This window comes from Gymnoscopelus microlampas (genome assembly GCF_963454915.1).
Source record: "Gymnoscopelus microlampas genome assembly, chromosome: 18".
NCBI classification, from domain to species: Eukaryota; Metazoa; Chordata; class Actinopteri; order Myctophiformes; family Myctophidae; genus Gymnoscopelus; species Gymnoscopelus microlampas.
Genome location: NC_139955.1, coordinates 6,559,625 through 6,631,713, shown reverse-complemented (window position 1 = coordinate 6,631,713; position 72,089 = coordinate 6,559,625). Strand labels below are relative to the sequence as shown.

Here is a 72,089-nt window from a genome sequence, read left to right as displayed (position 1 = left end):
TTGCCGCACTGTCTGCCACGCAGGTCGTTAACACAAACGGACACGCAATGAAGCATTATATGGAATATAGGCCTGGCATGGCATGATGTGTTCTCCGTTGGACGGAGTTCAAGGCAGTTGTTTCTGTGCACAGAGGAATGTCGAACAGCTCTCGCACGCCAGTGCATTTTACAGCACCAGATCCTGGCCCTGGGCCTGCTTGCCACCACAACAGAGAGAGGAGCTACAGTTATGTCCCCCCTAATGGGTTTGTGCATTGAGTTTACATGGAGTATGTGTGTTCCCATGCATATGATGGGTGTTCCCTACATGTCCCGATAGGCCAGGGGTCACTATGCTAACTGAGTGCTACCAACAGCTTTTAGATGTTCAAGCTGTGCTGTGCTGTGCTGTGCTGTGCTGCGCAGAGGAGGATAATGCTGTCCGGCAGGAACCAGCTAACTCCATTTTTCCGCTTTTGCATTTTTTTCCATAAATCAGTGCTATTGAACATCCTTTACGTCTGTGTGTTGGTAAAAAAAAATGAACCAATGGAAAGTATTAAAACGTGCTTCTGAGAAAACCAGCTAACTCCATTGGATCCTCAATCTTTAGCTGTAGTTAGCTGGTTTAGCTGACTCCAGGCTCCACCCCCTTTTGACCTCCAACCTCATTGATAGCTTGGAGGTCCATTCAGATGTTCTTCTTATCAATGATGAACAAAACCTCATAACTCCATTTTAGTTTAGTTTTTTTTCATTTCCTGAAAAATGAACATTTTGGAGTTCGCTGGTTCCTGCCGGACAGCAGAGATATTGATCATGTGAGGATATTAATTATTTGTGTCAGAGTTCTTCCCTTTGTTTTCAGACAGAATCGCATACAGCAAAGGGAGATTACGGTTCAAAAAAGAAGAAAATCCTTGGCACTCTTCAAATAAAAAGAAAAAGCTTTAATGAAAGGCTAGTTAATCTCTGAACGGATTAGAATCAAGCCTACATCGGCCTTCCTCAGGGCAAGCAGGATTACGGTTTGTTTACGTCTTCTTTTGTATTTCATTTATGCTTGATAAATTGTTCCCATGCTCCCTATGTGTTGACAAAAAACCCAACTGTGACAGACCACCATGCCAGACACTGGCAGAGAGAAAGGTCTCAACTTTGTACAAACTAATGATTTGTTATTATTTATTAATTTGCACAATGTATATTGTACTTCCTCTCTATTATGTTTATCATTGTGTATTGAATCAATTTTATACAAAGAGGAGCAGTCTAACAGGCAGAGTGGAACGGGAGCAGCGTCCAGTGTCCAGTGTCCACACAGAGCACATGGGAAAAGATACTGAAAGGTTAGAGGTCAGACCCAAGAGGATGGATGTCCCAATACTGAACCTGGACATAAAGACCTTCTGACTCCATCTTTACGATGTGATTATAAGACATTTCCGTTCAGGACACATACACAGCCAAGTTTCTACACGGCTACCATCAGAATGTTGAACAAGGCATGAACACGTGTTTGTTTAACCATGTGAAATATGTGTTGTTTGTTTATTCTTTTTTTTTTTTACATTTCCATACTGCACAAACTGGTCTTTGAAACAGCACCTTAAGAAACATTGTACCTGCACGCTGCTACTGTTTTTTCACCTGCTAATGATTCAAAATAACACCGGCAGGGAGTTCTGCCGCGCCTCAGCCTAACGAAAGGCAGGTCTGGTGTGTCACAGGAGCAGGACACAACAGCATAAACGTAGTAAACGCACTGGAGCAGCTCAACAATAAGCCTTTCTTTGGGTGCTAAGTATACAAATACAATACATTCTTGTATTTGATAGCACCGTAATAAAAGACAGGCTTATTCCCAAGCTGCTCCAGTGTGTTTTCTTCGTTTATGTTATCAGGTACATATCTTCCTTATACGCTATCTGTATATGTACAGTATATACATATATATATATATATATATATATATATATATATAGTCTCCAGAGAAGTTTCCAGAGAACATTGTGACCCTAAACACAGTCGAGTGTTTGAGAAATCCGTTACTGGTCGTCTTTGACTTGTTTTGAAGTTACCACTTTAAAAATGTTTAGAATTTGAACACTCCATATTCTATTTATACCAATGCTAGTCTACGGCTGGCCACAAATCTGTCACTGTGCCCTTCTGAGGCAAATGGTCACTCAGCACCAATGGTATAAACAGGGTTGTGTGTCACTCTGGAACACTTCTGCCAGCAATGATTAATGACTCAAAACAACTTCATTTGTTGGCTCTTCTGATCTAAGTGCTGTAATGTTGAACTCGCAAATTGATCACGAATGCCAACAACAATTGAAAGATAAAACAAACGCAAACCTCCAGAGAATAAAAACTCAACACTAATATCTGTCATGCTTCACACAAATATAGAGTGATGCCAACAGCTCTTCTATTTACGGTTTGATGATAATGAAAGCTCATTATGAACACAACGAGACAGGCAGAAGCATCTGTTGTTATGATGAAGTTTATTATAGCAAAAGTAGCAGATCCAAAAGCTCAAAACGCGTCGATTTGCGCCGTGTTTCGAGCTTGTAGATCTACTACTTTTGCTACTTTTGTGTGACGCTGTAGTATGATCAAGTAGGGCGTTAATTTACGAAAAAACACAAAAAGTGTTAATACAGAGTATTTTCATATTGTGGTATTGATATCTTTATTTCAGTAAAATATGTGAGTACTTCTTCCACCCATGCAGAGAACAATTTGGAGCAGAAAGTGACACTCCTCAGTTCACCAGCTGAAGCACAGCAGTCAGCGCCTCTACAGACATGAAAACATAGACATTTTGCACGGAATTGACTAAACTGGCTCTATGTTACGGCAATTAAACAGAAATAGAGTCTTACATTATTCAGTGATGCAGACAGACGGCAACATGTACACGCAGCCTTATGGCAGTGGTTCTCAAACCTTTTCATGTCAAGGACCCCCAAATGAATATGCATCTGGCGGTGGACCCCCAACTATGTATATAGGTTTAAAGATGCAGGTTTAAATGTAACATTTCTCTTCTTCCCCCGGATTTGAACCCGGTTTCCTGCGCAAGTGCTGACATTTTTTACTATTGAGCTAATAGAGCCTGCCTGCTTGCTCAGGGGATACATTTAATATTGACCATCAGGTCAAAATTTGTGTCAGATCCTGTGTCTAAGTGAGACATGACCTTTTTACACAATCTAAATGTCTCAATAGAAGAGCAGGGAGACAAAATACAACCACCCCAATGGTATAAGTTATATTGTATTAACATACTCTACCACAGTGGTTCCCAAACCTTTTAGCTCAAGACCCAAAAGAGAAATTAGACGTTTGCCCGGGACGCAATCTAGTAAATAGCTCAAAATGTGTCGCTTTGCCCCGCGTTGTGAGCTTGTGGATCTGCTATTTTCACTACTTCTTAAACTTATTGTCTCCGCCAGGCCGAAAGGCATGGCGAGAGAGTATGTTTTACCCTCCGTCCGTCCGTCCGTGTGTGTGTGTGTGTGTGTGTGTGTGTGTGTGTGTGTGTCTGTGTGTGTGTCCTGTCCGTGTGTTAGCAGCCAATCTCTGGCACCGTTGGCCCGGTCGCTGCGAAACTGTGCTCGCACACTCCCTGGATGCCAATTCAGAACCTCTGCCTCAAATTTTTCACATGGAGGCCATTTTTTTTACATTACTCCTACAGATTTTATCCAAACGTCATGCAAATCGGTACACAGTATCTCTATAGTCATGTGATCAACACGTATCTGTCCGATTTCCCATATTCCATCCTCATTGGCTAAGGTTCGCTTCGAAAATTTGCAGGATTGGTCCGTTTTGAACAAAATGCCTCAAATCATGAACGCAGCTTGCGATTTCCGTGACATTTCACAATCACATTCCCACTAGGCCAAGGAAGAAATGCCACCATTTTTCACAATGGCCTGTTATAGCGCCACCAGCAGGTCTAATTTAGCAAAACACATTTTTGGAACAAAATTCCTCAAATCATGAATGCAGTGTCCGATTGCCGTGAACGACCTAAGACTAAATGGCACCCTTTTCACATTGGCCTAGTGCCACCAGGAGGCCACAATAAAGTACCTGACCTGGCGGAGACCTGTGCTCCGAGGAGCACTTTTTCTAGTTTTTACATGTATTTATGGAAATTGTTCGATTTTATTTATGAAATGCTTTTGAAAAATGTTGGAATTGTCTTTAATTGATGAACAGTTGTGACTTTTTTTTGTTTAAACGTTTTGAAAATCTTTTGAAATATGTTTTTATGCAGGAAACAAAAAAAGTCACAACTGTTCATCACAACCCATAAAAACTGGTCCGCGACCCAAACACAGGTCAGACAGTGATCGCCTCACTGCTCCTGTACTAAAAGACGTGAGCATATTAGCCCTGTCCTTGCCTCACTTCACTGGCTCCCTGTTCATTTTAGAATCGATTTGAAGGTGATTTTATTTCCTTATAAATCACTAAATGGGCTGGTTTAAATGTAACATTTCTCTTCTTCCCCCGGATTTGAACCCGGTTTCCTGCGCAAGTGCTGACATTTTTTACTATTGAGCTAATAGAGCCTGCCTGCTTGCTCAGGGGATACATTTAATATTGACCATCAGGTCAAAATTTGTGTCAGATCCTGTGTCTAAGTGAGACATGACCTTTTTACACAATCTAAATGTCTCAATAGAAGAGCAGGGAGACAAAATACAACCACCCCAATGGTATAAGTTATATTGTGTTAACATACTCTACCACAGTGGTTCCCAAACCTTTTAGCTCAAGACCCAAAAGAGAAATTAGACGTTTGCCCGGGACGCAAACTAGTAAATAGCTCAAAATGTGTCGATTTGCCCCGCGTTGTGAGCTTGTGGATCTGCTATTTTCACTACTTCTTAAACTTATTGTCTCCGCCAGGCCGAAAGGCATGGCGAGAGAGTATGTTTTACCCTCCGTCCGTCCGTCCGTCCGTCCGTGTGCCATACCTCTCTGCGCTCGTGGAAACTTATATCCCAGCTAGGGATCTGAGGCCTGCTGACAAGCTGTTGCTGGTCACTCATAAGACTCATAAAAAGAGCAGGGGTGACCGTGGGAAGGAAGTAAGAAGAGGCCCAATTTCTTTCCAATATGGCTGCTGTGCATAGCCCATCAGATCTTCCCAGTCAATTGGGGTTTTCAAAGCCCTACTAAAAACCCATCTGGCTTTTAACTAAATTTGAGTTCACCTAATTTGTTTTTAACTTTGCACCTTTTGCTACGTGTTAATGCATTTTTCAGTTGATGTTTTTCTTTTGTTTTGATGCTTTGAATTGTTTTTGTTGAATTGTTTTGATGCTTTTCTTTTGCTTTGATGCTTTTAATTGTTTTTGTTTTGACCCTGTGCAGCGCTTTGGTCAGCTCGGCTGTTGTAGACGTGCTATGTAAATAAAGTTTGATTTGATTTGATTTTGATGAGCAGGTTGGTGCCTTGCATGGTTTCCTTTGCCTTTGAATCCATATAAAAGGGTTTACTTTTTTGAAAATAGCCGATCTACAAGTTCACAACACAACATGTAGATCGGCTAAATGAGAACATGAAACTGGCAACTATTTTCACTATTTCTTCCCTCAATTTAAGGGATTTTTTGTTTTTGCTTTCAACTTAAAACTTTTTTTGGGGAGTGCAATGTTTTTGAAAATCTTTTGAAATAATAATATAAAAGATAATAATTAAAAACAAAATGTATGAAGAAAAAAATAAAGGGCATTTACTCACGACCCATACAAATTGGTCCGCGACCCACATATGGGTCCCGAGTCCCGACCCACTGTTTGGCAAACAGTGCTCTAAATGGTAAATTGGTAAACAGATTGGACAAAATTGAATTGTATTCATTAAAAAAGTTACATAGTGCTGCTTTAAATCTGTTAAACAGATTTTTATGCTATATTAACACATTTTGGGGGACCCACTGGAACCCCCTCAGGGACCCCTGGGTCCCCGGACCCCACTTTGAGAACCATTGCCTCATTAGAATGATGTAATTGTAATGGGTGGTGCAGAGGGTGTTGCAGCATATAGTATGAATTAAATCATAGAGGGTGCCACTATAAAGTCACAGAGCTAACTCCATTGTGCTCATCCAATAATCTTTTATGAGATGGTGGGCCCACAACAATTCTGTTGTCCCTTACTACTGCTATGGGGTAACCATAAAACATTTGCTTTTCTTCTTCATTAAAAATATTTCACCCACATAACCATATGATCTACTTTTAATTAGTTCTAATTTGAGGGTCACATACATAAGGGGAGGGACTTCCCAGCATGCCTCAGGGCACACACACGATTGAGTTTATTGTTCTATTGTAATTCAATTAACTTATTGTTTAATATAGGAGCGTTTTATGGGGTGTCTGTATTGCGTTATGTTATCCTTTATTCTATGTGTTTAACCATGAGGGATAAGTTTGCAAGTCACACCCGCTCTATTTGAGCTCCTTTTCATTTTCACTGGGCTAATAATTGGTGCCAAACTGTGATAGCGTTAAAAACTAAAGTGTTCCGAAAGATGGTGTCCTGACTTCTTCCAAAAGATGACAAATCCTCTGGTCATTATCCATCATCGGTACTTGAGTACTGGATTCTTGCTTTTTAAAATACTTAGGTATTCCAAAGTATAAATTGATCTGCTATTTTCACTATTAATGATATACAGTATAATATGTCAGGATACCAATCTTATCCAATCAGGAGAAAGAACTCATACAGGATACAGTAAATTACAAACACACAAGTGAAATTGGAAGTGATGATGACACAAAGGAATTGGAACTGGAACACTATCAAATTGAAGCTGATGAATGGGTTATTTCTCAGAAAATCTGTCTGAAATTGTCAACCCACCTGAAAATGTATTTTCTGTTTATCAAAGAGCCGGAGAGATGGGGAAACCCCTGAACAAACACTCTATACTAATAGCCATGATTAACATCACAATATAGAGCTTTAACATTTTAACAAATACGTGCGTACTGGTGTTTGAGTACTTTGTCCACGTCTGTCGATCATTCTATAGGCTCTATGCACAGCAGCCATATTATCACTTCCTTCACAGGTGTTAACAATGATACTAATGAAGGCTCCGTTCCATTTAGTCTAGCACAGTGGTTTCCACGATCCCCATAACTCTGAGAGTGTACAAAATGGAACCATTTGGTTCCATTTGTACACTCTCAGAGTTACACACCTGTAAGGGGCCATTTGGAAGAGGGTGTAACAGAGTGTTTCCAGTGGGCCAACATGCACAATACCAGCACCCTGACTCTGTTTGACCAGAATGGAACAGAGCCTTCATTAGTATCATTGGTAACACCTGTGAAAGTCTTCATAATATGGCTGCTGTGAATAGAGCCTATGACATCAAATGTGATGATGATGCTCAGAGGACTGCTGGCTTCTCAGACCAAAGCAGACAGGGAGACCTGCCCCGCCCCAGTGGCCCATAACATCATGTGACAGGCAATAAATCAATGTCATTCTCTCCTCTTTACTAATGACATATTCCCCTCCAGTGACACTTTGGTTTGGATGGATTTATGTCCTCATGACTCACAGTGTTATTAATACGCCTCCCCAAGCTCACCCAGCCAGTAGCTGGTAGGGAGGAGGTGGTGTATGAGCAATAGGGGAGGGAGATGGTGGGGGGGGAGTTGTAAAATACTGCCTGGCAGTGATGGAACAGAACTAAGTACATTTACTCAAGTGCTGTACTTTACTTGAGTAATTCCATGTTTCAATACTTCTACTCAACAACATCTCAGAGGCAAATATTAAAGGCGACTTTGCACTCCACAACATTTATATGACAGCTTTAGTTACTTGTTACTTTGCAGACATAAATTATTATCACAAAACATACATTAACCACTTAAGCCCTATTTTATTTATTGGCTATTCGAAAATTGTTTGTTTTGTTTGAAATTTCTTGATTTGCAAACTAAAAAGTAATATACAATTATACAATATAATTGTATTTTACTAATAAAAAATATACAATTTATAGAATTTGTGAAGATCGAAATCTTCAATCATTTTTGTTTTGTTTTGACTATGCAATGGTAGAATTACATTGTATTATGTTTTAATTGTATTGTGAAGTGTGAATGTTTGGACCCCAGGAAGAAAAAAAAAATGTATACATGTTTTATCCTGCGATTTTTGTAACCCATTTTTTTCACCCGGTGCCAATTTCCTAAGTGATCCTGGGCGCTACACCAGCCCTACACCAGCGCTGCACCAGTCCCCCACAGCCTGGGGAGGCCAGGGCCGAGCTCATGCTTCCTTCAGTGCATGAGAGCCAACTGACCTTCTTGTCACCTGACAGGGGGGAGTTTCCCTGGTAGGACGTAGCGCGTGGAAGGAACACGTTATTCCAACCAGTTCCCTTCCCCTCCATCAGGCGCCCCGGCTTTCATGAGGGAGGCGGTATAGTGACCAGGATTACTACATGTTTTTGTGAGGGTATTAACTACCCTGGGAGAACATGCAAACTCCACACAGAGTAGGCCCTTTCGCCAACCCCACCTAGGGTATGGGCGCTGATGACACGGAGGAGAAGACACGCCCGCAGCGTCCCCGGCGTGAATCAAACCCAGGACTTTCTTGCTGTGGTGAGGACTAATGGGGATCCGTAACAAACAATAAACAATATTGCTACTTTTGCAATATAAGTAAAAAAAATAAATCAGAGTAATTGTTCCATCACTGATCCTTGAGAGATCAAACATGGATGTGAAATCGTCAAATGAAAGTCATGCATTATGAGCCTGGCTGGATGATTTTATAGAGCTGCAAGGATCAAAGGACCGTGTTTGTCCTTGCCACTTATATTAGATGACATGCAATATGATGGTGTAGCACATATAGTAATTTCACATATTCATTCTGCAGACATTCATCTTGCGTATAATTTAAATCCACTCAGGTGTTGTCAAAATCGGCTGGTCCCAAACAAGATCTACCTTTCATAAATGTGTTTTTAATTGGTCTGGGCTGTTACACATTTTAAACTATTTTAGATACATTATTGTGTGTTATATGTGGTACCACCAGTAAAGCAAAGACCCACTTTCCTTTTATCCATCCGTGTCAAAACAGTAGCTGTGGTCTGTCCTAGACGCTCTACCCTGATGGATCTGCAGAAGTGGCAAAAGAAAGGCACCCCGGGGCAAGACAGTAAGAGCGAGATCCCAAAGACGAGAATTACAAGGCCCTTTAGGGGAAAGAATGTGTGTGCATATATATGAGAGAGCGAGAGCGAGAGCGAGAGCGAGAGCGAGAGCGAGAGAGAGAGAGAGACACACACACACACACACACACACACACACACACACACACACACACACACACACACACACACACACACACACACACACACACACACACACACACACACACACACACACACACAGAGGTTTTGAGAGAGAGAGAGAGAGAGAGAGAGAGAGAGAGAGAGAGAGAGGGGGCAATAAGTGCAAAGTGAAAGGTGGGGGGGTTGGACGGATGACTCCACCATTACTTTGTGGCTCTGGGCTATGTCAGAGCCAACACTGTCACCGTCCCTCCAGCTCCTCTAGCCTCTCCTCTGTGGCTCACCTTGTGGTTGACCTTGCACTCTTTGCCTACTGGCTGTGGGCTTGCCTCTGTATCTGGTCACAACTGACAGTGAGTAGTAATATGAAGACCTGGTGGTCCCCAGGACCAAGCACCGGACCTGGGGCGATATAGGGCTTTTACTGTTGCGGCCCCATCCCTGTGGAACGCACTCCCCAAAGAAGCCCCCACGGCCCACCCTCCCATCCTTCAAAACCGCTCTCAAAACCCACCGGCAGGGTTGCCAGATCTGCTTATTATAATTTCCCCGCAAGATTTTATTTGAAAATAGCCCATCGACAAGCTCACAAGCTCACAAGCTCACAACGCGTCGCAATGAGCTTGTAGATCTGCTATTTTCAAATAGCTGCTGTATATGTTAAAGTGCTGTCAGTGCTCATGTGGCCCATCGTCGCTTCTTTTGGGCTGGTTTTCCTAGACCTGGTTGCTTGTTTCCCTCACAGAATCTGGCAACACTGCCCACCGCTTCAATATTGCTTTCTGCTTACCCCCTTGTTTTAGTGTTCTACAGTTTTTTAGGGTTACTTTTAGACATAGTTTTTTCTTTCCTGGTTTTTCTTTTCTTTTCTCCCTCCCCATGTAATGCAACTTTGAGTACTTAGCAAAGCGCTACATGAATGTGAGATATTATTTATTATTAATATTACATCAACGTTGGCTCTGGGGACCACCAGCTGTTTAAATTGACCCTCATGGGTCTAGTGCAGTGGTTCTCAAACTTTTTCATGTCAAGGACCCACAAATTGACACTTATTAGCCCGCGGACCCCCATTTGAAAAGATAAGCCAGGGACCCCCATAAGAGAAGATTTTTACGGCTCTAGCAGTGATTCTCAATCATTGTAATTTAAGGACCCCCAGTTTGACATGCATTAGGCTACAGACCCCCATTTAATGGCATTTCTATCTCTGGGACTCCAATTTATATTGTAAAATCAATGTTAATTTAACTCTGAGAGTGTACAAATGGAACCAAATGGACCCGTTAGGGTCCATTTGGTTCCATTTGTACACTCAGAGTTACAGACACATAAGGGTCCATTTGGTTCCTATAAATCATTTAGCTGGGGACCCCCTGGTATCCCCTCAAGTACCCCTGGGGGTCCCCGGACCCCACTTTGAGAACCAATGGTCTCTAGTGTTCCATTTGTAACACTGTCAGAGCCAAATTAAACACTGAGGATTTTACAGTGTAGATTGGGGTCCCAGAGATTTTTTCCTTTTTTACAAATTGTCAAGCGTGGGACTGTGGCCTAATATATTGAACCGTTCATATTATTTAGTGGGTCTCGAGCTAAATCGTTTGGGAACCATTGCTCTGTAGAGTGCAAACAAACATCAACTGACTGTCTGAGGGTTTTTTGTCAAGAAAGCGTCTTAGCTGTTAGTTCCACGGAGCAGAAACCGAAGCAGCCCAAAGGACGCCTCAAGCTGATCATGAAAAAGGATTCTGTCTAAAGAAGCCCTCACACAGTAAGCAGAGTATAAGCTCAGAGGTAAAAAAAAAAATTCAACACTTTGATTTTAACGTCGGATATTCAAAAATAGCAGATGTACAAGCTCGCAGCGGCACAAGCTTGTACATCTGCTATTTTTGAACAATTTTGAAAAATCTTTACATTTTTTAACACAAACATTTTCAGCTGGGGTGTCCGCGGCCATATATACATCAATTTGGGGGTCCTTGGCACGAAAATGTTTTGAGAACTACTGGTTTGGAAGGCATTTTGTAGAATCGGCCTCGGGTCTTAATGGGTTAATGTCCACCGGCGGTACATCACACCAGGAAACACGTCACTGACGCTGACATCTGTGCTCGTGGTTCTGCTTTGCTTGGATGGAAGTGACGCTGGAAGCCTGTCAGACCTCATCGGGGCTGGTGTGACGTGCGCGTAGGCACACACTCGCACTGTCACCAAATTGCATCTCGGGCTCCTGATGTGTATCCCGTCCCTCGGGCGACTTGATGAGAAAAGATAGAAACGCAACAAAAAAACTCCTCATCTATTTATATCGCTCCAAATTCAAACCTTTTTTATGTCAAGGAACCCCCAAATGAATATGTACCGAATGTCAAGGAACCCCATTCCTGAAAATGTGTTGTGCCAGGGACCCCCCCTGTTGTCAATATGTTTAAAAAATTATCCACATTTTGAAACAATGTTCAAGATTATAGCCGATTTATAAGCTCACAACCATAGACTGTAAAAAAATATGATGTCACCCACTGGTTTCTACAGACCCGTTTTGAAGCCACCTTTTCTGCAAATTCAAATCCACCATCTTTGAATTTCCGGTCCGGGAAAGCAACCGGAAATGCTTTGGCAGGGCAGCGAGTGCAGGTCTTCAGCCAGTAGAAGCCCTAGAACCATACCCTACTTTATCATCTACCTATATGAAAAATGTCAAGAGGGTCAACCGACGGCGGACGGGCGGACGATGGACGCCACAAACGTAACATACGGACCTCCGAGGCGCACCGTTGTTCCGAGCATGTAAACAGATTTGCAAAGCGTCAACGTCATTTCCTTGGGCGGTACTTCCGCCAAATTCCGGTACTTCCGTTTAGACACTCCACCGGCTAGGTCTTGCCCAGCGTGATAAGGACCTGAGACAGAATCTGGCCCTTTGTGCTTCCTAAGTCTGATGAACTGATAATCACAACTCACCCGACAGGAAAAGAAAACTAAAACAAAAACAAACTTTACACAGGGTGTCATGTCACAGCTCAATTCACTGGAAACTATGTGAGAATATGATGCTGCAAAACCATGAAAGCAGGTCACTTGTTCTCCCATCAAACAAAAGCCAGCTCTGACGTAGCTCCATGCCTGCAACTTAAACCACAAGAAATACTGCTTTTTCACAATCTGCCCTGTGTGTTTTTGTGCAACAGCTGGCTTGAGAGAAGGGCCCTAAGGGGGGCAACAGCATCACAGCAAATTAAAATGGCCTTCATTTACATGCTAAGATGAGAGAAAAGTTTGCACACTTCTTATTGAATTGTCCAAAAACAAAGGTTTTGTAAGGTGTGCGAGCCAAACAAAAGACCCAAGAAGACAGAAGGAATGCTTGCACACAGACATTTCAATGGGAATGTTTTGTGCAATGGCTTGAGAGGAAGGCCTTGTAGGGGGTGACAGTGTAGCTAATACCCGGCAATTGAACCCTGGTCTCCCGCGTTGAAAGCCAACATCTTAACCACTAGTCTAAAACGTAATTCCCCCTTGGTCGGGGGAGATATTAGGTTTTTGGTCATCAGGCAGGTCGGCTCTGAGCCACAGTAAATTAAAATGGCCAACAATTAATTACAAAAACGTACTAAAGGCATTAGGACAATGCCATGCACCTACAAATGAGTTGTTGGCTGAGATGGGTTGCAGTAAAATGCAAGCCATCTCATGTGTGTTGCAGTAAAATGCACTTGTTTAATTAGCACACACATACACACGCGCGCGCGCACGCACCCACGCTCACCCACACACATATATACAGTTTGTCACTGAAGACTTTGGCCTGGCATCTATAAATCCTTGGTAACTAAGCCTGGCATTGCAGGTGTGAATGTCGGCAACGATAGCGACAGAACAAGGAAACGGCAAAGGTATCATGACGTCAATGCATTTGTGTGTCAACAGGTTATCATCTTACTCATTACATGTTATTTGTACACGGCACGTCCCTCTTTCTTGTGTGTGAGAGAGTTCACAACATGGGAAAATACATTAAAACAAATTGGTGTGCTGCTCAAATATGAAGATATTTTATTACTTTTTAATTCATGTATTCGTGGGATTTTCTTTTAGCAGTTGTCACACTTTCTTTTAGCAGAGGTCAGGAAAAAAATCACCAAGTACTCGACCAGAGTCAACTATATTGCACTGTATCATTGTAATGTTTGTACCATTGACACTGTATCTGGCTGCCCGTTCACTCACACACACGCACACACAAATTATAACTTTTTATATAATTAATTATTAATACATTTCCTTTCTTTTAGTACCAATTAGTGAGAGTGCAGAGCTCTAAAGATGTCGGTTCAAAAAACACTTTGATCCAGTTGGGTGTAAGGAGGGATTTCTAGACAATGCTTGTGGAGATTTGAGACTCCTGTCTTGTTTCTCATAGCGTTAAGAAACAATGAAGCCCCTTTCCCACTGGACAAAACCCCCACTAACATCTAACAACTAACATCTTGCTTCTCACTGTCTTTAGTGGGAACGGTTACAATCAGTGGTGGACAGTGTCAGTAACAAAGTACATTTACTTGAGTTGTACTTAATATTTTTGTTTTGAGTATCTCTACTTCACTTGAGTAAAAGCTTTATTTCAAAAGTAGTGAAAACAGCTGATCTACAAGGTCACACAGCATCACGATCGGTGCAACACATTGTGAACATGTAGGATTTTTCACGTTTTTTGAAGTTTCTGGAAAATCTTAGCATTTTTGGGGAAAATGTCTATATCTCAATACAGCAATACAGTTCATATTAAAAAGAAAAAGTATTTCTTAATTTGTACTTTTGTACATTTATTTTTGTAAAAAAAACAAGTACTCCGGTAGCCTACTTTAGCTTAAGTACAAATGTGACAGAGCAACTCATAATTGAGTAATATTTCATCAGGAGTACTAAAGTACTGCTGAAGATGTGTTCAGTGTCCAAAGATTTGTCTCTATATAGCCTGTCTACTCTGGTTGCACTGTGACAATGTAATGTATGTAGATATCTCTTATTTAAATGTTTTCTTTTTTCTTTCCTGGAAAACAACTAAATGATGGAGCTTGCGTGAAAACAGATTTCACCCACTGATTTACACCTGCAAAATGTGACAAATAAGTCTGATTCCGTTTCTGTAATCAGAATCCTTTATTATAAATCCCTTCCCCCCATTGCCCTGTGCCTTTTCCTACTGTACTTGTGCACAACGGCAAAACATTGTCATCACATGTCACAGAGAGAGAGAGAGAGAGAGAGAGAGAGAGAGAGAGAGAGAGAGAGAGAGGGAGGGAGGTAGACAATGTATGTGTATTAGAGAGAGACGAAGAAAAACAGTTGGGACGATGTACAACTGGTAATCACATGGCCGCGCTACTCTTTCATGGCACTAGGTTAGCGGTTCACAATCTTTTCTGGATCAGGGCCCACTTGAAAATCTTGAAAGTGTTCGCGGCCCACCCATCTGACCACTTAACTGACCAATATCGTCCCGGCCTACCGGTCGGGAATCACTGCTCTATAGGTAGAAATTTAGGGGGCTGCCCTTTAGTCCGACGGCCCATTATTTCAATGTTCCAACAGTCCACAAAATGTTAGGTAGTGTGGTGTTAGGCTTAGGCTTAGTTATAATGCGTGCCGTCGGACCAACAGTACTTTGGAACAATGGGCCATCCAACTAATGGCTTGGCACAGAAATGTAACTGCATAAATGTATGCGTTTATTATTTGGGCAGGTCTACAGGTAGAGAGTTGCACTCTACTGAGCGTACCTTTCTAGTTACAGCTTTGCAGACAGAAAGTGACTCACAAAAAGGCACAGGGTGAATCGTCACATACAAACACACACAAAGTATAAAACGTTTCAGATGGCTACATTTCTCCACTTGGCAACATCTTCGAACACGTGTCACACGTTTAGCTCGGCTATATTGTTATTAGTCGGAGCTGGTGACGGCTGGCTCTTCAGGCCCTCCGTGGCACACCGCGACGTCTCCACGATGAGCAAACGAGGGATGCACAGGGCCAAGAGGAGAGTCTTGTACTCCTTGCGGAAGTTCTGGTTGAGGAGTCCGTATATGACCGCGTTGAGGCAACTGTTGAAGTACGCCATGAAGTAGCTCGTGACAAAGAGCCACTCGGGTATGTTGGGCGCCACCTGAACAGGGTTGATGGCCACCGCCAGGCCGATTAGGTTCAGCGGAGCCCAGCACACGGCGAACAACACAAACACTATGAACATGGTGAGAAAGTTGCGTAGGTCGCTAATTTTCACTTTGGTCCTTTGCTCCGGCTTGACCCGATGCTTGACCTGAATGACCAGCACCCATATCCTCAGGTAGCAGTAGGACACCACCAGCAGCGGGATGCAGAAGTGGATGACCACCACAGAGATGGTGTAGTAGGAGCTGACCGTCTGGGCGAAGGTGCAGGAGTAGATGCGCGGGTCGTACTGCAGCGAGCCCACAAAGAAGTTGGGCACGGTGGCGATGGCCGTCATCAGCCAGGTGAGCCCCAGGTAGCAGCAGGTGTTCCTCTGGCTGTACAGGCGGTCGTAGTGCAGGCTGTGGCAGATGTAGCAGTAGCGGTTTATGGCGATGGCCGTGATGTTGAATATGGAGCCAATCACGCTGAGGCCCATGATGAAGCCGCTGGCCTGGCAGTGCAGGTCGCCCATGGTCCAGTCGTTGTTGAAGATGGCCATGAGGACCAGAGGGTAAGGGTACACCGCCACCACCAAATCTGCCAGCGAGAGGCTCACCACAAAGATGTTTCCTGAAAACGACAAAGATATCAGATAATAATAGTGATAAAATAATAAATATCTATAAATGCGTGAAATCTGCGCGCATGTTATTGAAACTGTCCTTTGCGTATGCCTGATCAATTTCAAGTTTATGGAATGCACAGAAGTCTATAGCTCCTTGTAAACTATTTACAGTTTACATTAACCACGTGACCGGTGTGGAATCTGAACACTGGTGACACACACTGTCTTTAGCGGAAGGCCTCACGATGTACAGAAAGTGCGTTCGAGCTAGAGTAGAACATAGTGACAGGTACAATTAATGACTGACTCAGGATCACTTACAAACATCTGGAGTTCATCCAAAACCCCTGTACCATTCCTCTGTTTACACACACACACAAGCGATGTACTGTAGCACACACACCTGGCTCCGTGCACATCCAACACACACGAAGGCAACGTATGCAAGTGCATAGACACACATGTGAAGTCTAGATATAAATACTGTGAGGACAAAGAAACCTGGCTCTTGCACTTGCTCCCGGCCCTTCCACCGACCACATGTAGCAGCAAGGCCTCCTGTACCTCTGTGCTGTTTTATACAATAAACCACTTAAGGAACTTGTAATTGTCTGGACCTTCCAACTATGTTTCACACTTGTACAATATACTACACCGGCACAGTTTCTGTTATGTTCTGTCTGCATGGACAGTTGTGGGGATGACTGACTCATCCTCTGTGCATCAATTACCTCCAATGCACAACAGGTGCGTAATCAAACCTGTGTCCAATTAGTCTGACTCAGGCCAAGTGTGCTTTCCATTGGGGTCATTTGAGTGCAAAATGTGTGTGTGCAAACTGAGAGTTCCACGGACGGAGAGTGGTTGGCAACTGAGAATGCCCTGTCACCCCAGGAGGTTGGCATTCTGCGGACCTGAGGGAGTGGGTGGGGACATAAGGGGAGAGGAGAAAAAATACCCTTTTCTTCTTTCAGCTCCTGCTTTACCTCTATAAATGGATGTGGGTACATGAAAAGTGCTGGAACACCAGCCATAGAGGTGGCGAGTGGCAACGATTAGTTACCTTTTAAGGACGTGTGGACAGCCTGTCTGTAAATACGGCTCACTTTCCTAAATGGCGGTGATCTTATTTTGGAATCGGAGTCAGCTATTTGACTTCTGGCTAGCTATTCTCTAAAACAGTGGTTCTCAAACGTTTTCGTGTCAAGGACCCCCAAATTAATATGTAATTGACCGCGGACCCCCAATCTGAAAAGGGACCACCAGAAGAGAAGATTCTCAAGATTAGAAAAAAAAAGTTCAAAAATAGCAGATGTACAAGCTCAGCCTGTATACCTTTATCCGTATAAAATATGGCTTAAGTGGTTAAAATGATTGTGAGGCTGTATTAACACATTTTAGCTGGGGACCACCTGGAACTCCCCCAAGGACCCCTGAGGGTCCCCAGACCCCACTTTGAGAACCACTGCACTATAACAGCAGTCAATTAATGAACAGATACTAATTGTCAAGTCGGTAAACTGTATGATTATTTATTAGCACTGTTCATTTCTATTTAAAAAAAAATCTATTTTAAAATGTCCTGCTGCCCTCAGGTAAAAGTGCATTACAATATATCAAAACTGAACATGAGTGATTTCAGTGTCTGATGATGTCCAGATAACTTCCTGCCTTCCGATGGCAGTGAATGACACTGGATCCTCTCACAAGACATGAATCATACCAATAACTTTTGACGTTGTTACAATGTAACTGCACTGGGTTGGGGAGAGTAAAACTATAAATCCATTTCATAGAGTTCTGGCCCAGGCATACAATAAAAAGGTGGAAGTTGATGCAATGCAAAAGAATATACATCCAGTGTTTACTGAGTTTACTGTGTTTACTGAGAATTGTGACCCATGGCATCTACTGTTTCATGGTAGCATTGATAGATTATCTATACAGAAATAAGTAATAATGAAAACATTTTTTCATTTTACAGTTTATATATTTATATGTGCTTTTCAAAACAGAGTTACAAAGTGCTTTACAATATCAAGATAAAATACAGCCATAAGGCACAAACAACATAGTCAATAAAGATTCAAATGGTAAAATAAAAAACATTTAAAAAGCAAACAATAAAAGCAACATTTTGAGAAAGACAATGTGCAAGGAAATAAATGAGGATAAAAGATGCAAGAAAATCTAAGAAAATCTCTGCATGATTTTTTTAATTGACACAACTTCCTCAAGTGAAGATGTAAAAAGCCAAAGCATAAAAGGAAGCCAGGAGGACCAGCTGTGGTAGCTGGATCAACCAGGGGTGGAAAGTAACTAAGTACATGTACTCAAGTAATGTAAAAATGTGAGGTTTTCTTTTATTCATTTTCATACATTTTACTCCACTGCAATTATTTAAAAACATTAGTTAGAAGTTACTTTGTATTTGTATTGTATTTAAATTATTAAAAATACAAAACATATATAAAACGTAGGGTAGGCTAAGTGATATTCTTTTTGTTAAAATAAGTGTTAAATAGCTCAATATTCTGATAGTAATCATTGCTATGAGTGTTTGTTCACTAACACGAGTTTCCATGTCTCTCCAGCTCATTATTAAACAGAAAATGCATGTTCAGGTTGGGATACCAATTTGATCCAATAAGGAGAGAGAAATCACATAGGATACAGATTAAACGAGTGAAATTGGAAGTGACGACACAAAGAAATGAGCAAAAAGAATTGGAACTGGAACACTACACAACTGAAGCTAATGAATAGGTACTCTCTTCTGATTAGCTGAAATTGAGACCCCTGTTACTGAACAAACACTCTATAGCAATGATTACTATCAGAATATACTGCTTGAACTTTTATTTATTTGTATATTTTTTGGGGGCTTTTTCTGCCTTGTCCACAGTGAAGAGAGACAGGAAACGGAGAGAGAATCGGGGAGTGACGTGAAGCAAAGGTCCGTCGGGATCGGGAATTGAACTCCGGACTCGCTGTCAGGCATTAGAGTAGCGGTGTCAAACTCATTTCGGGGTAAGGGCCACATTGGCAGACACGCATGTGTGCTCGCACATGTTCACAGCTGTCACTTGGCTTTGTTTTCTCAGTCACTGCTAGCCTATATCACGTTACAAATTGTGTTTGTCAAGTGATTAAGGAATGTACCACATATGCTCTAATGATTAGAGCATATGTGGTACATTCCTTAATCACTTGACTATAATAGTCAAAAAAACGTTCTCATTTTCCCATACTGTACATCTGCTGGCCTAGGTCCCTCTGTTTTTATGGAGGGTTTTCCCCAGAGAGGGGAGAGAGGAACATCATAGGACCTCATGGGCTCTGTGCCTATGCATAGGATCCCACTCTAACAGACCTCTGATCCGATGGGGAGACACGTGTCCTATAGGGTGACAGACACGGAGACCCCCAGATACCATGGGTACCTATAGGCCACCTGGGGTAGGAAGCTCAAATCCCTACACCATTGGCACCATTATAGGTAAATAAACAGGCTTTCCAATTGCCAACAGAGAAATAATCTGCCAAGCACACATTTCCGAACCACATTTCTACATTGTGGTATTGCTAATTTACGTCAAAGATCAGAGTACTTCTTCCACCACTGGGGTCAACTAGCAGATATGAGGGATGTGATTGTTATCAGTCCATCTGTTATAAACATGAGATAAACACATGGCCATTTGGCTCAGTAAGCACTAAGCAGCACTATGTTTGATGATATGAGTCCCCAGAGCATATTTGATCTTAAGCCAGACCAAAATGTATGTTGGGAAAATAAAAGGAGACCCCTCGAGGGGGACGAAATTCACGCTCGCTAGTCACTACTGTATGTCATAGGTTGAGAGGAAATCTTAATGTTATGCACACTGAAGGCGTCCCAGGTCATGGTTATGCTGCGTTTACACAGCTACAAAGCTACAGGCTACAATTAATTTTCAAAGGAAGCTACTGAGATGAAGATGTAGTGAAGAGTCAGTGAAAGAAACAAGTATCGAAAAATACAAATACCGGTACTCAAGTAAAGTGCAGAAACTAAAAAAATATACTTAAGTACAGTACTCAAGTAAATGTACTTTCGTGACTGTCCACCGACCACTGCACATAACTCTTCAAGCCGGTGTAATTGATAGAAAAAGAATGGTGAATCTGCTAAGAAACAGGAAGCACTCAGCCAATTCTGGATTAAATTTAGCATCCATTCCTTGTCAGCCATGGCCTGTCCCCCAAAAAATTGACCAGATAATACTTTTAACACACTAAATATAGCTTTATTCAATGTCAAGCCTTTGGCAGGAAAAAACAATCACTTTAATCAATGATTTCGTCCTGCTTGTCTTGATATTCTGCCAACAGGCTTTTTCAAAAATGTTTCAAATTGCATGGCCTCAGATCTTCTACAAAGTGTCAACACATCATCTCTTCACTCAGGTTGTTTCCCCACACAGGACCTGAACACTGCAGTCATCAAGCCACTCTTGAAAAAAAGAACAATCTAGCCATGTCACTAATTAACAAATGTAGGCCCATATCAAGTTATTGGCACTAAACAATGGCTTAGATATCGCACAGTCAGGATTTTGACCACAATTTAATAGGCTCTATGCACAGCAGCCATAGTGGGAATGAATTGGGCGCCTTCGTTACTTCCTTCACAGGTGTTACCAATAATACTGATTAAGGCTCCGTTCCATTTAGTGTAGCACAGTAGTTGTCTTATTTTCAAGGACCCCATAACTCTGAGAGTGTACAAATGGAACCAAATGGACCCTTACGGGCCATTTGTACACTCTCAGAGTTACACACCCACCATAAGGGGCCATTTGGGAACCAAAATGGAGTGTTTCTAGTGAGCCAACATGCACGATATCAGCACCCTGACCAGAATGGAACAGAGCCTTCATTAGTATCATTGGTAACATCTGTGAAGGAAGTAAGAAGAGGCCCAATTTCTTTCCAATATGGCTGCTGTGCATAGAGCCTATTTACAATGTAGGCATTTAGCAGACACTTAATCTAAAACGATAGGTCAACACAAGGTTATACATCAAATGCATAGAAATAGTAATCTAGGATCATAGGTAAACCAAGAACCTATCATCAGTCTAACAGTAGAATATAAAAAAAAAACGATAATCTGTACATTGAAACTATACTATGCCAGGTCAGCAATGTCCTGGCATCAGTCTACATAACATGCTATCTAAATTACATTTTAGCCTTTGCATAAGTCTGTAAGGTGGTCATCGAGGCTAGGGCAAGTGCTACGGGCTAAAGTGGAATCTGAAGAGGCGAGTCTTCAGATTACACCTGTTTACACTGATTACAGATTACACTGACTGAGACTGCTTTTGTTAATGTCTTCAGTGACATCCACTTATCTCAGACAGTGGCAAAATGTCAGTCTTAGTATTGTTAGATTTCAGTGCTGCATTCAAGGTTTACAGGTACAAGAAGCGACCAGCCTCGACACACAACATACAGTATTACTAGACTGACTAGAAAACTGGGTGGGACTTTTTGACACAGTATTAAACTTGTTTAAATCATACTTAAAGCACAGGAACTACCTTGTGTCTATTGGTAATTAAACATCTGAGCGGACAAAAAAATGGAATGGACAGAATAGAGCCCTGTAAGGCTCCATTATGGGGCTTATTCAATAATGCATAATAGTACATGATGCCACTGGCTCAGATTTTGGAAAACAATACTAAACATTGAACAAATCAATGATTGGATGCATTAAACCTTATACACTTCGGCGTACAATAAATAACAAAAAATGCAGATATGGTAGATCTGATATCTCTTTAAAGAAACATATCTATAATACATTGGAACATTTTGAAAGTTTGCCCAAAATAGGGATGCCAGAGCTAATGTGTTTAAATACAAATGTACTCCAGGAGCGGACATGGATGAAAGGCACAGTTTCAAGACACCTTACTAACGCACGCCTTGTCCATAATCTGCTGAGAGCACAGTTAAAGAACAATTAAGAACAATATCCTATAAATACGTGAAATATCTGTCCGCATGCGCGCGTGTCTGTCGTTCACGTATCTAAAGAACCGTACAACCAACTGACTTCAAACTCGGCGAGTGATCGGCGGTTGTCCAGAACCGCCAATCCAACCACTATATATATTTCCATATATGGGCATACTGTATATTAGGGGTGTCACGATTCACTTACCTCACGATTCGATTCAAAATCGATTCCTAGGGTGCCGATTCGATTAAAATTGCGATTCTGCGATTAATTGATATTCGATTAGATTCTGCGATTTATTGCGATTTATTGCGATTTTCTAGGGTGCCGATTCGATTAAAATTGCGATTCTGCGATTAATTGATATTCGATTCTGCGATTTATTGCGATTTTCGCCATGAAAAGTTGAATCATACACTTCAATGCAGCCAGATCATGTCAGGCAGTCTTTCTGACATTGATTTCAGACAAATTGCCAGTGAAAAAGGTACTAACTTATAAAAAAAATCTAAAAAAAAAAAAAAAAAAAAAAAAAAAAGTTTTTTTTTTTTTTTTTTTTTCAAAAAATCGATTTTAATATTTTGATTCGATTTTTAAAATCGTGGCATTAAGAATCGCGATTTATTCATGAATCGATTTTTTTTGACAGGCCTACTGTATATGGAGATCTGTTTGTCCAGAACCAAGCCTCCAGAACCCAGAGGGATAAGTGAAGCATGGCTCTCCTGGTGGCCGACTCTGGAAGTGCAGCTTACCACGACTGGGGCCAGATACATGAATGAGCGAAAGCGGTTTCGACCAACGGACTCGACTCACAAGCTTGTGCACGAGCTTGTGCACGGAGGTGACACTACTGCGCATGCGAGACGACACAAAACCACGCGGGTGAGCCCCACGGCGTCACCTTCAACAAACACGGAAGAAGGGGTAAAAAGGGAGTATGAGCTGGGTGAGAATGGATGGGGATTTCCGGTTATCACTCTATTTCTTTTATAACCCTATGTCCAGAACTTAAAGAAATGCTATAATTCTTTGCAATGGGTACATCTTCAGCATCAGAGTGTATTTGTGAAGCCCACAGTATCTGGCCATGTGCCGTGCATAATTGTCATTGTGCTTTACTTTCACCCTGACATGATACATCTGTATACTATATTGTCGCTGTCGGGCAGAAACCTAGTATGTCCAACACTGTTGAGCATTAATTTACAAAAAAAACTAAAAGTTGAAATATGGATGTAATAAGGTTTCTCCCCAATAGCAAAGATATACTGACTGTATGTGCTGCACATCATGCAGCGGTGTACAGTTCTCTATGGCTGACACATCTCACTCCCTTCATCAACACAATGAGGTGTTAATGATCATTCTGTTCAGTGAAGTATGCCTCTTTGTGTAATAAAAGTACTTTTATTAAAACAATACTCCATTACCTCTCTCTATTTCATTAATCAACTTGACCACCTGCCTACCTGCTGCTGCAAGTAACGTCTCGACTGATGCGTTAAAAAGATCGGCGCTTGACACATAAAACTGCTGAAAATACACAGAACAGAGGGGGATTCTACATCTGGATCCTAGAATAGATATTTGCGAATCAAATGGAATGCTCTGGTAGCTCTCTCATGTTCAGGGTTTGATGTGTAAAAACAAAAACAAAACACGGAAGAGATTTTCTTAACCACTCAAGTCTTATATACTTCTTCGTGCAACAAATAGCAAAAATAGCCAATCTACAAGCTCATAGCGCATCACAATGCGATGCGTTGTGAGCCATGGCTATTTTCATTATTTTTAAGTCGAAGAAAGAAAATTTGGACAAATTTGCCCAAAATAGGGATGTCAGGGTTAACGTGTTTAACATCTATTTGTAATTAAATTGATATTTATGTTCGAAAATATCACAGTTTAACAAACATATCAGACAGTCTACAAATGCATGTATTTAATTCAGTCTGACCAGAAACACATTGCCTACCCACTAGCCAGGGGGGGGGGGGGGGGGGTACATCAAAAGCAGATCAAGCCCTGGAACACTCACATGTTGACCCTGAGCAGGTTACAGGGTTCGGATTGGTTGCTGCTGGTCATGCGGCCCCTAATCAGAACTGTAATAAAAACGTTGGTTGCTCTGATGCAATTGGCATTTACTGATCACATGCTCTGACCCAGAAGAATACATCTAGTGAACTCTGCTAACAGATGATCCTCTCTGTGAAAGCCTATCTAGACTAGGGAGCTGAGAGGTCGTCATATGATGTTACAGCAGGTTTGAACAGAGTGAGAAAATGTTCAAATTTGTATAATTCGCTACAGGGTCATCAGTAGCTGTTTTCCACTCCAAGAACTATGTTAAAATTATAAATTCTGAGGGGGGGGGCTTGAAATGATAAATAATTGAGAAAATAGCAGATCTTCAACGTGCGTTGCAAGCTTGTAGATCAGAAATTCTATTTTATGACATACCTCTCCCTTCAGGGAGGTTCTAATTATAATGGAAACAACAAAAAAACACCACAGAACTTCACAGGTTCCATTGTATGGGCCATATGGGCCATAGCTAGCAGAAAATGATCTTGCAGCCAGTCATTATAATTATTTCAACTGCATCTCTACTGATTAACAATTAAAAAGAAAACGTAAGAAATGTTCACTGAAAATAGCTGTATTTGATTTGATTTGATTTGATTAAAGACAGGTGCCGTGATTTTCAGTGATCCCCCCCCTAAAACATAATCATCAGGTATTATGGTTATACTAGGAGGAAGATTTTTTTCAAAAAAGTGTACAGAAATTGTTAAAATTATGTTTTTATGTAGACACGCCTCCAGTTCATTAACACATGGGGTGCCAGAAGGATAGGCCAAATGGATCACCGGGAAAAAAAACATGGCTCGCATCTGCGATGCGCGACCCCCCCCCCCCCCCCCATTGTAACTCGCGAGTGAAATGTTATGGTTCCAGGCTGTAGCCAGGGTCGTCGCGCTACATGAATGGATGCTTTTTTTACGTGGATTTGCTTGTCGTGGAGTCTAGAGCTTTAAACAGCAAAGTGCAGTCAATAGGGAGAAAAACAACGTAAGTTGTTAAGAAAAAATCACACCCTGTGTGAAGGTAGCGGCGCCTTTGATACATTTTTTCATCGATATGTGTTTATAATGTGTTTATTATACTATAAACACATTATAAACACATATCGATGAAAAAATGTATCAAAAGGCGCTGCGTACGCACCTGACCAATCAGAACGTTGACGCACACGGACAAAGTCAGGTATAGAGCAGGATCCGCGGCTAGCGCCGCTAAAAATCACACCCTGTGTGAAGTGAGTGGTGCCTTTGATGAGCCCCGTATTGACCCCCGTATTGATGTTGTCATCAATGTTTGTGGACAGACATACATACATACATATGGACACACGGACAAAGCCAGATATAGGAGTGGTTGCCTTCGGCACCACTCAAAAATGCTGGCACCCAATGTGTTAAGTATACCTGGTTCTCACCTTCTCCACCACCTTAGCACCACCCACCTGTCCTAGTCCCTCCTCCTCCTCACGCCCACACCTGTTGTGTTATGATAATGAGGGGGAGGGTATATTTTTACTGTCACTAAAGCGCTGTTTTTCTATTGGCACGTTTGACCCTCAAGGTTTCAGCCTCCAGGTAGAAACTCAAAATAATCAGAGAAGACATAAAACACCATAAATACACCACCAGGGGGGCTTAATGAAGTTCTATCAACCTCATAGACACATGAAAAACAGAAAAGTGCAAAACCATGGCACCACCTCTTTAAGAATTTAAAAGCACAACAAGTCAAAGTATTATTATTAGACATCAGTGGTAGATTGTATTAGTAACTAAGTACATTTACTCAAGGACATTTTCAACCTGTCTTCATATAATTGGTCCTCCCTAATGCTCATTATATGGTACCATTCTTGTCTTGGTCTGTCTCTCAGGGGAGGGCTGTGGGCAGTTCACAAACCTGCCAACCTCATCTGTAGGCTGGTTTGGTCAATAAAACAAATATTTTGTATTAATGCGAGAACAATTTCTTCTAATATATCTGCAGTTTATGTTAGCTTGGATTGCTCATCTATGATGTCACTGGTAGGCGGGTTTCTGAACTGTCCATTGCCACAGTCCAAGTAGCCAAAATGTTACCATATTATAATGAGCATTAGTGAGGACCAATTATATGAAGACAGGTTGAAAATGGACGAAGTCGTCCTTTAAGTGCAATTAGGTACTTTTACTTTACTCGAGTAATTCAATTCCTTGATATTTTAAATACTTCTACTCCACTACATCTAGAGGCACTTTTAATATGCAGCAGGTTGCTCCCAGGAGATCCCAGGAAAAAGGAGCTTCTTGTTACTTTACCTTTAACACGAGGAGCACTGCAAGACATGCTGCTTGCTCTTGTGTTGCAATTGTGTCGCTTCCAACAATATCAGTTTGACAGTTCTTATATTCTGGGGCCTTTTTGTGAATTATATCAAATATATGATTAAGTTTCAGTTGTTTAACTCGATCTTCATCCGGTAATAATCCAATTTCCTTCATTTCTACCAGTACTGTATGTGTGTCCTGGGAGGACATCTGATAACATTATTCTGCGCTACCTGCGTTTGGTTTTTCAACTTTAGGGAAAGCTGGCCCATTATTGGTGGCACTGAATTAATAAGGCAACCATAAAGGTTTCTTAAAAGATTTTACCAGTGGATTGGATTTTACCTTCCTTTTTGTTTAGTTTTTTTTGTGTTTTTTGTTTTGTTTACCTCATGTGGACTATGTCACTAGCACATAATACGTTCCAGTATGTACCTCGCGTACTGAACCTGCTGCTATCTGTTTTAACCTGCACCTTGTGTCTAACCTCATGTACGTACAGTGTACGTACCTGCTACTTGTTGCACCTTATGTCTAACCTCATGTACTGTACATACCGCTACTTTTTATGCATATGTATACTGTAAATGTATATATTATAATTTTCGTTTGACCTGCTTCGTTGCTATGTTTTCTCCTTGCTCTCCTTTTCTCTCTGACCAACCTTTTCCTGAAAACTAAGAATGATGAATTTTAAAAAAAAAAGGATTCTATTTCAGCATGCTAACTTTACAGGGAGAAACGCTGTCGTTTCTATTAGCTTGGAATCCCCACTGATGATGCCATTGGTAGACAGGTTTTTGAACCGTCACTGCCCAGAAATAGCCAGAAATGGTGCCATCTTATAATGAGAATTAATGAGGACCAATTATATAAAGATTGTTCAAATAAATATTAAATAATAAATCAATAAATATATAGTGTAACAACAATAACACATTTTTGATTTTAGATAAGATTAGCTCCATTTCCTCCCCAGGGGACAGGGAGGCAAAAAAAGGATGGATTTATAAATTAATAGGCATCAATGAGAGCGTTTCCATGGGGCCGATGAAGACCACCCAACTCTGGCATACAAGGTGCAATGGTGAGTGAGAAACCTGCATGCAGCCTGTGACACAGGCAGCTCAGGGCACTGTGGTACACCATATCTAACCAGATCAAGCATTTTGGCAGAGGCATGCATGCAAATTAGATCACCATAATCCAGTAAGGGAAGGAATGTAGCCTCAACCTGATTTTTCTTTCCCTTTGCGACAAAGGAAAAGCACCATTTAAAAAATAAAATCCTTGCTTGAGCGTGAGCCTCTTTACTAAGTTTTTATGCTAAATGGTCATCAATTAAAACACCTTAGTACTTGCACTGTGACGCTAGTTCAATTTGACAGCCCTGCGAGGTTACCGTGCCTGAAGGAGAAGCCGATGTCTTATTACAGGAATTGGAGAACAACAACAACAACAACAACTAAAAGGAGTTTGGTAGCCATTAGATTAGGTGTTAAAACAGTCTATTGGACATGACGCAGCAAACACAGACCAGAGAGAAGTCAATGTGAACATGCATTCAAGACGATTTTTCCTGGTGGTTCAGCCAGTTAGCTACACACTGTACACAGACCATACTGTATGCTCCAAGCGAGCGTGAGGTCCTGGGTTCCAATCTGACTCCCGTCTCGCCAGGGTTATAGTTGATGAAATGATGAAAACTAGAAAACATCTTAGTTAAAGGTAGGGTAAGTGATTTTCTTTGGTTAAAATAAGTGTTAAATAGCTCTATATTCTGATAGTACTCATTGCTACAGAGTGTTTGTTCAGTAAAAGGAGTCTCCTTGTCTCTCCAGCTCTTTATAAAACAGAAAATGCATTTTCGTTTCAGTTTCAGTTTCATTTCCAATTTTATCCAATCAGGATAGAGAACTCAATCAGGATATAGATTAAACAAGTGAAATTGGAAGAGATGACACTAAGAAATGAGCAGGCAAAATTGGAACTGGAACACTATAAAAATGAAGCTGAAAAATGGGTACTTACTCCTGATTGGCTGAGATTTTGACACCTACCGGAAAATGTATTTTCTGTTCATTAAAGAGCTGGAGAGACTGGGAGACTCCTGTTACTGAACAAACACTCTATAGCAATGATTACTATCAGAATATAGTGCCTTAACCTTTTAACAAAATATTTTTTGTTTTAACCAAAACATATCACCTTTAACTGAAATAAAAACAAGGCTTTACAAAAAATATATAACTAACAGAAAGTGTATTTAACCCATTAAGACCTAGAACCGTCTCACTTTAGATTTATTTGGCTATCGGTGCCGCGCTATGAGCTTGTATATCTGCTATTTTTGAAAAATCGTGAAAATTATGTTTTTATATTTTTTTCCGAAAAACTGTTAGGATTTAGAAAATGTTTAGAAGCGGCCTCAGGTCGTAATGGGTTAAAAATACATGGCATCTGCCTGTCTAAATTGTAAATTGAAAAATTGCCTCGGTGGCCTGACCTCCAGCCCTCAGATGGAAGGAGCAGGACAGGAAGGATACACAGACATCCTGGTTCACAAAGAAAGACAAGAGCTCAGATCAGTCTGGGTTCAAAACACTGTGCCGTTGTGGAACCATCACAAGCCCAGTCCTGACATCCACCTGCCCTCTGATAGCTGGTGGAGAAATATATCCCACATCAGAGACATTCCAGATGCTCCCAGAATGACACGGTCAAGGTGGGTCATGAAAGCCCCATTCAGATTCAGAATGGACAAGTGTTGATTTCGTCGACTAAAACTATGACAAAAAATGCTCGTCAACTACCGGTACCTTTTTTCACTGACGAATACTAAATAAAAACAAAATAAAAACTAAGCTACGATGACTAAAACTAAGACTAAATATATTGACAATTTTGTCAGCAAATAAAAATGACTGAATGACTAGTGGAGAAGAGATCCAGTAGAACTAAAAGACAAGTCATTTTATGTTTGGGGTGGGGTGGGGTGTTGCACTCTGAAAATAGCGGATCAACAAGCTCACAACGCGTCGCGCGCTTGTAGATCGGCTATTTTCAGCATTCAACCAAGTGTAAAATCAGCCATTACAACACCATCAAGGCACCGCCAAAATGCATTTTAGTCAACTGTAGATTTAATAATATTGACTAAAACTAAATGGAATTTTATTCAAAAGACTATGACTATGAATCAAAATTTGCTGTCAAAATCAACACTGGAATGGACCAGTGCTGTGGTCACACAGAGCACAATAATCCGAGGTAGTCAAATACTTTCTAGGACTAGGTTATGTTTTGTTTAAAGAATGTCACATACTGCACTACGCAAGTATTAAGTTAGTCTCTTAATGGTTCATATTAATAATAATTATTATTACTATTTTTTTTTTTTTTGAGTAGCCAATTATTTTGTTGCTCTTTTTCTCCCCAATTTAGTGAATTACTCCTCACACAGTCTGTGTTGTCACTGCGGTGCCCTACTGGCTCACCAGCCGGTGAGGAGCCCCCACCGGGAGGACACCAACACTTCCACCTCACTCCTCCCGCCCAACACCCCCTGCTGACAGGTGCCGCCCCCAGCCCTTAGAATTAGGTGCTGTAACAAATAATAATCACCCTACTCGCCCGCAGTGGTGGAAAAAGTAGTATGAGTAAAAGTATATACTCATTACGCAGAAGGTCTAGAGGTTCTTTGAAAATAGCCGATCTACAAGCTCACAACGCGTCGCGTTGTGAGCTTGTAGATCGGCTATTTTCAAATAGCCAAAGTTTAAGGGCTGAAGTTGTGTGTATGTTTTGAAAGCTAAATCTACAAAGTAACTAGTAACTAATGTGGTCAAATAATAGTAATGGAGTAAAAGTACAATATTTGCCTCTGAGATGCAGTGGAGTAGTTAAGTAAAAGTATTGGAAATGCTCAAGTAAAGTACAAATACCTCAAAATTGTACTTAAGTACAGTACTTGAGTACATGTACTTAGTTACGTCCCACCACTGCCCGCCCGTCTTCCCTCCCCCGAACACGGGCCAATTGTGCTGGTATAGACGCTTGACGAAGCCGGATGCCCCGGGGTGGATTCGAACCCCTAGACTAGACCCCTAGGTTCATAATTACTGTTGAAGATAAATGTTGATCTGGAAAGTATTCAGTAACAGTAAATCATATACAGTTATGGTTGAAAATGGGAAGCCTTAGTTTATTTGTAAGCACAGGAAAAGCAAACAACAGCTGTATATCCTAAGAAATACTGTACATGTGATGGGATGTACAACTGACGGAAAACATGCATTTTTCCCATTGACATTTCCCAAAATATTTATATCAATTCATTTAAGCCTAGAATCAAGTCATCCAGGGTCCTGGTGAATCATGACCATAAAACATTTTTTTCTGTGATTTTTATTTTATTTTATATTTAATTATATGATATACTATATTTAATAAATACCCTGGCCCTCATTTATCAACGCAGCGTATAAACCGCCATATATTTTTCCATATATTCGGCCGTACACCAACGTCGAAGTCACATTTATCAACGCATCCTACACAGCTGATCCGAGCGTACACTTGGTCCCAGCGTTGATAAATGTGACGGCTGAAACCGAGCGTCATTTCAATAACACGCCCTTAAATATTCTCAAAACGCCCTGATTTTACGACATGAAGACGAACCAGAATACGACCAAAGACATGAAAAGCCAATAAGAAACCGTTTGCCCCGCTCGCCTCGCCTCGCACACGCCTCTCTCACTCACTCACTCACTCACTCACTCACTCACTCACTCACTCACTCACTCACTCACTCACTCACTCACTCACTCACTCACTCACTCACTCACTCACTCACTCACTCACTCACTCACTCACTCACTCACTCACACACTCACACACACACACACACACACACACACACACACACACACACACACACACACACACACACACACACACACACACACACACACACACACACACACACGCGCCCGCCCAACTTCGTCTTTCCGTAGCGTAGCGGTACATGAGACTCGGGCGGAATGCAGTGATTCCGTGCCGCCACGTTAATATTGGAGCGTCGGGTTTATATCCTTAACCCAGCCAGGTTGTGTAGCCTACATAACTCTCTATGACATAACTCCATAACATAGGACAAGCTACTGTAAGTTTGTAGACCTCACTGTCCATGAAAAGGACTCCCGGCGCAAAAGCGCTCGTATATTTTTGAAAATAGCAGATCTACAAGCTCGCGATGCAACTCTGGCTTGTGAGCTTGTAGATCTGCTATTTTCAATACAGACAGATCTACAATCTTATCTGAATGACTGTTAAAGCAGTTTGTTTAAATTACTTTATAAAATGATATATTTTCACAGCGATTATTTATTAGTGTAGATATACACATTTAGGAGTGGATTATGTGTCCAGATGCTTGTCAGACAGTCAGACAATGGTGCTCCGCAGGCCTAGAATGGAATAAACGGGCGCAGCCAACGTCAACAACTGGTCTCGACCAGACGTGAGATCTCAGCGTACCATAGGATAAAGCCCACGTCAGGATATATTGATAAATGCCGAAAATTGCGGTGAAAACGCCGTCCGCCCATTATTTGGGCTGTACCGCGTTGATAAATGAGGGCCCCTGTGTTTTGCCGTTTTCAAAAAAGTTTTTTCACAGAATCAAACGTTTTATGGTCATGATTCACCAGGACCCTGGATGGCTTGATTCTAGGCTTAAAATAATTGATATAAATATTTTTGGAAATGTCAATGGGAAAAATGCATTGACTATTTTGAAGTGGAACCAGAAAATGTCCGCCACTGCTATGCCCTATAGATGTGGTGGGGGGACATTACTGTATGGAGAGAAGCTTCTGGGGTGATCCATAAGCTGTAGTACAGTTGTTCCGAGTCTTACTTGTGGCTCCCATCGCATATGACTGTTTCTCACAATGAATATATCATGTTACACAATGTACACTAGGCATTTTTATGGCAGACTGTAAAATGTGCAGTGCAGTATACAGAGAAAGGGGAAGCCACTTGGCTGTAGTAAAAAAAAAAAGAGTACAGAATGTATAGCGTGAGAGATCGACAATCCTACAGACAAAGCAAGAGCCTGCTCTGCCCAGTGGATTAGCATTCCTGCAACTTGCACGACATGCGTACCGACTGCCAACGTCAGTACCAATTCCTGGGGTTCGTGTGTTCCTCTGTCTGTCAAAGCCTCTGGCTGCGTTCCATCATTTCCAAACACCTTCGGTAGAAATCTCATCCGCAAAGCTGACTGGCACGGAACACTACTCTTTGATTCATACGGCTATATTTACTCAAGATGAATGGGTATTAATGCAAAAACGTGTAGGAGTTTTTGGCATCCGACTGACTATCAATGCCAGGATTATTACTATAACTGTATATTCCATCTAGTATTACATTTGACTGAAGCCCACTGTGCCACTCAATGAAAATGACTTTTTTCTTTAACAAAAAGAACGTAGCATGATGCTTCATTAGCCATTATAGTCACAAATCAGTCATTATAGTCACAAATTTGCCATTAGACTGAGGTAACAACAGTTAATTACTGTAAGGACCCTATCTGACACTGTTACTGTGTGCATTCTTATTTATTTTATGCTGCACAATGCAAGGCTTTTGTTGAGGGTGTATACTGTTGTATACTTTGATTCATTATTGATGGTTCTTTTGTGTGTGGGGATCTTTTTAAATCGGTTAGGAGGTGCTAAGTAAACTGTGAACAAAAGGAAAAGGTCCGCACACCATCTTGATGCTCCCAACATCATTTAATAAATACAGCGGTCAAAAAAACAACACGGTTTCGTCCGATGTGGCCTTCGTCAGGCATACTAAGCGAGAGTGAGGAGACAGGTATATAAAGAGACAAAAGTGGGCAGAATTCACAAATCACTGAGTGAAGGCACCCGGGGACAACACCCCTATTTGGAATTCACAGTCCGACAGATCCATAGATAAGCCATCATTATTCCTATGTGGCCATCAGCAAAAAAAGGAAAACATTTTGTATACATAATAAGTGTCCATACTCTATACAAAATCCCTGTCCACAAATTTGTATGGAAACAAAGCTCCCTGAGCTATAAACAGAGAGTCAACACAGTCAGATATATACAAAAATGTTAAATGCAATAAAGCAATATAAAAAGACAAGACTAGTATATATGTTACAGGAATTCCTCATTTAGACCATGAGGACCCATAGAATTGAGACTCGTTGTAGCAGGCGGCGCTCCTGGTTGCCTTCTCTGGGGGGCCGTGCCACCTTTTCAATGCCTACATAACGGAAAGCCTACATAAATGTTGGTGCTCTTTTTACCCTGCTGTACTGTACTTTCTTTTGCCCTGTAATTTTATATTAACTGTTGCATCATTCCCCTATCGAGATCAATAAAGCTCTTACCTACGTTATCAAGAAAGTCCAAATAATCTTTTAGTAAAGGCAGCACCCAGGATGAATTAGTAGCGACTATACTGTTTGAACTTATGTTCAAGGGGCTGGAGAACCATTTTGTAAGAGGTTACACATTCAATCTGACAAAAGTGATATAGACAGCCGACAGCTCAGCCAAGAATATCGCAATCATAATCAAAGTCAAACTACCAATCAGACCTGCAGTGTCTGAAAACGTAAACTTCAACAGCCCTGAAAGCAATCAGAACGTCGGGAGGCAGAGCCAAGAACGTTCCACATGAGAGCACAAATCATAACAACTATGAGAGCTAAGAACATTTATGGAGCATCATTTTTACCTAGATGACAGGACTCCACTTAAAAGGAATTATGTTGTTAAATGTTATTCTTTTCGTGGAATACTATTTCAGATTTATTCCACTTCAGTTTACACACGCCATTAATTGCAGGCTGTTTGTAATAATTAAAGATTCTGATCTTTGGCTTGTGGGACTTCACTGCTTATCACATCAGAAGGTGACATCACTGACATGTTTATCTAGCGTTGAATCAAAGTGGAGTAGAAGATAAGTAGAAGACACTCCCTAATCATGCGGAAATCACAAACTGTCCTGGATTGTGTGCCGAGCTGCTGCAAACTACTCTACACAACATATGGCGTCCATCAACATTCCCCAGAGAGAAAAATGTACTTAAGTACAGTACTCAAGTAAACTTCATTACTGTAATGTGTATGTACTGTAGGCTACATGTAGTGGAGTAGAGAAGAAATAGAAATTCGGCGAATATAGCTATAGCAAGGAAATATACTGAATTACCCGATTACAAAAACAAATCTTTTTTTTTTCACTCAGTGTAAATAAAGTTGTTTGATTGTTAGTTGTTATTGTCTGTGAGCACATAACCACCACTGACCTCTTAAACTCATTTATATACAGGACCTGTAAGGTTCATACTTGGTTAACCACATGGACCCTAGCATCCCTTTTCTGGCCATGTCATAGTAGGCGAACATGCTGCAAAAACAGCCGATGTACAGCATGCGCTATTTCAGGCAAAGAGATTTGGTGTAGAGGGGAACAAGCAAAAACCCCTGGGGGACCCTGGTCAACAAAGTATATAGGGTTTTAAATGGTTATACACACACAAAATTGTGAATCTCCTCAGAATAAAATAGATTTTTGGCTGGCAGCAGAACCATTGAATGGCCTCTAGATCAGTGGTTCTCAAACCTTTTCATGTCAAGGACCCCCAAATTAATATTATATACTGTATTTGACCGCGGATCCCATACAAGATTGTGTTGTTAAAACTAAAACAACATTTCCAAAACGCCGTCCAAAATTTCCAAGCTCACAACGTGTCGTGATGCAACGCGTTGTGAGCTTGTAGATTGGCTATTTTCAAACAGCCGAGGTATATATGTTAAAGTGGTTAAACAAATGTTTATGCTATACCAACTAATTTTGCTGAGGACCCCCTGGAACCCCCTCAAGGGCCCCTGGGGAGGTCCCCGACTCCACTTTGAGAACCACTGTTCCAAAGACATCCTTAAAGAACAACGACCGACACTATGAGATAACACACATTCATGCCACATTAACGGTATATGCTATATGTAGTGTTATGCTCTACACAGCTTCAGCGTGAGGGTGTCGCATGAGCAGATCTACAGACAGATCGGCAACGCCCAATTATACTTTGTCATATGACGCCGGGGCTTGTAGATCTGCTGTTTTCGGTGCTCAACATCGTCATATAACGGTGCATTGATGGCATAAATGATGCGTAGCCTGCGGGCTAGTTCAGGCAGAGACACTGGAGAGGTTTACACCCATGCACAGCGCTATGTGGGTGATGTGCAGTATGGGACGTGTCAAGGTGACCAAATTGCCGGGCTTATTTAATAGATGTATCTCCCTGTTCTGAAATGGTTGTCTTCTAAAGTGCTGAGCAGGGAGTAAAGTATAGCAGAGACTGAGCAGAGCATTTCTCAAGCCATTAATGTTCTCAATCTACTTCTGAGTCACTCGACTGAAATTAGGATTAATTAGAGAAAGACAGGCAGTGTGTGGAGCAGAAAATGCTATTCAAATGACAAATTACTCGTACCCTCTTGTGTGGGACCAGTCAACTGTGATGATCTCAATGTATGCGGTATGCCACATAATTGTTCTGAATGTTTCACAGTGGAACTGCCAATACATGCTGTGCTGGCTGCTGCCAAACTGGTTTGGCAGCTTTGTTGGTTAACATAGAGAGGACAGTGAGGCACATACAGTACTGTATGTCAGCCATGTTATGTAATATGATATTGCAATTAAAAGCTGGTTTCTTCTCCAGTTCACTGACCGTACAGCATGCCAGCTGATTACCATGAAGTATCAGCTTCATGTCGGGATCAGCTAGGTTACAATTTTGCCACGACAATTAGTTGCTATGGTCTGAGGCTGCTTAGTGTCTTGTCTAATAGTGATCTATGGGTTCTTCTGTTTTACAACAGTTCATTATTATATGCTGTACTACAGTGCAGTAGGCAGTGGTGGACAAAGTAGGCCTACTCAATCCCAGTACTTCGAGTCAAATATTACTCAACTACGAGTGCACGTTGCTCAGTCAAGTACTGGAGTACTTGACTTTTAAGCATTTTAAGTATTCAAAAGTACATGCTTTTAAAAAATAATCTTTGTAATATCCATGCATTGCTGTATTGAATATTGAATAGAAAAACATTCCAATATTTTCCAGAAACAAAAACATTAGCGGTATTATTATTTTCGCTATCCTATATAAAAATTGGCTTAGGGGAGGACCGATGGGTGGGCGGACGGCTGGACCTCTGACCATATAAGGAGTACCCAATTCAGCTACGCCCAAATATGGAGTGTTGTCTAACCTCAATGTGTCATCATGGCATCAGGTGCAAAACAATTCAGTCAGCTCCATATAAGGGAAATAAATATAAAAGGGACAAGGTCGGACATATAGGTGTGAAGGCGTAGTGTAGTGGATCGAACTCTAGTATTTGAAATAGGTCTTAAAGGTAGGGTTGCGACATTTTGTGTTATTTCTTGGTTAAGTACTATATTCTGATAGTAATCATTGCTATAGAGTGTTTGTTCAGTCACAGGAGTCTCCCTATCTCTCCAGCTCTTTAATTAACAGAAAATACATTTTCAGGTAGGTGGCAAAATGTCAGCCAATCAGGAGAGAGTGCATTTATCAACATCATTTGTATAGTGTTTCAGTTCCAATTTTTCTTTGTGTCATCACTTCCAATTCCACTTGTTTAATCTGTTTCCTGTCTGAGTTCTCGACCCTGACTGGATACAATTGGTATCCCGACCTGAACATGTATTTAATAACTGTCCACCAGTAGACCACAGTATGTCCTGACATTATATAACCTCCTAACAGAGATTGGACCTTCTTTCCTTAGATTAATTTCTTTATTCATTCACACTTTGCCATCTTAATTTTTGTTTTTGTTTTAAAGTGGCAGCAAATGGGTAACAAATGCCAAAGTATGTCCTTTTGGATGAAAATAGTGAGGGATAAAGGTCACAAAAGGTACAGATGGTTTGTAAACCCACAACGTTGACTGATTTCTCGCTTGTGAATGAAAACGTTCACAAAGTTAATTGTGTATGATGGCTTGTGTAGGATATCAAAATAGACTTTAATCTCATCTTCAAAATAATACATGTTAATTATAGATGGGGGGGGCTGCCATGGCAACTGTACAAGTAACAACAGTTCATTACAGTAAGGACACTCACTCTCTAAAGGGGCGGCCATAGCTGAATGGTTATTTTGTACTGCATAATGTAAGCATTGTCGAGAATGTATGTTGTTGTATATTCTGTTCATTATTTGTGGTTACCCTGCTGTATCTTAACTTCTGTGCTGCCTCTGGCGACTGGAGGTTTTATCTTATCTACAAATCTATTTTCACAGGACAGGCTCCTCCTGCCTGATGAAGGGATTAAGGGAACAAGGAAGACGGTAAATTAAGATAATAATATGAATGGCTGTAGAGGAAAAGTTCTTTGTTATTGAAATGCTCTTCATACACTGCACTTTCAAAGTTGCTGAAAGTCAGTCGTTCTCAAAAGTGGGGTGCAGGCGGGACCCTCAGGGTACCTTGGGGTTCCAAATGGACCCTTAATAGGTCTGTAACTGTTATTGGGGGGGGGGGGGGGGGTTGAAATTAAAACGTCTGAGAACCACTGGGTTAAATAAAGTAATATGAGACTGAGAGCCAGGATTTTGCATTGAATCACCCTCTTGGCCACGTACGCTTGAATGCTCATCTCCTTAGTTTCAGTGTCATGTTTATATTCTGGTTATTACTGTAATAATGAGCTACATGTGCAGCCGCACTGGCCTGGACGCAGGAATGTTGATTTACCTGTGTTGTAAATCCAAGGATGAAGCCAGATGGAGTGTTAGTTATAAAGAGATTAGCGTCACATTACACATAAAGTATGTTTCCTTAACCATAATGACAAAGAGAAAGATATAGTCTGTGGAACAGAAGAGGAGAGGGCGGGGGGGGGGGGGGGGGGGAGGACTAGAACCCATCCCTGAACAGATATAGGCTCATTCACTTGTGTTTTAGCTATAGGCTATTAATACTTTAATACTATTTAAAAAAAATAGCAGATCTACAAGCTCATTGTGCAGCACGAAGTGACGTGCAATGAGCTTATATCTGCTGTTTTTGAATAGCCAAAGTATGAAAATGATTGTGACACTATATTAACACATTATTCTGGGGGAAACTTTTTCCCCTGGTACTCCCCCTCCCCCCCTCCACGCACACACACACACACATGATTAAAATCAACAAATACATGAATCAAAGCAGCTTAGGCCAGTGGTTCTCAAAGTGGGGTCTGGGGACCCCTAGGGGTCCCCAGCAATACGGTATGTGTTACGGTAGCATCACAATCAGTTTAGCCACTATTAACCTATAGCCTACATCGGCTACAGTATATGAAAATAACCAAGATCTACAAGCTCACGATGCAACTTGTTGTGAGCTTGTAGATCTGCTATTTTCCAAAATATCAGACAAAATGTGAACAAAGTTTTTTTTTACATTTTTGCATGCCATTTTAACAACACATATCTTGAATGGTGGTCCCTGGCAGAAACAATATGTTCAGATGTGGGTCCTCAGCCAAATACATATTAATTTTGGAGAGGGTCCTTGACATGAACCACTGGCTTAAGCATATGTCTGTTTTAATGAATATAGGGGTTTACGTGCTTAAAAGATGTTCAGTACTTTTCTTCTACTCCACAACATCTCGAGGCAAATATTGTACTTATTTAGTCCACTACAATTATTTGACAGCTTTAGTTACCAGTTACTTTGCAGATTTGGATTATTATTAAGACACAACACATTAACCAACTAAGCCCTATTTTGTACTTCAGTGATTTGTATACATTTTGAAACCTGAAATGGGACTTTCTGCATAATGAGTAGCCTACTTTTACTTTAGGTACTTCAAGTATATTTTGATGCCCACACTTTTGTACTTTTACTCAAGTATATTTTGAATACAGGGCTCTACTTGTAACAGAGTATATCTACATTGCAGTATTGATACTTTTACTTAAGTGAAACATTTACATTTTAGTACTTTTCCCACCACTGGTTAAAAGAAAACAAATTAAGAAATGTGCTCAGTTTCAGCAGAAGGCAGATCATTGGTGTAAAGTAACTAAGTACGTTTACTCAAGCACTGTACTTAAATACAATTTTGAGGTACTTTTACTTTACTGGAGTATTTCCATTTTCAATAGTTTTACTTCTACTCCACTATCTCAGAGGCAAATATTGTACTTTTACTCCACTACAATTATTTGAAAACTTTAGTTCTAGTTACTTTGTAGATTTTGATTATTATTACAAAACATACATTACCCACTCAGCCCTGCATGTATACATTTCGACCATTTGAAACTTGCCGATCTACAAGCTCACAATGCATCACTGCAGTGCTATGCATTGTGAGCTTGTAGATCTGCTATTTTCAAAAGATTTTTTAGACATTTTACACATTTGAAAACTTGTGAAATGAGGCATTCTGCATAATGATTACTTTCTACTTTTGGAACTTCAGCATTTTGATACCAATACTTTTGTTCTTTCACTCAAGCACATTTTGAATTCGTAACAGAGCACTTCTACATTGCAGTATTGATACTTTTACTTAAAGCAATGGTTCTCAACCAGTGGTCCGGGGACCACCAGTGGTCCTTGAGGGGGTTCCAGGGTGTCCCCAGCCTAATTAATAGTTAGGAACCAAATGGACACGTATATGTCTGTAACTCTGAGAGTGTACAAATGGAACCAAATGGACCCTAACGGGTCCATTTGGTTCCATTTGTACACTCTCAGAGTTAAATGAACACTGATGATGATGATACAGTGTAGATTGGGACCCCCAAGAAATCAAAATGGTTGAGTCCCTGGCATATCTTTTCAAATGGGGGTCCCTGGGCTAATATGTGTGAAGTTGGGGGTCATTGACACGAAAAAGGTTGAAAACCACTGACTTAAAGTAAAAAAAAAAAAAAAAAGTAAAAAAAAAAAAAAAGTACTTTTCCCCACCAGCTGCATGAGGATATCATCATCTCACCTGCATTCCTGAGCTTCTTGTTCCTGAACACGGACAGTATGACCAGGACGTTGCCCACGATGTCCACCACGATGGTGAAGATCAGCACGCTGGCCAGCGCCGTGGACACTCCTGGGGGAGCTGCTGTGGCGGCGGAGGAGCTGTCATTCTGCCGGGACAGACAGCGCTGGACGCTCACATTACTGACCGCCTGATCCACATCCATCATGACCATGTCCGATGATCAGAGAGCTGATGCAGCCTCCTCCATGTTGCTTTGTTTAGTTCGTTTTTACTTATTAATTCAACAACTTTATGATGAAGAACTTCATCTTCATGATGATGATGATGAGTCCTGTCCTGGAACTGTTTTAGACCGGCGAAGTCTTCTTCATGACCTTCCTCTTCTTGCACTAACAGGCTGTTACCAGGCAGACCAGGAGGAATGCATTGGTATAGCGACTAAATTGGGGAGAAAAGGGGGGTTTTAAAAAAAATGTTGGCTACTCTAACATTTTTAAGAAGAAAAAAAAAGAAAAGGGGAAAAAAAAGTCTGACCGCTGCTGACTGTGGGCATAATTCTAAAACAAAAAAAGATTGTTGGTGAAGAAATTATATTGATATCAATAAAGTCAGGGAGGTCATTTTATTCCGTATCGTCGGATCGTCCTTATGAAGCCAAACAGGTCCTCTACTGTCAGCCGCTCCATTCTGACAGAGACTACACTAGCCTACTGCATGCGGAATGGAAGCAGATATGGATGGCTCACTTTATGACTCCTGGCTTTAAACACTGGTGTAAAGTAACTAAGTACATTTACTCAAGTACTGTACTTAAGTACCATTTTGAGTTTATTTTTTATTTTTTACTTTACCTAGTTACTTACTTAGTAATTATTACAAATCATACATTTACCACTTCAGCCCCATACATTTCGGCCATTGGAAAATAGCAGATCTACATTTTTATACATTTGAACTTGTGAAATGGGACATTCTGCATAATGAGTAGTAGGCCTACTTTCTACTTTTGGTACTTTAAGTAGCCTACATTTTGATACCAATACTTTTTGTACTTTTACTCAAGTAGGCCTACATTTTGAATTCCGGACTTTTACCTTTAACATCTCTACATTGCAGTGTTGACACTTTTATTTAAGTAAAAAATGGGAGTACTTTTTCCACCACAGGTTTTAAAGTTGTTGTTTTTACCATCTCTATATCTGTAGGCTATAGGCTCTATGCACAGCAGCCATATTATCACTTGCCTTCACAGGTGTTACCAATGATACTAATGAAGGCTCTGTTCCATTTAGTGTAGCACAGTGGTTTCCACGACCCCCATAACTCTGAGAGTGTACAAATGCAACCAAATGGACCCTTACACCTGTAAGGGGCCATTTGGAAGCCCATGAGGTTTCCCTGGACCCCAACTTTAGACCCACTGGTGTAACAGAGTGTTTCCAGTGAGAATATCAGCACCCTGACTCTGTTTGACCACAATGGAACAGAGCCTTCATTAGTATCATTGGCAACACCTGTCAATGTCTTCACAATATGGCTGCTGTGAATAGGGTGCATTATTCCGCTCAGACACAGACACATATTAGAGCCGGGCGCATGTTTTACCCCCAGGTGTACTTGAGGGGATACCAGGGGGTCCCCAGCTAAATGATTTATATGAACCAAATGGACCCTTATCGGTCTGTAACTCTGAGAGTGTACAAATGGAACCTTGGAATGGAACCAAATGGAACCTTCCATTTGGACCTTAGGGTCCAAATGGAACCAAATGGACCCTTCCATTTGTACACTCTCAGAGTTAAATTAACATAGATTTTACTATATAAATTGGGGTCCCAGAGATAGAAATGCCATTAAATGGGGGTCCGTAGCCCTAATGCATGTCAAACTGGGGGTCCTTGAAATTTAAATGGTTGAGAATCACTGCTAGAGCCGTAAAAAAAAACTTCTCTTATGGGGGTCCCTGGCATTAATCTTTTCAAATAGGGGGTCCGCGGGCTAATAAGTCTCAATTTGGGGGTCCTTGACATGAACAAGTTTGAGAACCACTGAGCTAAACCACATGGTCCTCCTCAGAGTTATAAATGTATGGAACACCGATGTTACTGACATTTGCTCGAACTCCACCTTATAGGCTAGGTTGTGAAGAGAGGCTACTAATGTATTATAACGCGTTAATATACAGGCAGGGTACCTGTGATAGAAGAAACCCTTGCCTCTTTACTTTATGGATTTGTGTGTCTTTTTATTGTTAGCCTATTTGTGTATTTATAATCATATTTAGTGTCTAATGTTCATGTGCATGGAAATGGCGCCTTCATGTGTCCAATGTTGACCATTACAAATGTCCAACATAACACGCAGCATGCGTGACAACCCTATGTGACAACCAGTGGTGCAAGTAACTAGTAACTAGTAACCAAGTACATTTACTCAAGTACTGTACAATTTTGAGGTTTCTTTTTCTTTCTTTTTTTTTACTTTACTGGAGTATTTCCAATTTTCAATACTTTTACTTCTACTCGACTACTCTGATATTATACTTTTACTACAATTATTTCAAAACTTTATAGTTACTTTGAAGATTTGTATTATTATTATAAATGATTATTAGAAAACATACATTAACCCTGCAAGGCCCAGTGTGATCGCACGATCACATGTATGTTTTATAAAGAAATGAGTTTAAATCATTTTTCTTTTCTGTTATTTTTTGTTTTTTTCACCTCTAAATCCTCATTGGGTCCTATTGTTTAGTCTTACAATGCCATTGGCCAGGATATTTGCATATAAATACCCCCCACAGAGCCCCCCACTTTTATCCATTTATATGCTGGCTATTAAAAAATAGCAGATGTACAAGCTCACAGCGCGTCACATCTGCTATTTCTTTTTAATTGTTTGAAAAATATAAAAAATGTTTGGGAAATTGTTTTTTTTTTTTTTTTTTCCAGGGGGGCCCCAGCTAAAGTAGTTAAAGGTAGGGTAAGTGATTTACTTTGGTTAAAAGAAGTGTTAAATAGCTCTATATTCTGATAGTACTCATTGCTATAGAGTGTTTGTTCAGTAAAAGGAGTCTCCCATGTCTCTCCAGCTCTTTATTAAACAGATAATGCATTTTCAGTGCTCTCTCCTGATTGGCTTAAATGTTGTCACCTACCTGAAAATGTATATTCCGTTTATTAAAGAGCTGGAGAGACCCCTGTGACCGAACAAACGCTCTGTAGCAATGATTACTATCAGAATATAGTACTTTAACCTTTTAACTAAAAAACAAAATATATATATATTTATATATAAACCCTACCTTTAATGTAGCATCCCAATCATTTTAACCACTTTATCCATTTAGCCTATATGCTGGTTATTCAAGAATAGCAGATCTACAAGCTCATCTGCTATTTTTGAACATTTTTTGAAAAGTATTTTGAATAATTTTGAATCTTCTTTGCTGGGGGATCCCTGCACAAAACATTTTCAGATGAGGGGTCCGCGGCCAAATATGTATACATTTTCTAAAAAAGTGATTTAGAAGGCATTTGTAGAATCGGCTTCAGGTCTGGGTCAAATGAGGCGAGGAGCAGAGGACTAATAAGGTTGTGTGTGTGTGAGAACAGTGGGATGATGGGACAGATCACAGGTCACACAACCGCCCAAAAAAAACACAACCGGGAGTCCATGGACATGATTCACTACGCAAGAGCATTCCTTTATGTCTGGGGAAATGTTTGGAAACTTTCAAATAATGTTTTAGATAGAATAGAATAGTTTTTTTTGGTACATAAATCTTCCCTTCTGGGGGTCCCTGGTACAAAACATTTTCAGATGGGGGGGTCCGCGGCCCAATACATATCAATTTGAGGGTCCTTGGCACGACAAACTTTGAGAACCACTGGTCTACAAGGTGAACTGTGTTCAAACACAGTTAGTCATCTCAGATGACTACATGTATTTGAACAGGTCTGTCACCTGGCTTTCTGAGAGTGTTTCCCAGCATGCTCTGCCTTGTGGTTTCCTAATGAAAACTAGAACAGTGCGCTCCTCTGAGCGCAGATCTCCGCCAGGCCTGGCTGGTTGCCGATCTGCCCCAATTTTAAATCACACATCGAGGGGGCTCTAAACAACGCAGCGCCAAAAGTGATTTCACTTCGACCCTTAGGGGGCGCAACAAATGCTATAAATGTCACTGATGCCAAAACGTAATTGGCTAAACTGTTTTTATTTAAATGTTAAAGCTATATATGGCCTATTGATTGGTTGGATGTTTTTTTATGGTTGCAGCACAGGCCAAATGTCTCACTTCTGCGACAATAAAGTTGACCTTTACCTTGACCTTGGTGTCCCTATTTTAGGCATGCCATTATAGGCAAACATTTCTGATTTATTTTTATTTCTTTGAAAATAGAGCCACATGTGAGCTTGTAGATTAGCTATTTGTTTTTGCTAAATTCTATAATTCTGCTGTCGGGCAGAAACCAGCTATGTCCAAAATATTAACTTTTCAGAAAAAAAATAACAAAAGACGTGTTTTTAGAACACCACAACACTGCCTCATCAAAGTTGGTATGGTGTCTTAATATATTGTAAGATCCGTGAATGTGTCCTTATATTATCATCACTTTACCCAAATACAGCTCAAGTGGAGTTAGGAGGTTTTTGACCATTAATGTGGAGAAGAAAAAAAAGGTTGAAAAATGGAGATAGCTAGTTTCTGCCCGACAGCGACGATATATGTTTCTATAAATATATGTAAAGTGTTTAAAAAGAGAAAATATTAACATTTGCACAAATCACATCATGTGACCAGAATACATGTGGGCCGAGGCGTGTCCCCACAATATTGGCAACAGTTACTTCCCAATGCTGAAAAATATATTATAATAGGCTATAACTTTCTCCGTGGACTTCTATCTTGAAAAGCATAGGCTACTGCGAGAGCACAGTCAACAAGTCATTAGTCATTTAGAGTGTGTGTCTGTGCACTGCACAGCCTGCTGCTAAAGGGTATTTTCAGTGGTGTAAAGTAACTAAGTACATGTACTCAAGTACTGTACTTAAGTACAATATTTGGATCTGAGATGTAGTGGAGTAGAAGTAAAACCATTTAACATTGGAAGTACTCCAGTAAAGATACTTCAAAATTGTACCTGAGTACATGTACTGTACTGTACTTAAGTACTGGACTTTTACGTGTAAAAGAGTATCTCTACATTGCAGTATTGCTTTTAGTAGCCTACTTTCCACCACTGGGTATTATTCACTTAAATGAGCCTCTTCACACCGCTCTCACATCACACCACACACCATTTCTCACTCTGTCAAATCCAACAAAGCTGCTGGCAGGGCTGTTCTCTCAGCAACAAACTAATTTGCTACAAACTTAGCCTGCTTTGAAAACATTTGGGACTGTCTCCACTAGTGCTCTCCATCACGTGTATGTATGTACGTGCGTGCGTGTGTTTGTGCGTGACACCAGTCGCTGGCATAAGCACACATGTGGTTGATTAGGGCCACTATTATTTTTCTTTGTTGCTATGTAACGTTATTTCTTATTAATTCAGTTATTTATCCTCTATCCGAAAACTGTTTATTTAATATGGTATGAAAAGAGGATATTTCATAACATAAAAAGGATTTAATAAGCAGCATGTAGTTGAAAGCAATATAACATTGCAGAAGTAATGGCCCTGCAAGCCTTGGACCAACTGCATCATTGAAGCAACTGATGTATTATAGGCTACTTGAATGTCAACAACAACGTTTCTCAATGTTTCTAAATTAAAATTCTATATCTCTGCTGTCGGGCAGAAACCAGCTATGTCCAAAATATTAACAAAAACAAAAACACGTGTTTTTAGAACAACACAATACTGCCTCATCAAAGTTGGTATGGTGACTTTATACATTGTCAGATACTTGAATGTGTCCTATTATCATCACTTTACCCAGATACAGCTCAAGTGGAGTTACTGTAGGATCATGTGACCATATACATGTGAGTCATGATGACTCATATGACTGCTACAGAAGTAAACCAAACAGCAGACAGTTACAGGAACAGACACATGTTTGCTGAACACAGTCTGGGATACGGAGGAAAGTACAAACACATCTATATGATTACATATGCTGTTCATCATCATACGAAACTTGTGGAGCTTGCTGTCGTCACTTTTGAAAATGTACCTATTTTTAAATATTTTGAAAAGATTCGCCCAATGACATGGCCAAGGAGGATTCCAGTATTAGGGATGGTCTAGATAAAAGATGATGTACACATACCGGGATTGTGGGTCAAGTCTTGCGCATACCACAACAACATATTCTACATGCTAAACCGTAAAGTGTTCTGTCAGACAGAGATTGCAGGGTTAAGGTCCCCTTTGTATTGGGGACCAAAAGTTTTTCTTTGTTAATCGACAAATTCAATAGGCATGTCATGTGCACGTATGTTTAACACTCATATAGCTGGCTCTGATGGTCAAAGAACATTTCTAGTATTATTTTGTGGCCAGGCAAATGCACGACCTCCACAGGTCAAACTCACTGCTGCATATGCCCCTGTAGACTGTGTGATGTCGTGACCAGTGTTGCCAGATTCTGTGAGAGAAACAAGCAACCAGGTCTAGGAAAACCAGCCCAAAAGAAGTGACCTACGGGCCACATGAGCACTTTAACATGTACATCAGCTATTTGAAAATAGCAGATCTACAAGCTCACAACGCGTCGCGTTGTGAGCTTGTAGATTGGCTATTTTCAAATAAAATCTTGCGGGGAAATTATAATAAGCAGATCTGGCAACCCTGGTTGTGACGTTGAGAGAGATAGAAAGATAGACAGAATGACAGACATAGCTAGGCAGATAACGGGAATAATCGTTCACTTCCGGATAAAAGCGCCAAAATTGGTACACATACTCCTTGGGTAGTACTGTTTTGATAAAACCCGTTAGCCACCTGAAAATTCAAGATGGTGGCTATTTTTCCAGATGGCCGCCATTGAATATACAGTAATATTACATTTCCCAACAAAATCACGTAGATACAAGTGCCAAAATTGGCAAACATACTCCTTGGGTATTGCTCTTTTGATAAAAACCAAAGATTTTAAGATGGTGGCCATTTTTCAAGATGGCCACCATTGAATATACAGTAATTCGCAGTAATTTCACAATAAAATGTCATAGATATGCACCAAAATTGGCACACACACTCTTTGGCTTTTGATGAAACCTGTTACCCATGTAAAAATTCAAGATGGCAGCCATTTTTCAAGATGGCCACCATTGTACAGTAGGCTACATACAGTCAAATCACATTTAAAAGTAAAATAGCTTAGAAGCAAGCACCAAAATTGGCTCATATACCATTATTTTAAAAACATATTAGCAGCCACCTAAAAATTCAAGATGGTGGCCCTTTTTCAAGATGGCTGCCATTTAATATACAGTATTTCTACATTTTGCAATAAAATCACATAGATTAGCGCTGAGAGACTAGCGGATCTTGCAAGTGTAGATTACAAGTAGTAATAGCGCCCTGGGATCACCCTTCGTCTAGTCTCTACCCTTCGACCTGTTTGGCTTGGGTAACCCTGCCAGGAGTACAAGACTCCTGCCGACATAGTTCTAGGGGTCATGGAGACATGCAAACTGCCCCACCACGATAAGGTGATGATCCCGTTGAGGCAGGTTTTTTTTTTTTGTCTTTTCTTTCTTTATTCTTTTTTTATTGTTTTTTATTGTTTTTTATAGACAGTAGGCCTATACTTATTCGCTTTACCAAATTGTCTGTTTGTTCGCTTATTGTCTTGCTGCCTGGATGAGGAAGACATGCACTTCTAAACCTCGCATCTGCAGCTGCACTGTGCCGTGCAGGTCAGACCAAATCTGTAGCATTTGCATTGCATGAAAAAATTATCTGTATTGAGTTAATCAAGGCCGAGGGGTTATCCTTTTACCACCTTGTGCAATGTACTATCGTACACAATAAGGTATGGGATACGACTAGGTTCGGAAATAAAACGATATTACACCTAGCCCGATCGTTCATCCAGTATCATTTAAGTCCTGTGCGATCTGTACACCATCCGGGTAAGTCCATGAACAAGTCATGTATGGCCCCCTTACCCTTGGTTCGGCTCTCCCGTGCTGGCACACCCTGTCGATTCAGGCGCGACTGTCTAACTAAACATCTATTAAACTACATGTAATCTACTGTAGCTAACTGATGTGGGGCTTATTAGACAGCATTTGGGACACTAAAGTCATTTTGTTATAACAAAATAATTATTTAGCTGATACTGAACACCATGCTGAGTTTCACAGCAGCGGTGCCACCAGTGTGCCCTGGCTGTGCGTTGACATCCGCTCTATTGAGCTACTACCTCTCTACCTTCAGATGAAAAGTCTCTCAACCGCCCCTCCACCCCCTCCCGATGCGCATACACACACATACGGCATAGTGGTGTCATGTCAACTTTGGAAGTCTTGTACAGGAAAATGCTACACATAATAGACTTATAACATAGCATGATCCCCTAATTTAGCAGAAGATTAGGATTCCGGGGCTGATATATGGTACAAGGAAGCCAGTGAGTCAGTCCATGGGTCCACATTCAGATTCTACATAGTGAAAAATGTATGATTTGACACCAAGATTACTCAAATAGGACATATTTTGGTGATTTTATTCAGAAATGCATTATTAGTGTATATTCAATGGCGGCCATCTTGCAAAATGGCCGCCATCTTGAATTTTTAGGTGGCTGCTAAAATGTTATTAAAAGAATGGTATATGAGCCAATTTTGGTGCTTGCTTCTAAGCTATTTTACGTCTAAATGTGTATATAGCCTACTGTACAATGGTGCAAAAATCATCGCTACATAAGTGGGGAAAGTTAATTAACGGAACAGCAATGTAGTCCAGGGGCCAAGTCCAACACAACACTGTTATTTTCACAAATTGGTACCACCTGAGGTGGCCGTAAAGTTTTTGTATTTTTGTATTCCTACATGTCTCTAGTTTATATTTTGGTATGATACATCTTCCAATTCAGTAGCTTAATGGCAGTTATCACTACCTACAGGCTAATGTATCCGGTAGGAGACACAAAGTAGAATCTTTGTGTCTCCTACCGGAAATACACCCGGGCATCAAATTATTGCGACAAAAAAACAAATATATCCATGTATTCAAGGCTTCATGGGGTGTGCAATTGATAACTTCTCAGATTTTTGGTGTTTGCAAAAAGACTGCTTTCCATAAGCTTGTAAAAGTTGACCCTCCTTCGGTCTAGTGCGGTCATAGCTGAATGGGTAGAGAGTCCCCCTGGGAAACGTAAAGGAGGAGTTCACCCAAAAAAAAATATTTATTTTCTATCAATTGCACACCCCATGAAGCCTTGAATACATGGATATATTTGTTTTTTTGTCGCAATAATTTGATGCCCGGGTGTATTTCCGGTAGGAGACACAAAGATTCTACTTTGTGTCTCCTACCGGATACATTAGCCGGTTTAGAGTGATTACTGTCATTAAGCTACTGAATTGGAAGATGTATCATACCAAAATATAAACTAGAGACATGTAGGAATACGAAAATACCAAAAATGTACGGCCACCTTAGGTGGTACCAAAATCTGGCTTGGCCCCAGGACTAATGTGCACATTCAAACTCATTCATGCAACATGTGTGAGAGTATCAGAAGATGAGATTAATAAGATAAGAAGGCTATAGAACGTATCCATGAACATAGTGGCATTCATTATTTTTATCAGCTGAATACACTGAAGGTATTCAAACTGATGTGGCTTATACGTAATAGTCCTAAATTAATATACTTATAATAATACCAGTATAATAATTGTGCAAAAGCTAGTCATGGGTTAAATGCTCTCTCATAACTTATCCGTCAGAAGTATTTCCATCTACCATTTAGCGCATTTACTATTTTATGATAAAAGGCAAAAAAACGCCTCAAGCTATTTTTTCAATATAAAAAAATAAAAATAATCTGTGTTTCCATAATTCCATTCACTTTTTTAACGCTCAAAATAAAAATGCAAATAAACAATGGTTGATAGAAAACCAATCTATGTTTAAGAGAGTGATATATCAATCTATCATTATGCTATGTTGCGTATAATTATTTCCCATGCCTAATGTTAAAGCCTCACTAATACTACATTTATGTCACTTTCTTTTATGAGTACAATGTAATTTTGTCCAATCTGTATGGTAGAGTATGTTAATACGATATAACTTATACAATTGGGGTGGTTGTATTTGGTCTCCCTGCTCTTCTATTGAGACATTTAGATCGTGTCAAAGGTCATGTCTTACCTAGACACAGGATCTGACACGAATTTTGACCTGATGGTTAACATTCAATGTTTCCCCCGAGCAAGCAGGCAGGCTCCATTAGCTCAAGGCAAAAAATTCAGCATGTGCGTAGGAAACCGGGTTCAAATCCGGCGTAGAAGAGGAAAGTAATGTTGCTTTAAGCTTCTATTTTCTAATTAGGGGGTAGATTTGTTGTTGACTTTTCTTTTCTTGTTTCTACGACAGGACTCTGTTGCTGGACTGAACATCCAATCACCCCATTTATCCATAGGTCTGTTGTATCATGTTAACATATTCTATCACCCCATGCATCCATATCATAGGTCTGTTATAGTATGTCACAAAAACACATGCAAGCTTGCTGTATCTAAATTGAATACATAATGCTTCATGCCATTATTGTATCTTATTAAGATATATCACCCCACCTAACTTGTGATGTTGTTTTATTTTTTAATTTTAATTTTTACGTTTATTCAACCTTTATTAGCAGCAAAACTTGTTTTTAGTTTATCTCTTAAGACAATTTCATGATTTAGGACTCAATGATTGGTGCACTGCTGAACATAAACATAAAAATCCTTTCAGTGATATGTTTTGTGGGGAGTTCACAAAACATCCAAAGGCATGAGACCAGTTTTATTTGTGGATAATGACTGTTACAAGTGTCACAGGATTGAGAAACAAGGGTGGAGGAGGTAAAGGAGGAGATACAAAATAGCTGAGGTAAAGGTCAATTATAAAAGAGTCCACCTCGCCTCTTGCCAGTCACAACAGAGACCCTGCAACAGCAAACATGTGGAACTTTACCAGGCTCATTTCTGCACTAGGACTCCTGTGCTTAATTGGTAAGTTTGGATACAGCTTAGCCTACATAATACAAGTGTGGAAATAATGGAAATAAGCTCTCCAGCTTTATTGTGTTTTATCCTTTTGACAAATAAATGTACAAATATACTGTCTATGAATTTGTCCATAAACTTATGCATCAAAAACATGCTGTCAGTAATAGGCTGATAATAAAAGAAAAATCTTCAACAATTCTCTTCTCTTTGATAGTTTTGGCACAAGAAGAAACCATCTCTGATAATGGCATAGAGGTAAGTTAGAAATATATCATATAATGACAGCAGTTGTCTTATTGTTAACCTTCATACTTTAGAATATAACGTGTCTTTATTTTTCCAATAGCCCGACTGTGGGCAATATGCATTGCCGGCATGTGCGCGTAACTATGAACCGGTCTGTGGAACCGACGAGCAAGAATATTCAAACGAATGCATGCTGTGTCTGTCAAACAGGTAGGCCTGCGTTTGATGTGTTGTTGTTGTTTTTTGTGCATGTGTCATGTTTACTTGTCTGTGCTTTTTCGAGTTAAGCTCATGCTTAATGTTTCACTCTCATTTCCACAGTGAAACGAAGACAGACATCATGATCAAGAATAAAGGGGAATGCTAGACAGATGACAGACAGAAGTTGATGTTCTTGTTCAACTCAACACTTGGTTTTGAAAAGCAGAGAGATGTTTGTGTGTAACTCTGAAGGATGGAAATAAATGTGATTTTCAAAAACTAAATAAAAGTGTGATGAAGAGAAACTTCTCTTCCCTTTTTCAGAGTCTTATCCCAGTGCAGTCGCTGAGCAAACTAAACCAGTAATGACTTTTAAACTCTACATGCATTTTCAAACAGGACAATGTTGTTTGGTGTTGTATGGGCTATACAACACATTGGATGTCAAAAGTCTGTTTTAATATTAATTTAATTATTCTTTTTCTGTTTTTGTTCTTGATGTGTAATATCATCAAGTGGGACAGAGTTACTAGGGCCCCAGGTAAATAAATTATATATATATATATATATATATATATATATATATATATATATATATATATATATATATATATATATATATATATATATATTATAATATGTTTTTTACAGTTGCAGCACAGGTGAAGCCAAATGTCTCACTTGTGGGACAATAAAGTTGACCTTTACAGTGACTTTGGTGTCCCTGTTTTGGGCATGCCATTAAAGGCAAACATTTCAGATTGTATTTTATTTCTCTGAAAATAGAGCCACGTGTGAGCTTGCAGATTGGCAAAATTGTAATTCTATGTCTCTGCTGTCGGACAGAAACCAACTATGTCCAAAATATTAACTTTTCAGGAAATGAAACAATAAAACATGTTTTTTAAAAACTATTTTCTCCAAAGTTGGAGTTAGGTGGTTCGACCGGTGGTTTGACCAACAGTTTGAGGATCCAAAGGAGTTAGGTGGTTTAGTCAGAAGTGCTTTTTAATACTTTTCATTGGTTCAATATTTGTAAAACCCACACAGACGTAAAGGGTGTTCAATAGCACTGATGTATAATTTATTTACTTTTTAAGTTGAAAAATGGAGATAGCTGGTTTCTGCCCAACAGCAATGATATATTATAATTCTATAAATATAGGTAAAGTGGTTAAACACAGAGAAAATACAAACATTTGCACAAACCACATCATGTGACCAGAATACATGTGGGTCATGACTGCTACAGAAGTAAACCAAACCAGACAGTTACAGGAACAGACACATGTTTGCTGAACACACAGTCTGGGATAAGGAAGAAAGTACAAACACATCTATGATTACACATGCTGTTCATCATATTATGAAAACTTTTGAAAATTAATCAATTTTGAACGTTTTTGAAAAGATTCGGGGGACGTTTTTGTCGCAGTCCTAAGCCAAAAATGTGATGACCGGCGGAGTCTCCGGCAGAACACTTGCGGAGTCTCCTACCGGAGACATTAGCGTTCCACCCGTTATAGTATGTCACAAAAACACATGCAAGTTTTCTGTATCTACATCTTGAATACATAATGCTTGGTTTTCATGCTGTTATTGTATCATATTAACATATACTACCCCACCTAACCTGCCACATTTATTCAACCTTTATTAGCAGCAACACCTGTTTTTAGTTTTGTTGCTAATAAAATTTCATGATTTAGGACACAATGTTTGGTGCACTGCTGAAAACGTTTTCCTTCTTTTTCTATAGCAGATTGTGAGCTTGTAGATCTGCTATTTTTGAATAGCCAAATTATAAGATATAGGGTTAAAGTGGTTTAACTAGTTTTAATACCATATCAACTAAATTTGCTAGGGACCCCCTCAAGGACCCCTGGGGGTCCCTGGACCCCACTTTGAGAACCACTGCTATAGGCTACAATACATTACCATGCTGATAATTCCTCTATAACCCTCTTTCTGAATTGCCACAGGCAGCTTCTTGTTCCACAGAACTGTTTTAATATCTAAATCATCTTCCTTGTAACATGAAACTATCCTGACACACCAGGATACAGCATCAAACTACCTTCCTTAAATCCTCCCATACTCTTATCTAATCACTCATTATCTTTACATTGTATGCATGGAATGTCAGCAATGTTACCTGTTCACCATAGAGGATTTTAAACCCAAGAAAGCCTATGGCTTGTTTCCATTGTGGTCCTTTGCGATTTTGGGAAATCGGACAGATCCGTGTTGATCACATGAATATAGAGATACTGTGCACCGATTTGTGTGAGGTTTGGACAAAATCTGTAGGAGTGATATCCAAAAATGTGTTTTAGACAAATCGGCCTCCTGGTGGCGCTATAACAGGCCAATCTGAAAAACTGGGGGCAGAGGTTCTGCTTTGGCATCGAGGGAGTGTGTGTGCACAGTTTCGCAGCAGCCAGGCCAACAGTGCCGGAGATTAGCTGTTCGCGCACGCGCGCACGCACGCACGCACGCACACACACACACACACACACACACACACACACACACACACACACACACACACACACACACACACACACACACACACACACACACACACACACACACACACACACACACACACACACACACACACACACACACACACACACACACACACACACACACACACGCCGTGCCTTTCAGCCTGGCGGAGAAAATTAAGACAACATGATAGGCAGAGGGACTGACAGGACACAGGTGGAGATAACTAATGATCACAGGGAGGTGAGACAAGGCAGGTACAGAACTACAGGGGCAGACAGGAAACACTAGGAACAATACTAGAAAAAAAGATACAGAACACCAAGACAAAAGGCAACAACAGAGTAACTACTATGCAAAACATCATGGCCAGTCAGTTAAAATGCTCGCTTTAAAAAATATGTATATTCAAAGATTTGTCAAAAATGTGCTATATCTACGTACATGAATACAGCTAAAATCTAAAAAGACACAGCTGCTTTCCCGGTCTTAATGGGTTAATTGAAAACAACTATTGAAACAGAAACAGAAAACTACTTTACTTTATTCTCCTCCTGTCCTGTCGTGTCGTGTCGTGACATGACACAACAATACCCTCTCTTTCGTAGAGCACAATGGTCTGTCTGACTCAATCACTACAGACACCTTTGTCAATGCAGCCTGACCAAAGGCCTTTTCTAATGATTTCAATCTACAGTTCTTAAACATAAAGCTTGATCAAAAGGTTTTCAGTTTATTACATTTGGCTGTAAAACTGCAATAGACAAATAACAGGATGTAGAAATAACAAAAGCCCTATAACTCACTTGAGTATGGCAAATTGAACATTACATATTAGTATTGCATAGTTGTCCGAGAGAGAGAGAGAGAGAGAGAGAGGGGGGGGGGGTCTTTATTGTTATGTCTTGTTTACATGTAGGCCTAGATAAAAATCATTTCAGAGAGATGTTGTTTTGTGGGGAGTTTATACAACATCCAAAGGCACGAGACCAGACCGGTTTGTGGATAATGACTGTTACAAGCGTCACAGGCTTGGGAAACAAAAGCAGGGGCGGAGGAGATAAAGGAGGAGGTAAAGGAGGAGATAGAGGAGGAGGTAAAGGTCAATTATAAAAGAGTCCACCTCGCCTCTTGCCAGTCACAACAGAGACCCTGCAACAGCAAACATGTGGAACTTTACCAGGCTCATTTCTGCACTAGGTCTCCTGTGCTTAATTGGTAAGTTTGGATATACAAACATTATCGTAAAATGTAAGCTTATAGCCTATATAATACATAAACATTTAAATTATGGAAATAAGCTCTCTAGCTTTATTGTTTGATCCTTGACAGATAAATGTAAAAATATACAGTCTATGAATTTTGTCAATAAACTAATCAAAAACATGCCGTCAGTAATAGGCTGATAATAAAAAATAAAATCTTCAACAATTCTCTTCTCTTTGATAGTTTTGGCACAAGAAGAAACCATCTCTGGTAATGGCATAGAGGTGAGTTAGAGATATATCATATAATGACAGCAGCCGTTTTATTGTTAACCTTCATACTTTGTTGTTAGAATATAATAATGTGTCTTTATTTTTCCAATAGCCCGACTGCGGCCACTATTTTTTGCCGGTATGTACGCGTGAGTATGCTCCGGTTTGTGGAACCGACGAGCAAGAATATTCAAACGAATGCATGCTGTGTCTGTCAAACAGGTAGGCCTGCGTTTGATGTGTGGTTTGTTTTTTGTGCATGTGTCATGTTTACTTGTCTGTGCTGCTCATGGTTAATGTTTCACTCTCATTTCCACAGTGAAATGAAGACCAACATCAGGATCAAGAATACAGGGGAATGCTAGACGGATCCATGCCAGACAGAAGTTGATATTCTTGTTCAACTCAACACTTGGTTTTGAAAAGTAGCGAGTTGTTTTTGTGTAACTCTGGAGGGAAATAAATGGGATTTTCAAAAACAAAATACAAGTGAGTCTTATTTATTTGAAAATAGAGCCACATGTGAGCTTCCAGATTGGCTAAATTAAAATTCTGTAGCTCTGCTGTCGGACAGAAACCAGCTATGCCCAAAATATTAACTTTTCAGGAAGAAACAAAAAAACAACAACATGTTTTTAGAACAACTCAATACTGCCTCATCTAAGTTGGTATAGTGACTTTATGCATTGTCAGATACTTGAATGTGTCCTTATATTATCATCACTTTACCCAAATACAGCTCAAGTGGAGTTAGGAGGTTTTTTGACCATTAATGTGGTGATCCAGATTGCAAGTTTAGCCATTCCAGACATACAATTGAGCTGTGTATGTACAATATTTTTTGTCACTCGAACCTGAGACAGAGACAGAGACAGAGACAGAGAGAGAGAGAGAGAAACTGAGACAGACAGACACACATAGTGGAAATATATTGTCCATGCAGAATGGTAAATGCATGGATAGTAGGCAAAGGATTATTTGCCCATCATGAAGCAAGCCTCATGGCATCTTACCATAACCAACAACACCCTTCCAGCATGCAAGTTAATAGATCCCTGAACCAGGGCCAGATCTAGACTTCTTTGATTGGGGGTCAGTATGAAATGTTGACTCTTGTCCAATGCGGACATGTGGCTGTGGTTCCATCAGCAAAATTCTATATATTTTTGGGTTAAGACATATCACTATTGCTGTATGTATATTTTTGACCCAGCAGATGTTGTCACATTTTCAGAAAACCCCAAATAAATTCATGAAAGTAAAAGAAACTTTGCGATTGCTTTGTGTGACAAAGTAGTATTTGCTCTAATCGCCATATCACAAAAGAATAAGAGTTGTAGAAATTACTGGAGAGTCAAAACTGCCATGACATACATGTTCTTTACAAATGTATCTAAACCTTTGATCACAACTGTATACTTTACTTAACATTTTTCAAATCTTTAATTTTTTTACATTTTGGAGAAAATAGCCAATGGTCACGGGTGTCTTGCGACGTGATATGTGCTATTTTTGGCAACCAACATCGTGCATACAAAGTATTTTGTGCAGGGACTGTTACGCTCGAGCGGTGCTGCATAGCCAAATGTGCCGGGGACCCCAAAGGCAAAGACACTGAGATAGGAATAGGGGTAAAAGGAATTTTATTAAATAATAAACGTTACGGTGGGAGGGAAAGTCCTGGGGAGGTGAGAGGGTTTTTGGAATCCAGGGAGTAAGGAAGTGGAGCGCTGGTGGAGAGGGCTGAGGAGCGTGGATGGAGCTGCATGGGTTTTAGGAGGAGGGAGCCTGGAACAAAAAGAGCACAAAGTTAGCATCAAACATACAAAGTACCTTTTTAGAGAACACTCAGGAACAATAGTAAACTAACAGCAACACTAACCAAAGTAGTTAATATTCAAGCATTGCGTGTCGGTTCTCAGCAGTTTATATTGGCCAGCTCTCCTGTTGATGGTGATGTGGAGCAGCTGGGCTGATTGGGACCAGCCACACCTGAGCTGTCTGCTGGCTGAGGGAGACGCCCGGCCCTTGCCCATATATGGCGTGCAGGGGAGGGACCAGGAGCGTGGCACAACAAATTTTGATGATTTTTTAATCGCCAACCAATGTGCTACATACAGCTAAAATCTGAAATGACACAGATACTTTCCCGGTATTTATGGGTTAATTGAAAACACAACTATTGAAACTTGGGCAAACAGAAAACTACTTTATTCTCCTCCTGTCCTCTGTCGTGACATGACACAACAATACCCTCTCTTTCATAGAGCACAATGGTCTGTCTGACTCAATCACTACAGACACCTTTGTCAATGCAGCCTGACCAAAGGCCTTTCTAATGATTTCAATCTACAGTTCTTATACATAAAGCTTGATCAAAAGGTTTTCAGTTAATTACATTTGGCTGTTTGGTCAACCTGAGATAGACAAATAACAGGATGTAGAAATAACAAAGCCCTATAATTCACTTGAGTAAGGCAAATACATATTAGTATTTCATAGTATTCCATTACACAGACAGAGAAAGAGAGAGAGAGTTGGTCTTTATTGTTACGTCTTGTTTACATGTAGCCCTACATAAAAATCATTTCAGAGAGATGTTTTGTGGGGGGAGTTTACACAACATCCAAAGGCATGAGACCAGACCGGTTTGTGGATAATGACTGTACAGTACTGTACAGAAGCTTGTACTGTTACAAGCGTCACAGGCTTGGGAAACAAAAGCAGGGGCGGAGGAAGTAAAGGAGGAGGTAAAAGGAGGAGGTAAAGGAGGAGATAGAGGAGGAGGTAAAGGTCAATTATAAAAAGAGTCCACCTTGCTTCTTGCCAGTCACAACAGAGACCCTGCAACAGCAAACATGTGGAACTTTACCAGGCTCATTTCTGCACTAGGACTCCTGTGCTTAATTGGTAAGTTTGGATATACAAACATTATCGTAAAATCTAAGCTTATAGCCTATATAATAAACATTTAAATTATGGAAATAAGCTCTGTAGCTTTATTGTGTTTTATCCTTTTGACAGATACATGTAAAAATATACTGTCTATGAATTTTGTCAATAAACTTGTCAGTAATAGCCTGATAATAAAAAATAAAATCTTCAACAATTCTCTTCTCTTTGATAGTTTTGGCACAAGAAGAAACCATCTCTGGTAATGGCATAGAGGTGAGTTAGAAATATATCATATAATGACAGCAGTTGTCTTATTGTTAACCTTCATACTTTAGAATATAACGTGTCTTTATTTTTCCAATAGCCCGACTGCGGGCAATATGCATTGCCGGCGTGTGCGCGTAACTATGAACCGGTCTGTGGAACCGACGAGCAAGAATATTCAAACGAATGCATGCTGTGTCTGTCAAACAGGTAGGCCTGCGTTTGATGTGTTGTTTTTTTGTTTTTGTGCATGTGTCATGTTTACTTGTCAGTGCTTCTTCGAGTTAAGCTCATGCTTAATGTTCATTTCCACAGTGAAATGAAGACCAACATCAGGATCAAGAATAAAGGGGAATGCTAAACAGATGACAGACAGAAGTTGATGTTCTTGTTCAACTCAACACTTGGTTTTGAAAAGCAGAGAGATGTTTGTGTGTAACTCTGAAGGACGGAAATATGATATGAATGTGATTTTCAAAAACTAAATAAAAAAAAGTGTGACGAAGAGAAACTTCTCTTCCCTCTATCAGAGTCGTGTCCCAGTGGGGTCGCTGAGCAAACTAAACCAGTAATGACTTTTAAACTCTACATGCATGTTCAACCAGGGCAATGTTGTTTGGTGTTGTATATAGGCTATACAACACATTGGATGTCAAAAGTCTGTTTTAATATGAATTAAATTAATGTGCAATTAAAAATACTCAAAATTTTACAAACCATCTTTTCTTCTGACCACTGAATAACAAAGTTGCCGAACAAATGCATTGATATCTGTATGCTTTTGTTGTTGCTGTGGGACAGACAGAAATCTTTTAGCACGGTATTGCATTTTTGTATTGCAACAGTTTTCAGAAAAACCTATGTTACTATATCAGTGGTTCTTAAACATTTTCATGTCAAGGACTCCCAAAATGATAAATATTTGTCTGCCAACCCCCCATCTCAAAATATATTTTTACAGGGACCCCCAGAAGCCAAGCTTTGAGTTAAAAATGTTTGCTTTAAAAGAATATATATATTCAACGATTTGCACAAATTGTCACGATTTTTCAAAAATAGCAGATTTACAAGCTCTTTAGCCAAAGTATAAAGTAATGCATTTAACTCAAATCTAAAATGACACCACAGATGCTTTATCGGTTTTAATGGGTTAAACCCTGAATATGCAACGTTTCGGCCACTTGGACCTTCATCAGACCTTCAGATGCATGATCTGAAGGTCGCACCTGTCCGTTTGTAGGTGTGCAAAAGGACTTTTCCTAAAAATGGGTTAAAGCCCAATTTTTTCTTCGTCATATGACAGTGTCACACAAAAGTAGCAAAAACAGCAAACATGAATGTTTCACCAATAATGACATGCTCAAGATGCCAGGTTGAAAGTGGTTAAGTGTGTGTGGCTTTCATACTGAACCAATGCAAAGTACATTGTTAGCAAGAGGTTCTTTTTTTAAAACCTTTGGACATACAAGGTTTCCACCTGACAGTTAAGATGTGCATTAAATAAAATGACAAGGATGTGACACATGCAATACTTTGTCAATGTTAGCAGCCCCAAGTGGCAGCAAGAGGTACTGTACCTCTTTCAATAAGACTAGTCCAGGGTTTGGGGTGAAATGAACATTTGGAATTGAAGGCTGTTAGGTCAAAGCCAACCCTACATTGAAATGTAGGAAATAGCAAACACGCACATTCATCTCTCAAGACAGCACTACTGCCTTAAAATGTAGATATGAAGTAGGAATCAAGGAGGAATAAACACAGAAACACCCGGGAGGAAGTGGACTAAGAAAGGGGAGGAGCCAGGCTGAGTTCCCGTTTTACACAATAAAAGGAGGTGTTGCCCCCAGAGGCAAAAACTAAGGTTTTTACCGCATGGGTTCCCTCCCAGATTGCATACACATACTGTAACCTGTCACAACTCACTACCTTCAACAGCAGAAACACCACAACACACACTGCAGATTCACATAATTGCACAAGCCTTCTATTCCATTTCCAGAGCCAGAAACAGTCATTGAGCAAACAGCTTGAATTACATTTGTATATACAGCATACAACACAAGCAGCTGCTCAGCAAAGGAATAAAAAAGGTTCCTATTTTGAGAGAGAGGGGAGAGAGGGAGAAGGGATAATGACCATGCGGAATAGGCCGACATCAAGCCCCCAGAACCCAGAGGTTACATTGAAGCACATTGGACATGCTGGCCAATAGGCTCTATAGCAGCCATATTATCACTTCTTTCACAGGTGTTACCAATGATACCAATGAAGGCTCGGTTCCATTTAGTGTAGCACAGTGGTTTCCACGACCCCCATAACTCTGAGAGTGTACAAATGGAACCAAATGGACCCTTACGGGTCCATTTGGTTCCATTTGTACACTCTCAGAGTTACACACCTGTAAGGGGCCATTTGGAAGGCCATGAGGGTCCCTGGACCCCAACTGTAGACCCACTGGTGTAGCAGAGTGTTTCCAGTGAGCCAACATGCACAATATCAGCACCCTGACTCTGTTTGACCAGAATGGAACAGAGCCTTCATTAGTATCATTGGTAACACCTGTGAATGTCTTCACAATATGGCTGCTGTGAATAGAGCCTATCATAGGTACTATGTACTGGGTGAGCAACTCAATGCAAGTGGATGGGAGGGGATTTCCGGCGCCCTCTCTATTATTTTTGACTCTATGGCCTACATAGACAGAGGTTTTGCCACCAAGACAATCATACTGAGCCAGTACAGCCACCCATATCACAACTCAGCCACAACATACATAGGTGTAGATTCACATCAGTATTCTATTCCAAATGAACATTTGCAGTTGATGGCTGATACAGTATGTCAAAGCCCCAAACATCTAGGTTGAACTTTAAAAGAAATAGCAAACTCACACATAGGATAAGTTAAGTGACCAGAGCCACACAATTCCCTGTTACTCACTACATGAGCAGCAGAAACAGCATAACAGACACAGTAGATTCACATCAGCCTTCAATTCCAGAGCCAGAAACTGAACATGTTTCATTGCCACCCAGTCATTGGGCCCCAATATGACAGCAATAGAGCAGCAGCCTGAATTACATTAGTATACACACAGCATACAACACAAGCAGCAGCAGCAAAGCAAACGGTTCTTACCTTGAGCCGTCTTCTACTTGACTTCATCAGTTGTGTAAGTGACGGCCAGGGTCAAACTGTGGAACCCTATGGATAGAGAGGTAGAGCCCCTCTCTCTCTAGCTCATCCTAGCTGGATGAGAGCTCCAGTGGTGTCTCCAGTCATCTCCATCCTCCACCTCCATACATCTGGCCAGTGGTGGAAAAAGTACTCAAATGGCCTAGGTATAAAATAGGGTTAAGTGGTTAATGTATGTTTTATAATATAATAATTTATATCTGAAAAGTAACTAGTAACTAAAGTTTTCAAATAATTGTTGTGGAGTAAAATTGTTGTTGTTGATTTACTGAAACACGAACACCAAGCAGTGTGAAATATTCTGCCAAAGTTCAGTAACTACGCAAATAACTTAACGCAGGGGTCTTCAACGTTTTCAGGCCAAGGACCCCCTAGCTGAGAGAGAGATGAAGCAGGGACCCCCTCTATATTGTGTAAAATTGTGTTTCAGATTCAACTTTTTTTGTTTACTTTGTCTGCTCTTTTTTCCCTCTACACCTATATCTCTTTGCCAAAAATAGCAGATCTACAAGCTCACAACGCCTCGCAGCTAAGTTCTCCTCAGAAAAGGGATGCTAGGGTTCAAGTGGTTAAGGTAAAAAAAATAATCATATCACACAAAGATTTGGCGGACCCCCTTTAGTAACTCTGAGGACCCCCTAGGGGTCCCGGACCCCCTGTTGAAGACCCCTGACTTAACGGATAAAAGGGTTTCAAATGGTCAGCCAAATGGGTTATTGGCATTTAAGTGATATTACACTAATTATATATCTGTTCTTGAGGTAATTGTTTATCCCCCAAAATCACAAAGGCTAATTTGACCTTTGGGATACACAGATAAGTTAGTGTGTCCAAAAACGCACTTACTGCACTTTGACTTTTATAGGGCAGATTGGTATCTTATATATTCAACTAGAAAAAGTGCTCCTCGGAGCACTCCGCCAGGTCAGGTAGGTTATTGTGGCCTCCTGGTGAAAAGGGTGCCATTTCTTCTTAGGCCTAGCTGGCACGGCAATCGGACACTGCATTTATGATTTGAGGCATTCTCTTTTGCTAAATTAGACCTGCTGGTGGAATATGAGAAATCAAACACATCTTGATCACATGACTATAGAGATCATGTGTACCGATTTGCGTGAAATTTGGATAAAATGGGAAGGAGTAATGTTAACAAATGTGTTTTACATAAGTCGGCCTCCTGGTGGCGCTATAAAAGGCAGATGTGAAAAATACAGGGCAAAGGTTTTTCCTTGACCTCTAGGGAGGCATAGTGGAAATATGCATGCAAAATTTCACGGAGATTGCATGCTGTGTTCATGATTTGAGGCATTTTGTTCAAAACAGAGCACTCCTGCAAACTTTGGAAGCCATTTTTAGCCAATCAAGATGGAATATGAAAAATCTGAAAGACCTGTTTTGTTTAATGACTATAGAGATACTGTGTACCGATTTGCAGGATTTTTGGACAAAATATGTAGGAGTACTGTCAAAAAATATGTTTTGCACAAATCGGCCTCCTGGTGGCGCTATAAAAGGCCCATGTGAAAAATTTAGGGCAGAGGTTCTGCTGTGGCATCCAGGGAGTGTGTGTGCACAGTTTCGCTGCGATCAAGCCAACGGTGCCGGAGATTAGCTGTACACAGACAGAATGACGGACGGACGGACACACGGACGGACGGACGGACGGACAGACAGACGGACAAAACATACTCTCTCACCATGCCGAAACAATAATTTTCTTTTAACCAGATGAACCTAGCATCTCTATTCTGGGGTGGTGAACATCCAGTGAAAACATTGCATCACTGAGCTGATAAGATTGTCTTTATCACTTTGCTTGTTGAGAGTTGATGCTATTAACCAGAGGAACTGACAGGTGAGGGGTTATGATGTTCCATACAAGGATATTTGGTGCTGTTGTAAACACAGTTTACAACACCTAGCCCTACAGATTTAAACCACTGCTGACACACACACACACACACACACACACACACACACACACACACACACACACACACACACACACACACACACACACACACACACACACACACACACACACACACAACAAGCTGTTGGTAGCTCACTCACCTGAAGAATAAACTCCCCATGCAGTTTGTCAGGATTAATTAATTAGCCTATAACTTCTCTCTCACACATGTCTTTTAGCCGTTTCCACTCCCTGACAAACACTGGAAACTCTGCTCAACTTCCATGTGCTATGTTATAACGTTACATTATTTATTATGTTGTTTATTTCTCTTTTGCATCCAAATACAACGAGCTTGTGTCAAACACCTGTCAGCCTCTCTCGCGCAGGTGTGTGTGTAGGGGTGGGGGCGGGGGAACAAGGAGGATTTCAGTGGTGGAAAAAGTACTCAAATGTTTTACTTAATCAAAAGTATCAATACGGCAATGTAGAAATACTCTGTTACGAGTAAAAGTCTGGGTAATCAAAATGTACTTGAGTAAAAGTACAAAGGTATTGGCCTCAAAATATACTCAAAGTACCAAAAGTAAAAGTACTCATTATGCAGAATGTCCCGTTTCACAAGTTATCATAATGTCTAAAATGTATTAAAAATCTTTTGAAAATAGCCATCGTTTAAATAGGGCTGAGGTGGTTAATGTATGTTTTGTAATAATAATCCAAATCTACAAAGTAACTAGTAACTCAAGTTTTTAAATAATTCTAGTGGAGTGAGACTGAGATGTAGTGGAGTAGAAGTAAAAGTACTGAAAATTGGAAATACTCCAGTAAAGTAAAAAATGCCTCAAAACTATTACAGTCCTTGAGTACACTTAGTTACTTTACACCACCGGAGGATTTAAAGAGCCCACACGCTGTTTCTGGGGAGTGTTTAGCAATATAACCGGACCTTGGCTTCTAGAGCAGACGTTCTGAAACTTTTTCATGTATTCATGTATTTGGCCGCGGAACAACATCTGAAAATGTTTTGTGCCAGCAGGGACACCCAGAAGAGAAGATTTGTGTTCAAAGATATCAGAATTATTCAAAAATGTCCAATACTTTCAAGATTTGTCTCTCTCTCCCCCCCCCCCCCCCCCCCCCCCCCCCCCCCCCCCCCCCCCCCCCCCATAATCCAGTATTATCTTGTGTATATTGTACTGCTGTTGTCTTGCGGAACATGGCGTACCAACATTTCACTGTTTGTACTGTAGCTGTATGAGTGAGTGGCAAATGAACCCTCTTCCTTCTTCTTGAGTTCAAGTTTCTTTTGTTCTACAGTCTGAGAAAGGAATGGTGAACTGAGACGACTATTACTTACGTCACCTTCTGACATTGGTAGGCTCATACAACCTCCTCATTAGCAGTCCTATCTCCATCTTACAAGATAAAGCCTGGAAAAGCACTACTCTCTTCATGAAAAACTAAAAACAAAAAAAGTAAACAAAACATAGAAGAACCTATTTTCTCTTCACCAACATTCCCAAGATACCGACCAACCTAGTCTTCCAGTCAGCACTTTTTATTAGAACAACAGATTCTTTAGCCTAATGTAGGTTACAGTTTTGATTTTAGACATACTGTGAATACAGTATGTTGAGAGTGTTTGAGGGTAGGGGTTTCCTATACAGTAAGCTTTCTTCACGTGTACTTCAGTTTAGTTAAAACCCATGTACAAGTCTTCGACATATTTTTAATTCTTCTAATCGTAGATAAACCAATGTGAGGTCAAATTTAATTCACAACAGAGCAGTAGCTGCTCGCTGCTCCCTTAAGACAGATTGTTGTGTGCCGAAAATAGCTGATCTTCAAGCACAGAAGGCACTGCATAAGCAACACGTTTTGAGCTTGTAGATTGTTGTTATTTTTTGGCACATGACACTGTAGTACGATAGAGCATTAATTACAGCATAAATCCCAATTTACATGGGACACAAAGGACGAGAATAGAATCAGGTTCAGTCTCACTTGTTCAATCTAGAAAAGACATTTCAAATAATCAATATCTCTCCCCATGGGGCTACTTTCATTTACTTAATAAAGTTGCCTCCTGGAAAACTCTGTCTTAGAATAATTCCTTTTAACAGGTCGTTTATGAAAGTCCTTACGGTCTTGTTTCCAATGAGAACCTATGAGCAATTAGGGGTTAAGAGTCTTGCTCAGGGACAAATTTCATTTCATCGACACATATGCTGGCCTGGTCTGGAATCGTACCTGGGGCAACCAGGGCTTCTGGCTCCCTAGGCGGGCTCACTAACCACACAGCTATGGCCGCCCCTCTTTGCCTGATTATTTTGCCAATTATTTGACAAACAGTCATCAGATGAGTATGCACTGTATAGCTACTCTGCCTAAGGTATGTCAACAATGTAAACTAGCTTAAGTTCAAGTTTCTTTTGTTGTCGAGTCTGAGAAAGGAAATGTGATCTGAGAGGACTATACAGTACTTTCTTTTATATATTATACTGTTTAGACTGATGGTTTACCTATATGATCCTAGATTACTGGCACTACACTGTCTCTATGCATTTGATGTATGTGTTTACCTTGCTTTGGATAAAGTGTCTGCTAAATGCCTAAATTGTAAATAGGCCCTATGCACAGCAGCCATATTGTCATATGGCTGCTGGACATTCACAGGTGTTATCAATGATACTAATGAAGGCTCAGGGTCAGGGTGCTGATATTGTGCATGTTGGCTCACTGGAAACACTCCCAAATGGCCCTTTACGGGTGTGTAACTCTGAGAGTTATGGGGTTGTGGAAATCTGAAATTCAAAAATCTGAGAACTACTGTGCTACACTAAATGGAACAGAGCCTTCATTAGTATCACTGGTAACACCTGTGAAGGAAGTGATAATATGGCTGCTGTGCATAGAGCCTATTGTACTTACCTGTAGCACATATTCCTAGAATGACATCACTTCATCGTTATTACTCTGTCCTCGTATCATCTGTCTGTCTAACTTCCCAGCCATATGTAGGCCAGTGGTTCTCAAAGTGGGGTCTGGGGACCCCCAGGGGTCGTTGAGGGAATTCCAGGGGATCATTCATTCATTCAGTTACAATGTAGGAATTGGGAAGAAATAAAAGGCATACATGTAAAAGTTCTAAAACAAGTCAAGGCTACCAGAGTGCTTAATCTCAATGTGTTCTGCAGGGCATGCCACGTGGTAGGGCCATAGAAGCTAAATGCTGATTTACCGAGTTCAGAGCCAACCTTGGGCACCTTGGATCCCTGGCTATAATTTGTTAATATAGCTTCAAAATCTGTTTAACCACTTTAATCCTATACACAGTATCGGCTAGTTGAAAATTGTTGATCTGAGCTTGTAGATCTATTCAAATAAAATGTGGAAAACCGTTGAAACATTCTAACATTCCAGTCTTGTCCCTGGCACAAAATATTTTTAAATGGGGGTCGGCAGCCAAATACATATTCATTTGGGGGTCCTTGACATGAAAGAATGTTGAGAACCACCGATGTAGCCTTTCCCAAAGAAATACTTCACTTTTGGGTCGAAAGGGTCAAAGGTCAGCGTCACAATCCAGGCCAACATGCAAACCCAGAACAGATGGGTGGCTTCTCACCGAACGCAGTGAGAGATGATTAACTTTGGGGGGTCAGAAAAGGCCCCAGGTTTAGGTCAGCGTTGCATAACAGTTCATATACTGTATCATCAGTACATTATCACCGTTGTCGGGCGAGATTTTGCGAGATCTGCTATTTTCACTAGTTTGTCTCACAGGGAGACGTCAGATTTCTCTCTTTTGGGTCTCCGGCTAAAAAGTGTGAGGACCACTGATGTATAGAAGCACCCGTCACATTTTAACCCATTAAGACCGAGAAAGCAGATCTGTGTCATTTTAGATTGTATCTATATCTGTATATAGCACATTGGTTCTTAAACTGTACTATGGATATTCAAAAATAGCAGATCTACAAGCTCCTAGCGCATCACTATGAGCTTGTAGATCTGCTATTTTAGAAACTTCGTGAAACGGTGTGCAAATCTTTGAACACACATGCTCCAAGCTGGAACACAATCGATCGATTGATCATTCAAATAATAACATGCTCTGAAAATGCACGCGGCCCACCCATCTGACCACTTCACATGGCAGCCGAAAGGGCAATGATCCAGAAGAGGTTGGGAACCACTGCTCGAAACCTCAAGCTACTCCGTGTCTGTCTTCAGCCTCTTTAGGACGCTTTTCATGCAGCCGAGAGGAATGATCACTCCAATTCATCTGATCTGATGCACACTGTTGTTATCGACGTGTAGGTTTTGTACTGTATGTGAAAATGATGAATGCCACAGAATACTGTGATCTATGATGGTGAAGTTTCACAAGCAGTACAAAACTATGTGAAATACATCATGGGTGAGCGGAGAATAAATGGTATCGTCCAACCGGCTGTTTCTGTGTGTGTGTGTGTGTGTGTGTGTGTGTGTGTGTGAGGGGGTGTGTGCGCGCGTGTCCGTCTAAATAATGATTCTAACTGCAGCGAGTCTGTAATCCTTGTGGAGACAGTTTATATCATTAATAAATGTCTGTCTGTCTGTAAACTGCTGTTTTTTATGAATGAGTTTGGATGTGTATGACCTCACCATACATTAGTGAGTTCAGAAGTCGAGCATTAATTACACTCAAAAGAACTTAAGCGATGAGAGATTTACAAGTCCAGACCCAATGATTTGCAATGACTTACAACTTGCAACCGCTTGCAACACAATGCTAAAACTCGCAGCTGCACAGTCCACACCCAGGTGCCGAGCTGCGAACCGAATGCCGCTTCCACAGCAATATATGATAAACCACAGACAGGGCCGTCCTATAACCCATAACCCATGACCCATCTGTGCAATTTTAAGATTTATTTGGCTATTTTATTTTTATTTTGGAGGAGGTGATGATTGCCAGACAGAATTGCTCAGCACCCCTCTGCCCAAAAGGACGTTTTGGTATTGCAGCTGAAAAAGCTTGGAATGACAGACAGTCAGATTGTGAGAAAAAATATCTGGATGTTTTTTTAGGCTTACAACCTGTTTAATATGTATTAGGGGGCAATATTTATATATAATATATATTTTTTACATTCATGGTGTAGCCCCTTTGAAGTAATATTACTGTCGTTATGGAAAACAATGTCACATTAGAATTACAACACACTCTTTTAATATTGTTTCATGTGCAACAATAACTATTATATTTCTCTAACTTTCCCTCCAAAAAACAAAAACATTTCTTCTTAATAAAATGCTACTGAGCTTATTACACACAACTGCATCCGTTCACTTACAAATACACATTTATACACAACTTTGCATAAGTTCTCCTTCTTGACATCCGTGTGCTTTGATCCAGAACAAACCTCTCAGCGCTGTACATTATAAAATATGGCTAGGATTGTCATCTGAGTGACTGTCTTCTTGGACGCAAGACATACCACAAACATTATCTAAAGACACTGGTTCTCAACGTCCCGTTCGGGGACCCCCAGCGGTCCACAATGGACTAGCATTGTTCCGATACCGACACCAGTATCGGAAAAGCTGCCGATACTGCCTAAAATGCTGGTATCGGTGAGTATGCCAGTCTATGCCAATCAATCGGAGAGTGTACAAATGGAACAAAATCCATTTGGACCCCCTGGCGGTCCCCGGACCGGCCGTTGAGAAACAGTGACCTATAAGGCACTAGGAGTCATCTACCGACCAGGAGAGTCAGCATATTCTGCTGCTGAAGCACAGAGAGATCTGGGTTACAAGCGAGCGCGAGGACAAAGTATTCACACAGAGAATACCTCCGCTCCCCAAATAAACATATTTACATGGGACGCACGAGAGAACGAATAGAAAACCATAAGGAAAATTAGAACAACATGTCCCACAAACCTGGCTGCGTATAAAAACATGGCTGTACTGTATTTGTCGGCAGTCCACACAGTAAGTGCTGTGATACTGTAATGCCTCAATTATGCTCCGTTGTAGGACGGCGTCACGTGCTGAAAATAGCCGATCTACAAGCTCTTGGAGCTTGTAGATCGGCCTTTTTCCACGCAGAAAGCGTGGTTTAAGTCTCATTGCTTATTCAAGCTCTCGTGAGCCTATTACTGTTAAGCTCGTTCTGGTTGCTGCGTTCCACATAATCATGAGCTCAACTCCGTTGGTTTCACAGAGTCCAAAAATGCAGCAACAACAACAACAAAAAAATCTGTAGGCACGACTACTGTATGTCCTGGGGGGGTGGATGATTGTGGGTTAGAATCCGAGTCCAACCTGGCCTGAGAAGGGTGGAGCAGGTGGTTATCCGGGGCGTCCGTGCCTGAAGTTCAAAGCCCGTTTGTGTCCTCCCGCCCTCAGCTATAGGTCCGGTCCGGGATGAGGTCCCGCTTTGCGTTTTGTTCCTGCTGAGGGTCGGGACCGGTGAAAATGTTCAATTCTCACCTTTGTTTTCCATTTTGACTTCATCGCATGCTGGATTTTTTTAAAAACATTTTTAAAGGTTATTTCAACCTGTCAATTTTGTATTCTCCATTATGTGGTAACTATTGACATCTGTAGGATACAGCGGTTCTCATAGTGGGGGTCCGGGAACTCCCAGGGGTCCTTGAGGGGGTTCCAGAGGATCCCCAGCTAAACGAGTTAATATATCATCCAGATCAGTTTAACCACTTTAACCCTATATACATAGGCTTGTTTTGGAAAATAGCTCACAACTTGTAGAGCTTGTAGATCGGCTATTTTCAAACAAATGTTTAAAGAGATGGGGAAATTCTGAAGCCAAATACATCACTTTAGGGGTCCTTGACATGAAAACGTTTGAGAAACACTGCTGTACCAGGACTACCTTTATCACTTCCTTCACAGGTGTTACCAATGATACTAACGAAGGCTCTGTTCCATTTAGTGTAGCACAAGTTTCCACGACCCCCATAACTCTGAGAGTGTACAAATGGACCTTTACGGTTCCATTTGGTTCCACACCTGTAAGGGGCCATTTGGAAGCCCATGAGGGTCCCTGGACCCCAACTGTACACCCAGTGGTGTAACACAGTGTTTCCAGTGAGCCAACATGCACAATATCAGCACCCTGACTCTGTTTGACCAGAATGGAACAGAGCCTTCATTAGTATCATTGGTAACACCTGTGAATGTCTACCTTTACATTTTGGATACGATGTTCAGAAAAAAAGGTCAGAATTGAACATTGTCGTCGGTCCTGCCCTCAGCCGGGACGTAACGCTACCGGTCCCTCATCCCAGAGTCACGGCAGTACAGAAGTTGGTGACCCGGGGGGGGGGGGGGGGGGGGGGTGTCTGGCTCAACTGAATGGGTTCACGGCCGGTACGTCTTGATGACGTCCTTGATGGGTCTCCTGCAGATGGGACAGCAGGCGTTGATCTGTCTCTTGAGCTTCAGGCCGCAGTCGTTGCACAGGCACATGTGACCGCACGTGTAGATGACCGTGTCCACGT

General features: G+C 40.7%; 5 protein-coding genes across 6 annotated transcripts in view; 3 read left to right on the top strand and 2 right to left on the bottom strand.

Annotated features, from left to right (window-relative positions):
- Nucleotides 1–13,547: 13,547 nt before the first annotated feature.
- On the bottom strand, nucleotides 13,548–41,366 carry mtnr1c (melatonin receptor 1C). Its single transcript, XM_084041640.1, has 2 exons — nucleotides 40,674–41,366; nucleotides 13,548–16,153 (listed from the first exon to the last, which is right to left on the bottom strand). Exons 1-2 carry the CDS (start codon nucleotides 40,885–40,887, stop codon nucleotides 15,288–15,290), a joined length of 1,080 nt encoding a protein of 359 aa, XP_083897766.1. The 5' UTR covers nucleotides 40,888–41,366; the 3' UTR covers nucleotides 13,548–15,287.
- Nucleotides 41,367–51,751: 10,385 nt separating this feature from the next.
- On the top strand, nucleotides 51,752–52,616 carry LOC311065511 (trypsin inhibitor ClTI-1-like). The gene is made up of 4 exons (XM_084085893.1): nucleotides 51,752–51,867; nucleotides 52,079–52,119; nucleotides 52,211–52,320; nucleotides 52,432–52,616. Exons 1-4 carry the CDS (start codon nucleotides 51,816–51,818, stop codon nucleotides 52,475–52,477), a joined length of 249 nt encoding a protein of 82 aa, XP_083942019.1. The 5' UTR covers nucleotides 51,752–51,815; the 3' UTR covers nucleotides 52,478–52,616.
- A 3,309-nt stretch (nucleotides 52,617–55,925) lies between these two features.
- Nucleotides 55,926–56,789, top strand: LOC311065510 (trypsin inhibitor ClTI-1-like). The gene is made up of 4 exons (XM_084085892.1): nucleotides 55,926–56,040; nucleotides 56,272–56,312; nucleotides 56,413–56,522; nucleotides 56,620–56,789. Exons 1-4 carry the CDS (start codon nucleotides 55,989–55,991, stop codon nucleotides 56,663–56,665), a joined length of 249 nt encoding a protein of 82 aa, XP_083942018.1. The 5' UTR covers nucleotides 55,926–55,988; the 3' UTR covers nucleotides 56,666–56,789.
- A 2,277-nt stretch (nucleotides 56,790–59,066) lies between these two features.
- LOC311065431 (trypsin inhibitor ClTI-1-like) lies at nucleotides 59,067–60,176 on the top strand. Its single transcript, XM_084085783.1, has 4 exons — nucleotides 59,067–59,210; nucleotides 59,428–59,468; nucleotides 59,560–59,669; nucleotides 59,775–60,176. The coding sequence occupies exons 1-4, from the start codon at nucleotides 59,159–59,161 to the stop codon at nucleotides 59,818–59,820; spliced, it is 249 nt and encodes an 82-aa protein (XP_083941909.1). The 5' UTR covers nucleotides 59,067–59,158; the 3' UTR covers nucleotides 59,821–60,176.
- An 11,771-nt stretch (nucleotides 60,177–71,947) lies between these two features.
- Nucleotides 71,948–72,089, bottom strand: part of neurl1b (neuralized E3 ubiquitin protein ligase 1B) — a 32,621-nt gene continuing 32,479 nt past the window's right edge. For both annotated transcript variants that reach the window (XM_084041016.1, XM_084041015.1), the window contains exon 7: nucleotides 71,948–72,089. This exon is cut by the window's right edge and continues 102 nt beyond it. In XM_084041016.1, coding sequence (XP_083897142.1) covers nucleotides 71,950–72,089 — 140 coding nt within the window. In that variant the 3' untranslated portion in view covers nucleotides 71,948–71,949.

Excerpts from the sequence above, each read along its gene's own strand:
- mtnr1c (XM_084041640.1), bottom strand. The coding sequence starts at position 40,887 with ATGGTCATGATGGATGTGGATCAGGCGGTCAGTAATGTGAGCGTCCAG. Across the intron at positions 16,154-40,673 it reads CAAGAAGCTCAGGAATGCAG|GAAACATCTTTGTGGTGAGC; the intron begins GTGAGATGATGA and ends TGTCGTTTTCAG.
- LOC311065431 (XM_084085783.1), top strand. The coding sequence starts at position 59,159 with ATGTGGAACTTTACCAGGCTCATTTCTGCACTAGGACTCCTGTGCTTA. Across the intron at positions 59,211-59,427 it reads AGGACTCCTGTGCTTAATTG|TTTTGGCACAAGAAGAAACC; the intron begins GTAAGTTTGGAT and ends TCTCTTTGATAG. Across the intron at positions 59,670-59,774 it reads ATGCTGTGTCTGTCAAACAG|TGAAATGAAGACCAACATCA; the intron begins GTAGGCCTGCGT and ends TCATTTCCACAG.
- LOC311065511 (XM_084085893.1), top strand. The coding sequence starts at position 51,816 with ATGTGGAACTTTACCAGGCTCATTTCTGCACTAGGACTCCTGTGCTTA. Across the intron at positions 52,120-52,210 it reads TCTCTGATAATGGCATAGAG|CCCGACTGTGGGCAATATGC; the intron begins GTAAGTTAGAAA and ends TTTTTCCAATAG. Across the intron at positions 52,321-52,431 it reads ATGCTGTGTCTGTCAAACAG|TGAAACGAAGACAGACATCA; the intron begins GTAGGCCTGCGT and ends TCATTTCCACAG.
- LOC311065510 (XM_084085892.1), top strand. The coding sequence starts at position 55,989 with ATGTGGAACTTTACCAGGCTCATTTCTGCACTAGGTCTCCTGTGCTTA. Across the intron at positions 56,313-56,412 it reads TCTCTGGTAATGGCATAGAG|CCCGACTGCGGCCACTATTT; the intron begins GTGAGTTAGAGA and ends TTTTTCCAATAG. Across the intron at positions 56,523-56,619 it reads ATGCTGTGTCTGTCAAACAG|TGAAATGAAGACCAACATCA; the intron begins GTAGGCCTGCGT and ends TCATTTCCACAG.